Here is a 70,237-nt window from a genome sequence, read left to right as displayed (position 1 = left end):
CGGATACAGTTATCCTGTGTGTGTGTTTCTTTTCTCTCCTTCTCCCCTCACAGGTGAAAATCATCACTCCCCAATCAATCATCAATCAGAAGACACACCTCCTCCTATTTCCTGACCTATCACAGTTCCTTCCCCATGGTTTAAAAACCCCATCATTTGTTTGTTCTAGAGCTCAGCTCAGCTCAATCTCTCTGTAATGCCATGTCTGTAGGTCTCTGTGTTTCACTCTCGCTTGTGTCTTAACCTCTCTTTTGTTTAAAGCACTTCATAGCACTTTGTCATCACCTGTGAGTATTATTTTTGGTTATGGTATTTGTTTGTTGCTGGTGGGAAAAGGGGGAAACCAAGACAAGTCGCCCATGGGCATACACTACCCGTAGGTGAACTTTGTTAAATACACTAGTTAGAACTGGGCGGACCACCCACTGTATTTTTGGTTAGTTAGTTAGTTAGCTGTTGTTAAAGTAGGCTAGTCTAGCTTAGGGGTGTGTTTTTGTATACTTATTGTTTCTTTCCTTGGGTCCAGCTCAGCCCTTTTCCTGCTCCCCCATTACCGTGTGTTTATAAATAAACCTAGAGTTTGACGGTAGATTTCTGTTGTCGTGGTTATTTCGTTCACACTTTTACTTTGTCACAATAATAATTTGCATGAGTTATGTTACGGGTCTCATTACCATCCCCCTAGACCGTCGGGCCAAAACGGATTCGTAACAACTATGATCGATAATGTCAAAAGCCGCACTGAACAAAACAGCCCGACAATCTTTTTATCATCAATTTCTCTCAGCCGTCATTTGTGTAAGTGCTGTGCTTGTTGAATGTCCTTCGTGCTTAAAGTCTGTTACTGTAAAATGGCATTGTATATGGTCAAACACCATTTTTTCAAAAAATTTACGAAGGGTTGGTAACAGGCTGACTGGTCGGCTATTTGAGCCAGTAAATGTGGCTTTACTATCCTTAGGTAGGGGAATAACTTTTTCTTTCCTCCAGGCCTGAGGGCACACACTTTCTAGTAGGCTTAAATTGAAGTGTGGCAATATCATCTGCTATTATTGTCAGTAATTTTCCATCCAGGAAGTCAGACCCAGGTGTCTTGTCAGTGTTGATAGACAACAATATACAATCTCTTATACACTAGATTAGGCCCAGTCTTTGGAACTTTGGTTTTCCTAGATATGGTTACTATATTGTGATCACTACATCCGATGGATTTGAATACTGCTTTCAATCAAATTTCTGCAGCATTAGTAAAGATGTGATCAAAACATGTTGATGATTTAATTCCTGTGTTGTTTGTAACTACCTTGGTTGGGTGAATGATAATCTGAACCAGGTTGCAGGCACTAGTTACAGTTTGAAGCTTTCTCTGGAGTGAGTAGCCAGAAAATCACCCATAAAATATAACTCTATTGATTCACACACACTATCAACCATTTAAACCATTTCACACATGTTATCCAGATAACACCAACAGGCTCCCGAAGAGCTTCTATTCCCATGCCATAAGACAGCTAAGTAGCTAACGAAGTAGCTAACAAAATGGCTACACAGACTATCTGAGTCTACCTTTGTATTTTATTCTTATTTTTGCACTGTCTCTATGCACACTCACAGGGCCCTATACACTTCGCACACTGGATACTTCAACACTCACTACATCATTTGCTCATACGCACATACATTTGTACTGACTCTACACACACCCACTCACATACAATCATCATATACACTGCTACTACTCTACACATATCCTGATGCCAAGTCACCTTACCCCTATACATATCTACCTCTATCACCCCAGTATCCCTGCACATTGTAAATATGGTTCTGGAACTGACCGTGTATATAATATGCTTACTTACATTGTATGCTTACTTACATAATATGCTTACTTACATTGTGTTATGTAATAATTTTTATACTGTGTGTTTTTGTTCTACTGTGTTATTTGTAGTATTACATTGTTATTGATTACTGCAAAGTTGGGTTTAGAGATTGCAAGAAAGGCATTTAACTGTACTTGTGCATGTGACATTAAAAACTTGAAACCTGAAACTTGAAACATGGGTGTCTTTGTCACCTGTCTCCTTTGCTGTAGTCCAGGGTACAGCATGTCCTGAGTGGTTCGTAGTCATACTCTCCCCAGCCGATGAGGGGCATGGCTGACCAGAAGGCGGTGAACAGCCAGATGAAAATAGCCAGAGTGATGGCACTGCTCCACTGTAGCTTTGTCCCTGATGAAAAGCACAACCATAGAAATAGAATAATTATGATAGAATCTATTACAATAATCTATAGAAGCTATGGAAGTGGAACGATTAGACTAGATTCTATTTCCAATTGAAATTGAGAGGGAGAGTAAAAGCGTGTGCTATAATATTAGAAACACACACAGTTACTCTCCATCATTCCAATGGGAAAATGAAATATCCCATCAGTCATATGATTTTCCAGGACTAGACATATGTACAGTGCATTCGGAAAGTATTCATACTTTACAGCCTTACTCTAAAACGGATAAAAAATACACTACCGTTAAAAAGTTTGGGGTAACTTAGAAATGTCCATGTTTTTGAAAGAAAAGCACATTTTTTGTCCATTAAAATAACATCAAATTAATTAGATTGTAAATTACTATTGTAGCTGTAAACGGCAGATTTTTTAATGGAATATCTACATAGGCGTACAGAGGCCCTGTCACGACATCTGCCGAAATCGGTGCCTCTCCTTGTTCGGGTGGTGTTCGGTGGTTGACGTCACAGTTCTTCTAGCCATCATTGATCCATTTTTCATTTTCCATTTGTTTTGTATTGTCTTCCTACACACCTGGTTTCAATCCAATTCATTACCTGTTGTGTATTTAACCCTCTGTTTCCCCTCATGTCTTTGTGTAAGATTGTTTTTATGTCAGTGTTGTATATGTATTTGTATAGGTGTGCGATGGGTCCTCGTAGTCATTTTTGTTATTTAAGTACATTTAGTTTTTGGAGTATGTTTAGTGGACTACTATTAAAAAGACTCTGTTTGACTCTCCTGCGCCTAACTTCCCTGGCACCTATACACACGACTCTGACAGAATCTCTGACCATCATGAAGTCAGCAAGGAGAAGATACTTCTTTCATGGAGGTGGAGGAACCCGTCATTGAACAAGCGGAGATGATTGACAATCTGAGCCCCGCCATGGATCGCTTTGTCCAGAATATGGACTGCTGGGAGAGACAGGGAGTTTTTCCAGCACCTCCACCAGCACAACCGGGGTCTCCCTTGAACGCCTTTTCCCCTACTGAACTTAACAGGATACATTTATCCCTACCTAAGGGATACAATGGAGATACTGCCAGTTGCCAGGGTTTTCTCCTTAAACTAAACTTGTATCTGGCCACGGTCCACCCAGCTCCATCGGACCGTGAGAAGACTTGTGTCATGCTTCACCAGGAAAGCCCTGTAGTGGGCCAGCGCTGTGGGTGGAGAGGAGGATGCGGCGTTGGACCATTTTGAGGAATTCACCCGCCATTTCAGGACAGTATTCGACCACCCACCCAAAGGCAAAGTGGCAGGTGAGTGCCTCTATCATCTGAGGCAGGAGACGAGGAGTGCACAGGAGTTTGCTCTGGAATTTAGGACCCTGGCTGCCGGCGCTGGATGGAGCGACAGGGCCCTGATCGACCATTACCACTGTAGTCTACACAAGGACTTCCGTCGGTGGGCTGGCCTGTAGAGACACCACCCTCACCTTCGACCAGCTGGTGGACATGTCCATCAGGCTGGACAACATTAAGGCTACTCGTGGACGTCTAGATCGGGTCTGGCTGTTCCATCCTCCCGCACCCTCTCTCCCGAACTTATGGAGTTGGGAGGGATGGTGCGCAGGGAGACCGGAGGAGGTTCCCGCTGGAGCACCATGTGTGGTTGCAGAAGGCACACTGCTGGTCAGTGCCGGGTTGGTTCCTCTGGGAATAAAGATAGCAGTCAGGGCACTCTGGCATCACCCCAGGTGAGTAGGCACCATTCTCATCCAGAGCCCTCTGTTACACTAATGTTTGTCTGTCACTTTTCCTGATTTTTCCCTGCATTCCCAGTATAAGGCGCTAGTAGATTCAGGCGCGGCTGGGAATTTCATTAATAAAAGTTTAGCTCATAGTTTAGGGATCCCTATTGTTCCTGTGGATATGCCTTTCCCTGTTCATGCCTTAGATAGTCGACCATCAGGGTCAGGGTTTATCAGGGAGGCCACCGTTCCTTTGTGTATGATAACGCAGGGGGGTCACAAGGAGAAGATTAGTATTTTCCTTATTGATTCTCCTGCATATTCTGTGGTGCTAGGCCTACCCTGGTTAGCTTGTCATTACTTCACTGTTTCTTGGCCACAGAGGGCTCTCATGGGATGGTCGCGAGATGGCTCAGGTAGGTGTTTCTGGGTTTCCTTTGGTGCTGCTATGGTGGAAAGTCCAGACCAGGTCTCCACCGTGCGCATTCCCCCAGAATATCCTGTAAAAAGAAGGCGACTCAATTACCACCCCATCGACGGGGGGATTGTGCGATAGATCTCCTGGTAGATGCTGCATATCCCAGAAGTCACGTGTATCCCCTGTCGCAAACGGAGACAGTGGCTATGGAGACATATGTCTCAGAATCCCTGCGTCAGGGGTACATTCAGCCCTCCATTTCACCAGTCTCCTCGAGTTTCTTTTTTGTGAAGAAGAAAGATGGATTGATTATCAAAGTCTCAGTAAAATCACAGTGAAATATAGTTACCTCTTATGACTACAGTTATTGAGTCAATGCACGGGGCACGCTTCTTCACTAAATTGGATCCCAGGAGTGCGTACAATCTGGTGTGTATTCGGAAGGGTGATGAGCGGAAGACAGCATTTAGCACCACCTCAGGTCATTATGAGTACCTTGTCATGCCATATGGGTTGATGAATGCTCCATCAGCCTTCCAATCATTTGTAGATGAGATTTTCAGAGACCTGCATGGGCAGGGTGTAGTGGTGTATATCGATGATATCCTGATATACTCCGCTACACACGCCGAGCATGTGTCCCTGGTGCGCAAAGTGTTTGGTTGCCTGTTGGAGTGTAACGGATGTGAAACGGCTAGCTTAGTTAGCGGTGTGCGCTAAATAGCATTTCAATCGGTTACGTCACTTGCTCTGAGACCTTGAAGTAGTAGTTCCCCTTGTTGTCGATGTGTGCAGAAGGTCCCTGCTTCGCGCCCGGGTATGGGCGAGGGGACGGTTTAAAAGTATACTGTTACATTGATGCTGTTGACCCGGATTACTGGTTGCTGCGGAAAAAAGGAGGCTGGTCAAAAGGGGGGTGAGTGTAACGTATGTGAAACGGCTAGCTTAGTTAGCGGTGTGCGCTAAATAGCTTTTCAATCGGTTACGTCACTTGCTCTGAGACCTTGAAGTAGTAGTTCCCCTTGCTCTGCAAGGGCCGCGGCTTTTGTGGAGCGATGGGTAACGATGCTTCGTGGGTGACTGTTGTTGATGTGTGCAGAAGGTCCCTGGTTCGCGCCCGGGTAAGGGGACGGTTTAAGGTTATTCTGTTACAGGAGCATGATCTATGTGTCAAGGCTGAGAAATGCTTGTTCTTCCAATAATCCATCTCCTTCCTAGGGCATAGGATTTCCACATCAGGGGTGGAAATGGAGAGCGACCGCATTGCTCCAACCACGGTAAAGGAGGTGCAGCGTTTTTTAGGGTTTGCCAATTACTACCGGAGGTTTATCTGGGGTTTTGGTCAGGTTGCTGCTCCCATTACCTCACTGCTAAAAGGGGCAGTGGTCGGCTGAGGCGAACAGGGCTTTTAGGCACCTGAAGACTCTGTTTACCTCGGTTTCTGTGTTGGCTCATCCGGATCCCTCTTTGCCAATCATAATGGAGGTGGACGCATCTGAAGCTGGGATAGGAGCAGTGCTCTCTCAGCGTTCGGGTACGCTACTGAAGCTCCGTCCCTGTGCTTTTTTTGAAGAAGAAGCTCAGCCCGGCAGAGCGAAACTATGATGTGGGGGACCAGGAGCTGTTAGCTGTCGTAAAAACCTTGAAGGCGTGGAGACATTGGCTTGAGGGGGCGAAACCCCCCTTTTCTCATCTGGACTGACCATCGCAATCTGGAGTACATCCGGGAGGCGAGGAGACTGAATCCTCGTCAGGCAAGGTGGGCCATGATTTTCACTCATTTTGTGTTTACTCTATTTTACAGACCAGGCTCCCAGAACGTTAAGGCAGACGCATTGTCCCGGCTATATGACACAGAGGAGCGGTCCATGGATCCCACTCCCATATTCACAGCTTTGTGTTTGGTGGCGCCAGTAGTGTGGGAGCTTGTCGCGGACATTGAGCGGGCATCACGTACAGAGCACTCTCCCCCTCAGTGTCCAGCTGGGCGTCTGTACGTTCCGTCTGTTGTCCGCGACCGATTGATCTATTGGGCCTACACGTCACCCTCCTCTGGTCATCCTGGGATAGGTCAGACGATGCGCTGTCTTGATGGGAGGTACTGGTGGCCCACTTTAGCTAAGGACTTGAGGATGTATGTTTTCTCCTGCTCATTGTGCGCCCAGTGCAAGGCTCCTAGACACCTGCCCAGAGGTAAGCTACAACCTTTACCCGTTCCACAACGTGGTCGCACCTGTCGGTGGATTTTTTTTACTGATCTTCCACCTTCACAGGGTAACACCACGATCCTGGTCGTTGTGGATTGGTTTTCTAAGTCCTGTCATCTCCTCCCTTTGCCCTGTCTCCCTACGGCCTTACAAACTGCAGAAGACGTGTTTACACACATTTTCCGGCACTATGGGGTGCCTGAGGATATAGAGTCTGATCGGGGTCCCCAGTTCACATCAAGGGTCTGGAAGGCGTTCATGGAACGTCTGGGGGTCTCGGTTAGTCTTACCTCAGGTTTTCACCCCTAGAGAAATGGGCAGGTGGAGAGTTAACCAGGATGTGGGTAGGTTTCTGTGGTCTTATTGCCAGGACCAGACAGAGTAATGGGCGAAGCTCGTGTCCTGGGCAGAGATGGCCCAGAACTCGCTACGCCACTCCTCCACTAACCTTTCTCCCTTTCAATGTGTATTAGGGTATCAGCCGGTTCTGGCTCCTTGGCATCAGAGTCAGACCGAGTCGCCTGCGGTGGACAATTGGTTCCGGCACGCGGAGGAAACCTGGGAGGCCGCCCACGTCCAACTTTAGCGCGCCATAATGCACCAGAAAGTTGGTACAGACCGTCACCGCAGTGAGGCCCCAGTGGTCGCACCAGGGTACAGGGTCTGGCTCTCGACCCGAAACCTGGCCCTCCGCCTGCCCTGCCGGAAGCTGGGTCCACGGATTGAGGGGCCGTTTAAAGTCCTGAGGAGAGTGAACGAGGTATGTTATAGGTTACAACTGCCCACTAATTACCGTATTAACCCCTCGTTCCATGTGTCTCTCTTCAGGCCGGTGGTGGCTGGACCGCTCCAGGAGGCTGAAGTGCGTGATATTCCTCTGCCTCCTCTAGACATCGAGGGCGACCCGGCGTACTCCTTTCGATTCATACTGGATTCGAGACGTCCAGCGAGGGGCCTTCATGTTACAAGAATTCCACCGTCTCCTTTCGGAAATGGCCTCCTCGCCTTCCGGGTCGTCCCCGAGGCTGGTGTCGACATGCTGCTGGAGCCGCGCGTCAGAGGGGGGAGGCTACTGTCACAACTTCTGCCGAAGTCGTTGCCTCTCCTTGTTCGGGCGGTGTTCGGAGGTCGACGTCACCGGTCTTCTCGCCATCATTGATCCATTTTTCATTTTCCATTGGTTTCAATCCCATTCATTACCTGTTGTGTATTTAACCCTCTTTTTCCCCTCATGTCTTTGTCAGAAATTGTTTTTATGTCAGTGTTGTATATGTATTTGTATAGGTGCGCGATGGGTCCTCGTACCCATTTTTGTTATTTATGTACATTTAGTGTTTGGAGTATGTTTAGTGGACTGCTATTAACCTCTCTAGCGTATGTGGGATGCTAGTGTCCCATCTGGCCAACATCCAGTGAGACTGCAGGGTGCCAAATTCAATTACAGAAATGCTCATTATAAAAATTATTTTACATAGGTTTAAAGATTAACTTCTTGTTAAACCAACCACAGTGTCATATTTATAAAATGGTTTTCGGTGAAAGCATACCTAGCCCAGAACATAGCCCAGTTGACAAATTATTACAAACAGTAACCAGCCAAGCAGAAGCGTTACAAAACTCAGAAAAAGAGATAAAATGAATCCCTTACCTTTGATGATCTTCATATGGTGGCAATCAGAAGAAATTAATTTACTCAATAAATGTTCCTTTTGTTCGAAGAAGTCTCTTTATATCCAAAAACCTCAAACTCAGTCAAAACAATCAGACAAAAAATCCAAATTGTATCCTTAAAGTTCATAGAAACATGTCAAACGATGTTTATATTCAATCCTCAGGTTGTTTTTTTAGCCTAAATGATCTATCATATCTCAACTGGACAATAACGTCATCAATATAAAAGGTAAACAAGAAATGCACATGCGCCTGAAAAACTCTGCGTCACATTAGGTTCCGCTCGTTTAGACTGGTCTTACTCCCTCATTTATAAGAATACAAGCCTGAAACAATTTATAAAGACTGCTGACATCTAGTGGAAGGCATAGGAACTGCAAAGGGAGTCCTAAGTCAATGGATACTGTAATGGCCTTTTTAAAAAACTACTTCCTGAATGGATCTTTCTTAGGTTTTTGTTAAATCAGTTCTGTTATACTCACAGACACTATTTTAACAGTTTTGGAAACTTTAGATTGTTTTCTATCCAAATCTACATCATATCTTTTGGGCCCGAGTAGCAGGCCGTTTAATTTGGGCAAAATTCTGAATGCTGCCCCTACCCTAGAGAGGTTAAAGAGTCTCCATTACACTCCGTTTGACTCTCCTGCGCCTGACTTCCTTTCCACCTATACACACGACTCTGACAGGCCCATTATCAGCAACCCTCTCTCCTGCGTTTCTATTCTGGTTAGAGCCAGTTTGCGTTGTTCTGTGAAGGGAGTAGTACACAGCGTTGTACGAGATCTTCAGTTTCTTGGCAATTCCTTGCATGGAATAGCCTTCATTTCTAAGAACAAGACTAGACTGACGAGTTTCAGAAGAATGTTCAAACATTTCGGTTAGCCTTCCACAAGCTTCCCACAATAAGTTGGGTGAATTTTGGCCCATTCCTCCTGACAGTGCTGGTGTAACTGAGTCAGGTGTATATGCCTCCTTGCTCGCACACGCTTTTCCAGTTCTGCCCACACATTTTCTATGGGATTGAGGTCAGGGCTTTTTGAAAGCCACTCCACTACCTTGACTTTGTTGTCCTTATTAAGCCATTTTGCCACAACTTTGGAAGTATGCTTGGGGTATTTGTACATTTGGAAGACCCATTTGCGACCAAGCTTTAACTTCCTGACTGATATCTTGAGATGTTGCTTCAATATATCAACAGAATTGTCCTCCCTCATGATGCCATCTATTTTGTGAAGTGCACCAGTCCCGCCTGCAGCAAAGCAACCCCAAAACATGATGCGGCACCGCCGTGCTTCACGGTTGGGATCGTGTTCTTCGGCTAGCAAGCCTCCCCCTTTTTCCTCCAAACATAACAATGGTAAAAATGGCGAAACAGTTCTATTTTTGTTTCATCAGACCAGAGGACATTTCTCCAAAAAGTACGATCTTTGTCCCCGTGTGCAATTACAAACCAGTCTGGCTTTTTTTTATGGCGATTTTGGAGCAGTGGCTTCTTCCTTGCTGAGCGGCCTTTCAGGTTGTGTCGATACAGGACTTGTTTTACTGTGGATATAGATACATTTGTACCTGTTTCCTCCAGCATCTTCACAAGGTCCTGCTGTTGTTCTGGGTTTGATTTGCACATTTCGCACCAAAGTACCTTCATCTCTAGGAGACAGAATGCGTCTCCTTCCTGAGCGGTATGATGACTGCGTTGTCCCATGGTGTTTATACTTGCGTACTATCATTTGTACAGAGAAACGTGGTACCTTCAGGCGTTAGGAAATTTCTCCCAAGAATGAACCAGACTTGTGGAGGTCTACAATTTTTTTTATGAGGTCTTGGTTGATGTCTTTTGATTTTCCCATGATGTCAAGAAAAGAGGCACTGAGTTTAAAGGTAGGCCTTGAAAAAAAGTCAAAGCTTCTAAAGCCATGACAATTTTCTGGAATTTTCCAAGCTGTTTAAAGGCACAGTTAATTTAATGTGTGTAAACTTCTAACCCACTGGAATTGTGATACAGTGAATTATAAGTGAAATAATCTGTCTGTAAACAATTGTTGTACAAACTATGCACAAAGTAGATGTCCTTACCAACTTGTCAAAACTATAGTTTGTTGACAAGAAGTTTGTGGAGTGGTTGAAAAACGAGTTTTAATGACTCCAACCTAAGTTTATGTAAACTTCCGACTTCAACTGTATATATCAAAAACGTTCCACAGGGATGCTGGCCCATGTTGACTCCAATGCTTCCTACAGTTGTCCTTTGGGTGGTGGATCATTCTTGATACACACAGGAATCTGTTGAGCGTGAAAAACCCAGCAGCATTGCAGTTCTTGATACAAACTGGTGCACCTGGCACCTACTACCATACCCCGTTTGAATCCACTTAAATATTTTGTCTTGCCCATTCACCCTCTGAATGGCACACACACACACAATCCATGTTTCAATATTCTTAAGGCTTAAAAATCATTTTTTATCCCATCTCATTCCCTTCATCTACACTAATTGAAGTGGATTTAACAAGTGACATTAATAAGGGATCATAGCTTTCACCTGGATTCACCTGGTCAGTCTATGTCATGGAAAGAGCAGATGTCCTTAATGTTTTGTACACTCAATGTATAGTTTGACAAGGTCATAACACAATAGAAAGTGTGTCAGTGTGGGCATAGCCTGCAGATTATGTCTTTGTGAGAGGTCATTAAAACCATATAGATGAGTGACCTCATAACAGACCAATAGACTCTTAGGCCAGATGGCCTTTTAGGATGCCGTGAGGCTCCAAGAACAGCTGCACACAAAGATTAGTCCTGTTTAGTATGTGTTTGTTTGTGCATTTGTTGTTGGGGATAGATGTGTGTGTGTGTGTGTGTGTGTGTGTGTGTGTGTGTGTGTGTGTGTGTGTGTGTGTGTGTGTGTATCTATGGAGATGTATGAGACCTAAGAAACCTATGAGACTCATGCCACTTACTTGTGCAGTACTGGTGGTATCTGTCCCATGCAATGGCAGCAATGAAGTGGATGCTGGCGAGAGCTGTCACAAATCCCTGGAAGCCATGAGTCTGGCAGCCATCAGAGCCATAGGGCCAGTACCTGGAGAAGGACATACAGTAGTAAAGAGGGGGAAAGACAATACATTAGGCCTTAACATTATGGTATTATTTTTATTGTGTTCGACAATTAATTGATAGACTGGTAGAGCACAATGTAACAGAAAACTGTAATTTATTGGTCATTTTTAATGTTATCAACAGTAAAAATAAACTTTAAAACATTTTACTGCAGCATACTGTAAATGGTGGTGCATTGTGGGAAAATTGGCATATTTCAAATGGTACTGTAGTTCCACCCCACAGAATGCAGTACCGTACCGCATTGTTTCGTTTGAGCACTAAAAACCTTTATGACCATTAGGAGATGCATGGTATGTTTGTTTCTGGTCCATTAACATATTTTGAGGTGTTACTTTGTAAGAAGCCATATTTGTGGCACCCATGAGTGGGAATGCTGTACCAATTTAACTCATATGTAGTTATAGTGTTCTGTCAATTTAAAATGTGTAGTCAACAGATTGAAATGGCAGCAAGTCTCAAAGCTTAAAGTGTTGAGCATTATGTCATGTCCTTTTGGTCTGTTCTACCCTGTAGTCTCTGTTGGTTTGGAAGTCTTTGAGAAAGCCTCTAGAAGTGCAAGTGATTTAAAAGGCAAAATATGAAATAATATACTAGCAGCAACCTGCTTGCACTAATCACTTGTTATTACAGTGAAATACAAACTCTTCCCCTTAATGAATTTCCTTCATTTGTCCATTAATTAATGAATTCATTCATTCCGATTACGGTAGCAGTTACATTTTTATAGTATAATATAGGCAAGTGTACAGTCAATGTGTGGTAGTGTACTGTGTGTCATTGCACAGTACTTGCTTTGATACTGTATTTATATTACAGTAGGTGTACAGCAATATGAAATACAGAATCTTACTCACCACCGAGATGCCTGTAAGATACTGTCAAATTAATGGCAAACACTTTACAGTGCATAGAACTAGACTGCAGGGAAGGCCAGTGTCTTTTTATGATATTTTGCATTGGCCATGGTCATCTATTAATACACATTTGAAGTGAATCTGGTGCCTGTTTTAATCCTAAACCACCTAGACGCCAACCCAGAGCATCATCGTTCATCCCCCCCGATTAAAGAGTTCTAAATCCTCCTCCTTTATGCATCACAGCACAGTCCCCGGAAGGTCTGTTATGACTCTACCTCGTTGGTGTACTACTCTAAAACTATGCAGAGATATTGATTGGAATATATCAGAGAGAGAAACATATTCTCTATGGTATTGAGAACCCCAGTATATAATATTCCATATTCAATGGATGGTATTTTGCAGTGGCAAAACGTTGCAACAATGAGTCAGTGTGAGTAAAAACTGAATAAGGCGATGGAGAGGATTAGTATGCTATGTCACTCACCTCAGAAAACTGGAGAAAGCAGCAATGGTTGCGTTCGTAGAGATGCCCATATCTGCCAATGCCAAACTCAAGACTAGGAAATTGCTGGGGGTTCTCAGTTCTCTTATTTTGAGGAAGGCAGCGACTGTCACAGCATTCAGGAAGAATCCCAGAAGACCTTTAAGGGACACAACACAGAATAGGTTATAAACACAGTGGCAGTGTGCATAGCAGAGCGCATATTCCATGATGAGTAGTAAAAATGAAAAGTTTTCTTTTGAAAGGCTGTTTAAACAATAATAATGTGTTATTCCAGACTATTGAATGTGAAATTATATCATGCAATTGTCTGGACAAAATCAGCATTTCATTCATATTGCATCAGGTCACATAACTGCGCTGCTACCACTACTTGTTAAAGAGTGCGTAAACAGGCCACCAACCCTGAACACGGAGCATCAGGTCTAACATTGCATATAGAAGCATAGCTACCACATTTATGGATGAATTCCATCACTCACCCTCCACTAGCAGACAAGATCCCAAAGAGAATACATCAAAGTCTGAGAAACCATCCGGTAAAGGGTAGGAAGACACCATCTTCAGTGCGATTTTTCACACCAGTAAAGCCCAAATCACAGATCTACTTACTCTTCACTGTCCGCTTGCTTTACAATGTGCCTCTAACCCTAACTGATCCCACTTTTAAAGGGGCATTTCACGTGAAAAAGCATGCATGCAATTATGTAAAGCTCTCTCACTCTCTTGCCCAAATCCGCACAAGAATGTATTAATGAACATAACAACACAACCCACTGTCCCCTAATACGCATTTACACACCGCTACTCTAAAGCTCTCTATTAGTTACACAACAAGCCTTTCTGTCTGTGTGAGACCACCGTCTGGAAAAAGGATGACCTTAATGTCAAATGCACATGTTTGATGTAGTCTATACAACTCTGTTGAAAGGGTGTTCTGTTACTAGTTACCTGTCCAAAATAACGTAATTTTTGGATTAGCCAAACATAATCGGATTACTTTCAGTTACTATTGGATTACTTTCCCCTTAAGAGGCATTGGAAGAAGACAAAAAAAGGATCCTTCAAACACATTTGGTGTGTCATCATAGTGGTCTCTGACTGGTGGTCAGACTCACTCAAGTTTCCATCCAGTTATGTTTGTCAAGTCATACTGTATTAAAAATCATAATTTATTTGTTCCATATGGTGGGATATTTTTGCGTCTGTAAAATGTATTATGGCAGTGGAAATTTGTCCGTGAATGTGTTAGCCGGAGCTAGAAGGCTAGCTAGCAGACAAAAATAGGCCACATGTTTAAAAAATATAGAAAAAAATAGAATTAGTTAGTGATTTAGTTATTTGTCATGTTAAAGTTCTGCACTATGCTAAGTATATGTGTCCCCTTCTTTGGGTCTGATAGCACAACCAAAGGAGAGAATCACTCAAAATAAATCCACTTCAGGAGATGAAGTGAGTGAGTAAGACTGGAGCACTCCACAAAGGATGTGATGATTTACATATAGTGTCAAATCTTCTCAAATCATTGGATTCATGTTTAGGAAAACTGACTGCAAGATTTGTTCACACAATAGGCAAGTTATATTCATTATTTAAGGGTTTTTGTGCATTATTTTGTGCATCATTGAGTAATTCATTGTTTCCTTTACATTTAAAAATGGTAACTGACATGCACACACTCACACACACACTCACACACACACACACACACACACACACACACACACACACACACACACACACACACACACACACACACACACACACACACACACACACACACACACACACACACACACACACACACACACATACACATTTCAGACACTCATCTCGGTGAGACACTGACCTCACTGTGAAACTGAGACAATATGAACTATTCTAAGATTTGACTGAAACAAAGCAGGAGAATCAAATAACTGCAGGATGTTTTAAAGGTATGAGATCTATGTTCATAACTTCATGAAAGTCAACTCTGTAAACTTTGCTATAGTTCCGTAATACAAAAGGAGGCTTAGTTGAGCGAGATGACGAGATGCTTTCTGTGAGAGATACAAAAGCCACAACTTGCCATAAATTATACCATCTATTCTTGAGTGGAATATGCTATAATTGCGACATCCTAATTGGCAGCTTTTCATACCATAGGGTTAGAGGGGAGAACAATGGTCATATTGTTTGCCTACAAAACTGGATTATCAGATTGGGAAACCTTGGGAAATGTAATTAAAAACCTGAAGCCCAGTGCAGTCAAAAACATTATTTTCCTGTGTTTTATATATATTTATTTCCACACTATGAGGTTTGAATAATACTGTGAAATTGTGAAAATGATGATCATTCCCTTTTTAGTGTAAGAGCTGTTTGAAAAGACTGCCTGAAATTTAAGCCTGTTTTGGTGGGATGGAGTTTTGGCCTGCCTGGTGACACCGCCAGGCGATAAATTAGAAAGAGAGTTTCAAACCTCTCTGCCAATAAAAGCTCATTTTAAGTTTTCCCATCCCCAGTTAGACCAATCCTAGCAAAATTCTTGCTTGAGAAATTGCTCTTTTGCTAAGAATATTTTTTTTTTAAATTTTACCATTTTAATAGATACTTCATTTTTTACCCAGAATGGATTTGATATTGAGATAAAATGGCTGCATATGATCACACAAATCATCATTACTAAATGAGGTCAGTTAGGATTCTGTAATGTTTCACGTATTGTGTATTTTAATAAACTGATTTAGATGTGTGCTTTCGGTTTCTGTTTTGGTATGTGACCAAAATAAATACACTACATGTTTTAATGCATGTTTGTTCAGCTCTGAGGCTATGGAATTTGTGATAAAAAACTAGGCTATGTATGAGTCTCTAATATGACTTGTCTGACACAGATTTGTGTTATTATGAACTGATCTGTTTATAGCATAGCTCTTAGTTGTCTCTAATATTAAAGCCAAGCTCACAAATCCATCTGTCCATTGCTGACCTCAGTATGGCTGGCTTTAGGTGTACAGAGAAATTGCCATCTGCACATGGGTTTTTGGCTGTCATGGAAAAACACATTTTTCATGAAAAAACAACAATATTTCCCTCTAATTATATCTGACCCACAAATAAAATGTATTTCCAACATTTGACTCTGTCAAAATATATCACTGATCATTTTTAACCTATGCAATTTTGTTTGGCACTTAACATTTTGATATTTTCCATGTATATATATATAAAAAATATGCCAAATGTCTCTGCCCAAAATATGTCAAATTGTATCTGGCTAATTTAGATTTCATATTTTCCTCATTGAGCTTGAATAAGGTACAATTTTAAGGAACACTTGATAGAAAAGTCTCAATTTGTCAGGCCATGGAGTCTACAAGATCTTGAAAGCATTCCACAGGGATGCTGAGCCCACAGTTGTGTCAAGTTGGCTATATGTCCTTAGTAGTGCATGAAGTAATAATATTTTACTGTCAGCCATTGTTGCCATTAATGCTAGTTTGACCACTAGAGGGCATCTTTGGAAGCAAAGTTATTGAAATGACATGGAGCTGTGTGCCCCTAGAGTCCATTTAACTGTAGCTGTTTTAATGAAACTTACTTATTAGCATAAAGACTTGAAATCACTGGCCACTTTAATAATCGGAACACTAGTCACTTTAATAATGTTTACATATTTTGCATTACTCATATACTGTATTATATTATATTCTACTGTATTTTAGTCTATGCAGCTCCACCATTGCTAGTCCAAATATTTATATTTATACGTTCCATTCCTTTACTTTAAATGTGTGTGTATTGTTGTGAAATTGTTAGATATTACTTTTTAGATATTACTGCACTGTTGGAGCTAGAAACACAAGCATTTCGCTACACCCGCAATCGCATCTGCTAAACATGTGTATGTGAACAACAACATTTGATTTGATTGGAAAGGCCTACTTCAATATGCAGTATATCTATCAATCATCACACAGCATACAAGTCATCCATGTCTTTAAATAAAGTCAAGCATTTTAGTTATAAAATGAAATAACAAAGGGAGCCTTGAATAATTCAATAATGAATAAACCGCAACATGTCGGCTAAAGCGATTGAATTCAGGAATGCATTTGTCAGTGTTTTAATATTGACTGTACTAGAGACTTTAATTAAAACCTTTTTTTTGTTAGAACAGATTATATAGGATTGATAATAATTTGTTTGTAAATACTTATAGTATTTGTTGTACTGTTTATACTGTTAGAAATGTAGCTTAATTCAATTGATTAGTATTATGGTGTTTCTATTCCAATAAAAATGAAAATGCATTTTGCAGTATCCTATGTAGGCCTTAGGGTTTCCGTCTGGAAAATATGGCTCTATAAAACGTGACCGGTCAGGAGTAGGCCTAGGCTACTAAGCAACTGCGAGTGAAGGGCAAAATAATCCTAACATTTCCACAAACTAATTGTAAGCTAACCAATTCCCAAATGAATATTCGGTGAAAATAAAAATCTGATTTATTTTTCAAGATCAGTCCCCATGCTTGTCTCAAAGCAAAGCGAAACAGTGCTGAAATAGTTGATCACACATGGTTAGGCTAATGCTTCCAATGCTATTATAACAATTGGATGACTTTGGGTGTTTCAGTAAGCAACACTTTGTTGCATTCAATTGCTTGAGTCTAATTTATTCCAATGTTTCTGTCATTCAGATATATTTATTCCCACAGTAATTCAATATAGATCTATCCAGATGTGGTTACAAAACAGTGCATGTGGTGGACTATGCAAAGAGATGTCTCACAAACATCCATGAATACATTTAAAGTCCTTCAACAAGGCAATAGTCTATTGTCCTGCTGATAGCCTATCAGGCTATTTAAACCGGGCCCACACTATTGTTGCAGACTTATTGTACAGTGCACTTTCACTCAATTCTCCACCTAACTCTCTGGCCATGCCACCAGGTTATTCTTTCTATTGTTGTTATATATCAGGTAACATTTCCGGGCTCCGGGTGGCGCAGCGGTCTAAAGCACTACATCTCAGTGCTAGAAGCGTCACTACAGACACCCTGGTTTGAATCCAGGCTGTATCACAACTGACCGTGATTGGGAGTCCCATAGGGCGGCGCACAATTGGCCCATGTTTGGCCGGTGTAGACCGTCATTGTAAATAAGAATGTGTTCTTAACTGACTTGCTGAGTTAAATAAATAATGGAATACAACGGAATGTTTTCATTTCTCATCAAACATCCTGAAAATACAAACAGTATACTGAAAAACTGAAAATCCACCAAAGTCGGCCTTTAAATGCTTTATTATCCAAATGTTGCATGTGTGTGTGTGGATGACAGAGAGAAACAAAATGGTGCAGTTTGCGGCCTTGTGGCGGGATGCAGGCGCTGGAAATGGGGGTGTGAGCAGGTGTGTAAGGGTTTTCCTCCTCCTCTTCGTCTGAGGAGGAGAAGCGAGAAGGATCGGAGGACCAATGCGCAGCGTCGTAAGTGTCCATGGTTGTTTATTTAAAAAACATAAACTGAACACTATGAATACAAAAACAATCAACGTGAAATTAACGAAAACCAAAACAGTACCAGACACAGGTTGAAACCCGGGCTGTGGGTAAGCACTGGAGATCTAGTGCCTGCTACGCGCACCTCTCACTTAGGCTCCACTCCCACATTTGCCCGGCATGAGCGGAGCGTGGACAGGCGGGAGACTCTGGCGGAGTGAAGGGCGATTCTGGTATCGCCGGCGTGACAGGCAGCTCTGGCATCGCCGGCGTGACAGAAAGCTCTGGCAGCTCCTGGCTGACTGGCGGCTCTGGCAGGTCCTGGCTGACTGGTGGCTCTGGCAGGTCCTGGCTGACTGACGGCTCTGGCAGCTCCTGGCTGACTGACGGCTCTGGCAGCTCCTGGCTGACTGACGGCTCTGGCAGCTCCTGGCTGACTGACGGCTCTGGCAGCTCCTGGCTGACTAACAGCTCAGGACAGACGGGAGACTTTAGCAGCTCAGGGCAGATGGGAGACTCCAGCAGCTCAGGACAGACGGGAGTCTCTAGCAGCTCAGGACAGACGGGAGCCTCTAGCAGCTCTGGACAGACGGGAGACTCTAGCAGCTCTGGACAGACGGGAGACTCTAGCAGCTCTGGACAGACGGGAGACTCTAGCAGCTCTGGACAGACGGGAGACTCTAGCAGCTCTGGACAGATGGGAGCAGAGAGACAGCCTGGTGCGTGGGGCTGCCACAGGACCCACCAGGCTGTGGAGACCACCAGGAGGCTTGGTGTTAGGAGGCACCTGAAGGACCGGGCTGTGGGGGAGCACTGGAACTCTGGTGCGCAGGCTTGGCACCACTCCCCCAGGCTTTTTAACTACTCTAGCCCGGACCCTCCAGAGTGCAGGCACAGGTTGAACCGGGCTGTGGGTAAGCACTGGAGATCTAGTGCCTGCTACGCGCACCTCTCCCTTAGGCTCCACTCCCACATTTGCCCTGCACGAGCGGGGCGCAGGCATAGGATGCACTGCACCCTTCCAGCGCCCTGGAGACACACGCAGAGCAGGCGCAGGATACCCTGGAGCGAAATGGCGTACCGGCGACCAGACAGGCTGAGCAGGCACCCTGGCTGGATGCCCACACTCGCATGACACTTTCGGGGGGCTGCCCTATAGCGCACCGGGCTATGGGCACGTACTGGCGACACCGTGCGCTTAACCGCATAACACGGTGCCTGACCAGTAACGAGCTGCTTATAATAAGCACAAAGAGTGAGCTCAGGTCTGCTACCTGGCTTAGCCACACTCCTCGCGTGCCTCCCCAGTACCTGTTGCGCTGCCGTGCTGCCTCCTCATATTGCCGCCGCTCAGCTTTCGCTGCCTCCAGCTCTGCTTTGGGGCGGCGATATTCCCCCGCCTGTGCCCAGGGTCCTTCTCCGTTCAAAATATCCTCCCATGTCCAGGAGTCTTGTGATGCTGGCCACTGCTACTGCTGCTGCTGCTTGGTCCTTGGTTGGTGGGTGTTTCTGTAAGGGTTTTCCTCCTCCTCTTCGTCTGAGGAGGAGAAGCGAGAAGGATCGGAGGACCAATGCGCAGCGTGGTAAGTGTCCATGGTTGTTTATTTAAAAAAACATAAACTGAACACTATGAATACAAAAACAATAAACGTGAAATGAACGAAAACCGAAACAGTACCGTGTGGTGAAAAACACAGACACGGAAACAAACACCCACACAAACAGTGAAACCCAGGCTACCTAAGTATGATTCTCAATCAGAGACAACTAACGACACTTGCCTCTGATTGGAACCATACTAGGCCGAAACATAGAAATCCCAAAATCATAGAAAAACAAACATAGACTGCCCACCCCAACTCACGCCCTAACCATACTAAATAACGACAAAACAAAGGAAATAAAGGTCAGAACGTGACAATGTGTGATATAGTTTTCATTTATATATGTACATTTTGTATTGTCTAAAAATATCAAATAAAATCTTACTATAAAATTAAATAAGGAAAAATTACAAACTTGCAACATGCATCTGATTATTCATTATGATTAGTATTTGATTTACACTACCGGTTAAAATTTTAAAAACTCATTCGAGGGTTTTTCATAATTTTTTACTATATTCTACTATATTCTACATGTAGAATAATAGTGATGACATCAAAACTATGAAATAACACATATGGAATCATGTAGTAACCAAAAATAGTGTTAATCTCTCTGCGTACGGAACCTGCTAGCAGGCTGAAACTCCACAACATACGGTTATCAAATCAAATCAAATTTATTTATATAGCCCTTCGTACATCAGCTGATATCTCAAAGTGCTGCGCAGAAACCCAGCCTAAAACCCCAAACAGCAAGCAATGCAGGTGTAGAAGCACGGTGGCTAGGAAAAACTCCCTAGAAAGGCCAAAACCTAGGAAGAAACCTAGAGAGGAACCAGGCTATGTGGGGTGGTCAGTCCTCTTCTGGCTGTGCCGGGTGGAGATTATAACAGAACATGGCCAAGATGTTCAAATGTTCATAAATGACCAGCATGGTCGTATAATAATAAGGCAGGACAGTTGAAACTGGAGTAGCAGCACGGTCAGGTGGACTGGGGACAGCAAGGAGTCATCATGTCAGGTAGTCCTGGTGCATGGTCCTAGGGCTCAGGTCCTCTGAGAGAGAGAAAGAAAGAGATAATTAGAGAGAGCATATGTGGGGTGGCCAGTCCTCTTCTGGCTGTGCTGGGTGGAGATTATAACAGAACATGGCCAAGATGTTAAAATGTTCATAAATTACCAGCATGGTCGAATAATATAATAAGGCAGAACAGTTGAAACTGGAGCAGCAGCACGGCCAGGTGGACTGGGGACAGCAAGGAGTCATCATGTCAGGTAGTCCTGGGGCATGGTCCTAGGGCTCAGGTCCTCCGAGAGAGAGAAAGAAAGAGAGAAGGAGAGAATTAGAGAACGCACACTTAGATTCACACAGGACACCGAATAGGACAGGAGAAGTACTCCAGATATAACAAACTGACCCTAGCCCCGACACATAAACTACTGCAGCATAAATACTGGAGGCTGAGACAGGAGGGGTCAGGAGACACTGTGGCCCCATCCGAGGACACCCCGGACAGGGCCAAACAGGAAGGATATAACCCCACCCACTTTGCCAAAGCACAGCCCCACACCACTAGAGGGACATCTTCAACCACCAACTTACCATCCTGAGACAAGGCTGAGTAAAGCCCACAAAGATCTCCGCCATGGCACAACCCAAGGGGGGCAACCCAGACAGGATGACCACATCAGTGAATCAACCCACTCATGTGATGCACCCCTTCCAAGGACGGCATGAGAGAGCCCCAGTAAGCCAGTGACTCAGCCCCTGTAATAGGGTTAGAGGCAGAGAATCCCAGTGGAAAGAGGGGAACCGGCCAGGCAGAGACAGCAAGGGCGGTTCGTTGCTCCAGAGCCTTTCCGTTCACCTTCCCACTCCTGGGCCAGACTACACTCAATCATATGACCCACTGAAGAGATGAGTCTTCAGTAAAGACTTAAAGGTTGAGACCGAGTTTGCGTCTCTGACATGGGTAGGCAGACCGTTCCATAAAAATGGAGCTCTATAGGAGAAAGCCCTGCCTCCAGCTGTTTGCTTAGAAATTCTAGGGACAATTAGGAGGCCTGCGTCTTGTGACCGTAGCGTACGTGTAGGTATGTACGGCAGGACCAAATCAGAGAGATAGGTAGGAGCAAGCCCATGTAATGCTTTGATGGTTAGCAGTAAAACCTTGAAATCAGCCCTTGCTTTGACAGGAAGCCAGTGTAGAGAGGCTAGCACTGGATTAATATGATCAAATGTTTTGGTTCAAGTCAGGATTCTAGTAGCCGTATTTAGCACCAACTGAAGTTTATTTAGCGCTTTATCCGGGTAGCCGGAAAGTATAGCATTGAAGTAGTCTAACCTAGAAGTGACAAAAGCATGGATTAATTTTTCTGCATAATTTTTGGACAGAAAGTTTCTGATTTTTGCAATCGTACGTAGATGGCAAAAAGCTGTCGTTGAAATGGTCTTGATATGTTCTTCAAAAGAGAGATCACGGTCCAAAGTAACGCCGAGGTCCTTCACAGTTTTATTTGAGAGGACTGTACAACCATTAAGATTAATTGTCAGATTCAACAGAAGATCTCTTTGTTTCTTGGGACCTAGAACAAGCATCTCTGTTTTGTCCGAGTTTAAAAGTAGAAAGTTTGCAGCCATCCACTTCCTTATGTCTGAAACACATGCTTCTAGCAAGGGCAATTTTGGGGCTTCACCATGTTTCATTGAAATGTACAGCTGTGTGTCATCCGCATAGCAGTGAAAGTTAACATTATGTTTTCGAATAACATCCCCAAGAGGTAAAATATATAGTGAAAACAATAGTGGTCCTAAAACGGAACCTTGAGGAACACCGAAATTTACAGTTGACTTGTCAGAGGACAAACCATTCACAGAGACAAACTGATATCTTTCCGACAGATAAGATCTAAACCAGGCCAGAACTTGTCTGTGTAGACCAATTTGGGTTTCCAATCTCTCCAAAAGAATGTGGTGATCGATGGTATCAAAAGCAGCACTAAGGTCTAGGAGCATGAGGACAGCCTCGGTCCGATGCCATTAAAATGTAATTTACCACCTTCACAAGTGCCGTCTCAGTGCTATGATGGGGTTTAAAACCAGACTGAAGCATTTTGTATACATTGTTTGTCTTCAGGAAGGCAGTAAGTTGCTGCGCAACAGCCTTTTCTAAAACCTTTGAGAGGAATGGAAGATTCAATATAGGCCGATAGTTTTTTATATTTTCTGGGTCAAGGTTTGGCTTTTTCAAGAGAGGCTTTATTACTGCCACTTTTAGTGAGTTTGGTACACATCCGGTGGATAGACAGCCGTTTATTATGTTCAACATAGGCACAGGAAGCAGCTCTTTCAGTAGTTTAGTTGGAATAGGGTCCAGTATGCAGCTTGAAGGTTTAGAGGCCATGATTATTTTGATCATTGTGTCAAGAGATATAGTACTAAAACACTTGAGCGTCTCTCTTGATCCTAGATCCTGGGAGAGTTGTGCAGACTCTGACAACTGAGCTTTGAAGGAATACGCGGATTTAAAGAGGAGTCCGTAATTTGCTTTCTAATAATCATAATCTTTTCCTCAAAGAAGTTCATGAATTTATCACTGCTAATGTGAAAGTCATCCTCTCTTGGGGAATGCTGCTTTTTAGTTAGCTTTGCGACAGTATCAAAAAGGAATTTCGGATTGTTCTTATTTTTCTCAATTAAGTTAGAAAAATAGGATGATCGAGCAGCAGTAAGGGCTCTTCGGTACTGCACGGTACTGTCTTTCCAAGCCAGTCGGAAGACTTCCAGTTTGGTGTGGCGCCATTTCCGTTCCAATTTTCTGGAAGCTTGCTTCAGAGCTCGGGTATTTTCTGTGTACCAGGGAGCTAGTTTCTTATGAGAAATGTTTTTAGTTTTTAGGGGTGCAACTGCATCTAGGGTATTGCGCAAGGTTAAATTGAGTTCCTCAGTTAGGTGGTTAACTGATTTTTGTCCTCTGCCGTCCTTGGGTAGACAGAGGGAATCTGGAAGGACATCAAGGAATCTTTGTGTTGTCTGTGAATTTATAGCACGGCTTTTGATGTTCCTTGGTTGGGGTCTGAGCAGATTATTTGTTGCAATTGCAAACGTAATAAAATAGTGGTCCGATAGTCCAGGATTATAAGGAAAAACATTAAGATCCACAACATTTATTCCATGGGACAAAACTAGGTCCAGCGTATGACTGTGACAGTGAGTAGGTCCAGAGACATGTTGGACAAAACCCACTGAGTCGATGATGGCTCCAAAAGCCTTTTGGAGTGGGTCTGTGGACTTTTCCATGTGAATATTAAAGTCACCAAAGATTAGAATATTATCTGTTATGACTACAAGGTCCGATAGGAATTCAGGGAACTCAGTGAGGAACGCTGTATATGGCCCAGGAGGCCTGTAAACAGTAGCTATAAAAAAAGTGATTGAGTAGGCTGCATAGATTTCATGACTAGAAGCTCAAAAGACGAAAACGTCATTTTTCTTTTGTAAATTGAAATTTGCTATCGTAAATGTTAGCAACACCTCTGCCTTTGCGAGATGCACGGGGGATATGGTCACGAGTGTAGCCAGGAGGTGAGGCCTCATTTAACACAGTAAATTCATCAGGCTTAAGCCATGTTTCAGTCAGGCCAATCACATCAAGATTATGATCAGTGATTAGTTCATTGACTATAATTGCCTTTGAAGTAAGGGATCTAACATTAAGTAGCCCTATTTTGAGATGTGAGGTATCATGATCTCTTTCAATAATGACAGGAATGGAGGTGGTATTTATCCTTGCGAACACCGCCATGTTTAGTTTTGCCCAACCTAGGTCGAGGCACAGACACGGTCTCAATGGTGATAGCTGAGCTGACTACACTGACTGTGCTAGTGACAGACTCCACTATGCTGGCAGGCTGGCTAACAGCCTGCTGCCTGGCCTGCACCCTATTTCATTGTGGAGCTAGAGGAGTTAGAGCCCTGTCTATGTTGGTAGATAAGATGAGAGCACCCCTCCAGCTAGGATGGAGTCCGTCACTCCTCAGCAGTTCAGGCTTGGTCCTGTTTGTGGGTGAGTCCCAGAAAGAGGGCCAATTATCTACAAATTCTATCTTTTGGGAGGGGCAGAAAACAGTTTTCAACCAGCGATTGAGTTGTGAGACTCTGCTGTAGAGCTCATCACTCCCCCTAACTGGGAGGGGGCCAGAGACAATTACTCGATGCCGACACGTCTTTCTAGCTGATTTACACGCAGAAGCTATGTTGCGCTTGGTGATCTCTGACTGTTTCATCCTAACATCGTTGGTGCCGACGTGGATAACAATATCTCTATACTCTCTGCACTCGCCAGTTTTAACTTTAGCCAGCACCATCTTCAGATTAGCCTTAACGTCGGTAGCCCTGCCTGGTAAACAGTGTATGATCGCTGGATGATTCGTTTTAAGTCTAATACTGCGGGTAATGGAGTCGCCAATGACTAGATTTTTCAATTTGTCAGAGCTAATGGTGGGAAGCTTCGACGTCTCAGACCCCGTAACGAGAGAAGTAGAGACCAGAGAAGACTCGGCCTCTGACTCCGACACGCTGCTTAATGGGGAAAACCGGTTGAAAGTTTCTGTCGGCTGAATGAGCGACACCGGTTGAGCGTTCCTACAGCATTTCCTTCCAGAAACCGTGAGAAAGTTGTCCGGCTGCGGGGACTGTGCCAGGGGATTTATACTACTATCTGTACTTACTGGTGGCACAGACGCTGTTTCATCCTTTCCTACACTGAAATTACCCTTGCCTAACGATTGCGTCTGAAGCTGGGCTTGTAGCAAAGCTATCCTCGCCGTAAGGCGAGTACAGCGACTGCAATTAGAAGGCATCATGTTAATGTTACTACTTAGCTTCGGCTGTTGGAGGTCCTGACGAATCGTGTCCAGATAAAACGTCCGGTAATTAAAAAGTTATCGCTACATAAATAGTCATATTAAACATTCAAGAAAATACAAGTTTCTCACATGTATCGCAAGCCTAGAATCTTGCTAATCCAACTGCGTTGTCAGATTTAAAAAAGGATTTACATCGAAAGAATACGATGCGATTATCTGAGCAGAGAGCCCCATAAAAATAAAAAAAATTAACCAGCACAAGCGTAACATAATCACAAACTGCATTAAAATAAATTGTTTACCTTTGACGATCTTCATCTGTTTGCAATTCCAATGCTCATTGTTACACAATGAATGATCTTTTGTTTGATAAAATCCATTTTTAGAGCCTAACACGAAACATTTTGTGAACCGCTTGTGGCGTGAATTCCGTCTCATTCCATTTTTGACGACACATTCCAAGTAAATAACCCACACAGAACGTGACTTTTCCAGTCGTGTTTGGTTTCACTGCAATCAAATGGTTTGTTTGTAACACAAACATAACGGGCCATTTTGCAGGAAGTATTGACTGAAAGAAACCGTTTTGAAGACAACAAGTCATGACATCATTGTGCACCAATGATTTGCCCGCTGTTTCGTTGATTGACTGTCTTTTAACCCAATGACCACTGATCGTCTTGAAATCTAGCTGGGTAGATAGCCAATGAGCTGAGCTAAACGAATATAGGTCATGTTTATGTGTTGCAAGACCAACCCATGTAGTAAGCTCCAGCTCAACGAGAGTCATACGCTACTGAAGTTTCATACCGGAAGGAGAAACACATATTACGCACTGCATTGTTTGGTAATTGCGCGGATTCAGCTGTTTATATATCAATCATTATTGCGACCAAGTCAGGGAAAGCTAAATCTAAGTCTAGATATACAGATGTACACACAATTTTAGAATAAATTGATTGGGAAAGTGAGACGAGATTGTTGTAGGGCGAATCATTTAGCGATTGTGGAGGAATATTTTTTGAACGGGAGAGGACATCGTTTTGGACTGGTAAATTCTTATCATGCTAATGCCCTTGTTTGAAATTAATAATATAAAATATTATTTGTGATTTTTATTTTATTTTAGAAGCAATATATAAACATGTAATGTCATGAAATGTGAGATGCGTGTGTCTGCCGCCCCACCCCAACCCACATCAAATAGCCTATTTGAGGCTGTTGAGGGGAGGACAGGCCCACAACAATGGCCAAAGTGAAGTGGAGACAGAAGATACAGCTGGTCTGTTGTAATATAATAAAGACAGTAGATCTAGCTGGTCTGTCATAATATAATAGAGACAGTAGATCTAGCTGAAATGTCATAATATTAACATTTCCACAAACTTCAGAATGTTTCCATTCAAATGATACCAAGAATATGCATATCCTTGCCTCTGGGGCTGAGCTACAGGCAGTTAGATTAGGGTATGTCTTCAGGCAGAAATTGAGAACAAGTGATGCAGCCATAAGAGGTTAAACTAATAACACACAAATATGTTGTCATGTCTTTATTGAACACACCGTGTAAGCATTCACAGTGCAGGGTAGAAAAAGTATATGTGAACTCCTGGATTTAATAACAGGTTGACCCTCCTTTTGTAGCAATAATCTCAACCAAACGTTGTCTGTAGTTGCGAATCAGACCTGCACAAAGGTCAGGAAGAATTTTGGACCATTCCTGTTTCCAAAACATTTTCAGTTCAGCAATATTCTTGGGATGTCTGGTGTGAACCGCTCTCTTGAGGTCATGCCACAGCATCTCAATTGGGTTACGGTTAGGACTCTGACTGGGCCACTCCAGAAGGCACATTTTCTTCTGTCTTCTGTTGAAGCCATTCTGTCCAGGTTAGCTTTTGGAGAAGTCATTAGCCGAGATGTTCAGATACTTTTTCCAACCTACACTGTGAATGTTTAAATGATGTATTCAATATAGACAAGAAAAATACAACAATTTGTGTGTTATTAGTTTAAGCACACTGTGTTTGTCTATTGTTATGACTTAGATGAAGATCAGACCAAATTGTGTGACCAATTTATACAGAAATCCAGGTAATTCCAAATGGTTCACACTTTTTCGTACCACTATGTAAATGTGATATTTTTGCTTTGTCAGTATGGGGTATTATGTGTAGATTAATTAGAAAAAATGAATTTAATCCATTTTAGAATAAGGCTATAATCATTTAACATTACATTTAAGTCATTTAGCAGACGCTCTTATCCAGAGCGACTTACAAATTGGTGCATTCACCTTATGACATCCAGTGGAACAGCCACTTTACAATAGTGCATCTAAATCTTTTAAGGGGGGTGAGAAGGATTACTTTATCCTATCCTAGGTATTCCTTAAAGAGGTGGGGTTTCAGGTGTCTCCGGAAGGTGGTGATTGACTCCGCTGTCCTGGCGTCGTGAGGGAGTTTGTTCCACCATTGGGGGCCAGAGCAGCGAACAGTTTTGACTGGGCTGAGCGGGAACTGTACTTCCTCAGTGGTAGGGAGGCGAGCAGGCCAGAGGTGGATGAACGCAGTGCCCTTGTTTGGGTGTAGGGCCTGATCAGAGCCTGGAGGTACTGAGGTGCCGTTCCCCTCACAGCTCCGTAGGCAAGCACCATGGTCTTGTAGCGGATGCGAGCTTCAACTGGAAGCCAGTGGAGAGAGCGGAGGAGCGGGGTGACGTGAGAGAACTTGGGAAGGTTGAACACCAGACGGGCTGCGGCGTTCTGGATGAGTTGTAGGGGTTTAATGGCACAGGCAGGGAGCCCAGCCAACAGCGAGTTGCAGTAATCCAGACGGGAGATGACAAGTGCCTGGATTAGGACCTGCGCCGCTTCCTGTGTGAGGCAGGGTCGTACTCTGCGGATGTTGTAGAGCATGAACCTACAGGAACGGGCCACCGCCTTGATGTTAGTTGAGAACGACAGGGTGTTGTCCAGGATCACGCCAAGGTTCTTAGCGCTCTGGGAGGAGGACACAATGGAGTTGTCAACCGTGATGGCAAGATCATGGAACGGGCAGTCCTTCCCGGGAGGAAGAGCAGCTCCGTCTTGCCGAGGTTCAGCTTGAGGTGGTGATCCGTCATCCACACTGATATGTCTGCCAGACATGCAGAGATGCGATTTGCCACCTGGTCATCAGAAGGGGGAAAGGAGAAGATTAATTGTGTGTCGTCTGCATAGCAATGATAGGAGAGACCATGTGAGGTTATGACAGAGCCAAGTGACTTGGTGTATAGCGAGAATAGGAGAGGGCCTAGAACAGAGCCCTGGGGACACCAGTGGTGAGAGCGCGTGGTGAGGAGACAGATTCTCGCCACGCCACCTGGTAGGAGCGACCTGTCAGGTAGGACGCAATCCAAGCGTGGGCCGCGCCGGAGATGCCCAACTCGGAGAGGGTGGAGAGGAGGATCTGATGGTTCACAGTATCGAAGGCAGCCGATAGGTCTAGAAGGATGAGAGCAGAGGAGAGAGAGTTAGCTTTAGCGGTGCGGAGCACCTCCGTGATACAGAGAAGAGCAGTCTCAGTTGAATGACTAGTCTTGAAACCTGACTGATTTGGATCAAGAAGGTCATTCTGAGAGAGATAGCGGGAGAGCTGGCCAAGGACGGCACGTTCAAGAGTTTTGGAGAGAAAAGAAAGAAGGGATACTGGTCTGTAGTTGTTGACATCGGAGGGATCGAGTGTAGGTTTTTTCAGAAGGGGTGCAACTCTCGCTCTCTTGAAGACGGAAGGGACGTAGGCAGCGGTCAGGGATGAGTTGATGAGCGAGGTGAGGTAAGGGAGAAGGTCTCCGGAAATGGTCTGGAGAAGAGAGGAGGGGATAGGGTCAAGCGGGCAGGTTGTTGGGCAGCCGGCCATCACAAGACGCAAGATTTCATCTGGAGAGAGAGGGGAGAAAGAGGTCAGAGCACAGGGTAGGGCAGTGTGAGCAGAACCAGCGGTGTCGTTTGACTTAGCAAACGAGGATCGGATGTCGTCGACCTTCTTTTCAAAATGGTTGACGAAGTCATCTGCAGAGAGGGAGGAGGGGGGGGATTCAGGAGGGAGGAGAAGGTGGCAAAGAGCTTCCATGGGTTAGAGGCAGATGCTTGGAATTTAGAGTGGTAGAAAGTGGCTTTAGCAGCAGAGACAGAGGAGGAAAATGTAGAGAGGAGGGAGTGAAAGGATGCCAGGTCCGCAGGGAGGAGGGAGGCCCTGTTCTGTGAGCTCGCAATGAGTCGTCGAGCCACGGAGCGGGAGGGGAGGACCGAGCCGGCCTGGAGGATAGGGGACATAGAGAGTCAAAGGATGCAGAAAGGGAGGAGAGGAGGGTTGAGGAGGCAGAATCAGGAGATAGGTTGGAGAAGGTTTGAGCAGAGGGAAGAGATGATAGGATGGAAGAGGAGAGAGTAGCGGGGGAGAGAGAGCGAAGGTTGGGACGGCGCGATACCATCCGAGTAGGGGCAGTGTGGGAAGTGTTGGATGAGAGCGAGAGGGAAAAGGATACAAGGTAGTGGTCGGAGACTTGGAGGGGAGTTGCAATGAGGTTAGTGGAAGAACAGCATCTAGTAAAGATGAGGTCGAGCGTATTGCCTGCCTTGTGAGTAGGGGGGAAGGTGAGAGGGTGAGGTCAAAAGAGGAGAGGAGTGGAAAGAAGGAGGCAGAGAGGAATGAGTCAAAGGTAGACGTGGGGAGGTTAAAGTCGCCCAGAACTGTGAGAGGTGAGCCGTCCTCAGGAAAGGAGCTTATCAAGGCATCAAGCTCATTGATGAACTCTCCGAGGAACCTGGAGGGCGATAAATGATAAGGATGTTAAGCTTGAAAGGGCTGGTAACTGTGACAGCATGGAATTCAAAGGAGGCGATAGACAGATGGGTAAGGGAGAAAGAGAGAATGACCACTTGGGAGAGATGAGGATCCCGGTGCCACCACCCCGCTGACCAGAAGCTCTCGGGGTGTGCGAGAACACGTGGGCGGACGATGAGAGAGCAGTAGGAGTAGCAGTGTTATCTGTGGTGATCCATGTTTCCGTCAGTGCCAAGAAGTCGAGGGACTGGAGGGAGGCATAGGCTGAGATGAACTCTGCCTTGTTGGCCGCAGATCGGCAGTTCCAGAGGCTACCGGAGACCTGGAACTCCACGTGGGTCGTGCGCGCTGGGACCACCAGACTAGGGTGGCCGCGGCCACGCGGTGTGGAGCGTTTGTATGGTCTGTGCAGAGAGGAGAGAACAGGGATAGACAGACACATAGTTGACAGGCTACAGAAGAGGCTACGCTAATGCAAGGAGATTGGAATGACAAGTGGACAACACGTCTCGAATGTTCAGAAAGTTAAGCTTACGTAGCAAGAATCTTATTGACTAAAATTATTAAAATGATACAGTACTGCTGAAGTAGGCTAGCTGGCAGTGGCTGCGTTGTTGACTTTGTAGGCTAGCTGGCAGTGGCTGCGTTGTTGACACTACACTAATCAAGTCGTTCCGTTGAGTGTAATAGTTTCTACAGTGCTGCTATTCGGGGCTAGCTGGCTAGCTAGCAGTGTTGATTACGTTACGCTAAAAGAACGACAATAGCTGGCTAGCTAACCTAGAAAATCGCTCTAGACTACACAGTTATCTTTGATACAAAGACGGCTATGTAGCTAGCTATGTAGCTAGCTACGATCAAACAAATCAAACCGTTGTGCTGTAATGAAATGAAATGAAAATGTTATACTACCTGTGGAGCGAAGTGGAATGCGACCGGGTTGTTGAGTGCGGAAGTTCTATTCGGTAGACGTTGGCTAGCTGTTGGCTAGCTAGCAGTGTCTCCTACGTTAAGGACGACAAATAGCTGGCTAGCTAACCTCGGTAAATTAAGATAATCACTCTAAGACTACACACTCTAAACTACACAATTATATTGGATACGAAGACAGCAAAGACAACTATGTAGCTAGCTAACACTACACTAATCAAGTCGTTCAGTTGAGTGTAATAGTTTCTACAGTGCTGCTATTCGGTAGACGGTGGACGTTTGCTAGCTGGCTAGCTGCTGGGCAGATAGCAGTGTAGACTACGTTAGGATGACGAAATACGATAATTACGCAATTATCTTTGATACAAAGACGGCTATGTAGCTAGCTAAGAAGAAATTGCTAAGATTAGACAAATCAAACCGTTGTACTATAATGAAATGTAATGAAAAGTTATACTACCTGCGGACCGAAGTGCGGATGCGACCGCTCGCTCCAACCCGGAAGTACTAACAATGTAACAAAATGTGGAAAAAGTCAAGGGGTCTGAATAGTTTCTGAATGCACTGTACATTACAAGTCAAAAATTTGGACACACCTACTCATTCAAGAGTTTTTCTTTATTTTTACTATTTCCTACATGATAGAACAATAGTGAAGACATCAACACTATGAAATAACATTTAGTGACCAAAAAAGTGTTAAACATGTCATTTTGGATTATTCCTTTACCATGATGACAGCTTTGCACACTCTCAGCATTCTTCACCTGGAATGCTTTTCCAACAGTCTTGAGGGAGTTTCCACATATGCTGAGCACCTGTTGGCTGCTTTTCTTTCCCTCTGCAGTCCAACTAATCACAAACCATCTCAATTAGGTTGAGGTTGGGTGATTGTGGGGGCCAGGTCATCTGATGCAGCACTCCATCACTCTCCTTCTTGATGAAATAGCCCTTAAACAGCCTGGACATGTGTTCGGTCATAGACGTCCTAATGAAGCTGGTTGAGATAATGCCTAGAGAGTGCAAAGCTGTCATCGAGGCAAAGGGTGGCTACTTTGTTTTGGTTACTACTTTTTTTAATATATTTTTTTTATTTTACCTTTATTTTACTAGGCAAGTCAGTTAAGAACAAATTCTTATTTTCAATGACGGCCTAGGAACAGTGGGTTAACTGCCTGTTCAGGGGCAGAACGACAGATTTGTACCTTGTCAGCTTGGGGATTTGAACTTGCAACCTTTCGTTTACTAGTCCAACGCTCTAACCACTAGGCTACCCTGCCGCCCCACTTGTGTCCATATGTGTCATTTCTATGTCTTCACTATTAGAAAATAATACAACTAAAGAAAAACCATGGAATGAGAACAGTTGAAGTTTACATACACCTTAGCCAAATACATTTAAATGAAGTTTTTCACAATTCCTGACATTTAATCCTAGTAAAAACTCCCTGTGAAATGTCAGAATAATAGTAGAGTGATTTATTTCATCTTTATTTATTTCATCACATACACTCAATTATTATTTGGTGGCATTGCATCTAAATTGTTCAACTTGGGTAAAACGTTTCGGGTAGCCTTCCACAAGCTTCCCACAATAATTTGGGTGAATTTTGGGCCATTCCTCCTGACAGAGCTGATGTAACTGAATCAGGTTTGTAGGCCTCCTTGATCGCACACACTTTTTCAGTTCTGCCCACAAATTTTCGATGGGATTGAGGTCACGGCTTTGTGGTGGCCACTCCAATACCTTGACTTTATTGTCCTTAAGCCATTTTGTCACAATAATATATAATAATATATGCCATTTAGCTGACGCTTTTATCCAAAGCGACTTACAGTCATGTGTGCATACATTCTACGTATGGGTGGTCCCGGGAATCGAACCCACTACCCTGGCGTTACAAGCGCCATGCTCTACCAACTGAGCCACAGAAGGACCACAACTTTGGAAGTATGCTTGGGGTCATTGTTAATTTGGAAGATCTATTTGCAACCAAGCTTTAACTGATGTCTTGAGATGTTGCTTTAATATATCCACATCATTTTCCTCCCTCATGATGCCATCTATTTTGTGAAGTGCACCAGCCTCTCCTGCAGCAAAGCACCCCCACAACACATGGCTGCCAACCCCGGAACTTCAAGGTTGGGATGGTGTTCTTAGGCTTGCAAGCATCCCCCTTTTTCCTCCAAACATAAAGATGGTCGTTATGGCCAAACAGTTCTATTTTTGTTTCATCAGACCAGAGGTCATTTATCCTAAAAGTACAATCTTTGTCCCCATGTACCGTTGCAAACCTTAGTCTGGCTTTTAATGGTGGTTTTGGAGCAGTGGTTTCTTCCTTGCTGAACGGCCTTGCAGGTTATGTCAATATAGGACTCATTTTACTGTGGATATAGATACCTTTGTACCTGTTTCCACCAGCATCTTCATAAGACCCGTTTCTGTTGTTCTGGGATTGATTTGCACTTTTCGCACCAAAGTACCTTCATCTCTAGGAGACAGGACGTGTCTCCTTCCTGAACGATATGACGACTGCATGATCCCATGGTGTTTATACTTGCGTACTATTGTTTGTACAGATGAACGTAATACCTTCAGGTGTTTGGAAATTGCTCCCAAGGATGAACCAGACTTGTGGAGGGCTACAATTTTTTGGCTGATTTCTTTGGATTTGCCTTTGATGTCAAGCAAAGAGGCACTGAGTTTCAAGGTAGGCTTTGAAATACACCCACAGGTACACCTCCAATTAACTCAAATGATGTAAATTAGCCAGATTAGCCAGATGATGTAAATTAGCCAGATTAGCCAGCCATCAGAAGCTTCTAAAGCCATGACATAATTTTCTGAAAAATTTCGAGCTGTTTAAAGGCACAGTCAACTTAGTGTATGTAAACTTCTGACCCACTGGAATTGTGATACAATTAATTATATCTGAAATGATCTGTCTGTAAACAATTGTTGTAAAAATTACAACAATTAGTAGATGTCCTAATCGACTTGCCAAAACTAGTTTGTTATCAAGAAATGTGTGGGGTGGTTGCAAAACAAGTTTTAATGACTCCAACCTAAGTGTATGTAAACTTCCGACTTCAACTGTATGTATATATAAAGAAAAGATATAATTATATGAGAACTAAAGAGAGTGCAAAATGTCTCTATTCAAGGAATAATGGGCAGTTAAAATGAGGTTGCTAAGTCACGTGAGCCATTGGAGTGTAAGCACTTAATGAGACCAAAGGGCATACTTTGTGTGTCTCTTTGAACAATACTACAACATTGTTTTGAGGTGTCTAGGTCATGTGATCAACCAGATATTTAATTGTAAGTGTTTTTTATAAATATATATATATATATTTAATTTAATCATTTTATGAGAAAACCAAAGAGTGTGCTCTATGTGAGGAATAATTTACAGTTGAATTGAGGTTGCTAAATGACGCGGTTGAGGAGATATTGCAATTTGTATATTGTGATCATGCACTTTGTTGATGGTCCCTAAATGTTAGTTTTCACGTCAAATCCGAACCCAGTTTCATAATCCAACGGCCTTTTGATTGTGAAACTAGGGTCGGAATCGGTCAAATAAAACCTGTGCAATACTGTACACCTTTTTTCTTTCATAAAGAGCCTAACCTGAGTTATGTAGGTCAAGTCGTTTGCGAGCTGTTGAAGTTTAAACGTCCGAATGTCTGACCAACTTCGAATCTCAAACCAATTTTACCACGGTGCCACACCTTGGCAAAACCAGCGCAGCCCAACAACCAGTCACGGCAGGGTCAAATGAACAAACTGAATTTGTGGGGGAGAAAAAAGACAAACAATATCACAGTGGATTATGACCATTTCGGATGTATTTTGTGTGATCATAAATAGGGACGTCTCTGCGCAGCCTATCGGATTCCAGGATGAAATATGCATCCAGATGAAAAGACTGCAGTCCTTTCGCTAATCCTTGTCTATCCTTCTTATCTCGGGACTCATAGCAGTCTGATCGCTATGGGACAGCGAAGCCGTGGGACAAAACCGTGCAAATGATATTTCAGTAAATGACAAACGCAAGTCTGTTTGGCTTCAGTGGGTGCTGACTGGGTGCATGCAGGCTAGCTGTGCAGTGCACGCATAAAAGTGGGCCAAAATGTTCCTCGCATTCGTCTTGGGACTCTACCTGGCGACAGGTGCGCTACCCTCCTCGGTGAGCGCGTGCCCGTCACAGTGTAGCTGTTTTTTTCACAACCTAAGTGATGGATCTATGGCCAGGTGAGTAGAAGAAACTAATGACAAAATCAACCAATGTATCGCTTAATGTGCATGTTTTTATTTGTTTGTGCAGACGCATTCCGTTTAATTTAAGAGACTTTTCTCGCACGATTACAGATGTTGGACCTTCACTGCGAAATCAGCATGTGGACAAAGTAAATTATTGGGAGTGCATGATGTCCAATTTGATTTAATGCAGGATTATCTTGCAAAGGCACGTTGACCAACTCTCTATCTCTGACAATCTCTCTGAGTTGAGTTTATAGTGAGAGTGGTAGGTCCTACATGTAGGCTTTTGAATTAATTTACTATAATTGGCACATAGCCTGTATGAAAACCCAATTTGACATTTCACATAAATAATTCACACCAAAAATGTCTGTTTCTTTTTACAAAAAGTTCAAATAATAATAATATTTGTGTTCCTTTCCTCCCACATGTTTTATTGAAACAACATAAGCCTAGGTATAACCCATCCCGTTGTTTCCTCAGGAGTGTAATTTGCAATGACCCAGAGATCTCCATTGTGCCTGCCAGTTTCCCCGTGGACACGTCCAAGCTGCGAATCGAGAAAACAGCCATCCATCGTATCCCGAGCGAAGCCTTCAGTTACCTCCCCAATCTGGAGTTCCTCTGGATGTCCTTCAATGTGCTGTCCTCTCTCAAGCCGGACAGTTTCCGCGGGATGCTAAATCTGGAGGAGCTGCGACTGGATGGGAATGCCCTCACCGCGTTCCCCTGGGAGTCTCTTATGGATATGTCCAGCCTCACGCTGCTCGACTTGCACAACAACCAGTTGACCTCAGTTCCCGCAGACGCCACAATTTATTTAAAAAACCTGACCTACCTGGATCTGTCCAGCAACAACCTTCTGACTGTTCCAGCTGAGGTGCTCGCCACCTGGCTAACAGTTAAACCTGTGCAGGGCCAAGAGAACTCCAAAATTATACTTGGTAAGGGAGAGAGATTTGTTAACATTTATTTTCATTTTTCCTTTTTTTCCTCACAATTTACCAGGTGATCGCATGTACCGTTGAGATGCACTCTCATTTACAAGGAAGATGTGGCTAGAAGTCATCCCTAATATAAAACCACAAGACAATCATACATTCAGATCAGGCATGTTTTCCATCATAAATAATTGCTTAAGTAAAGTAAGCCACATCTTTTTCAGTCACTCAGAGTTGTTGGTTGAAAAATCCCTCGAAATGGAGAAAAAAGGAGATACTGTATACAAACGAATGTGTGATATGTTTCCAAATCCTCTGAAAAAGTCAACATGATCTGAGTATTGTGAAATCACTCCCTAAATCTCAATTTAACCATCATCATCGCCGTCGTCATTATCGTTGTCATCATCATTGTCATCATCGTTGGCCAGCAGCATACCACTGCTGGCTTGCCTCTAAAGCTAAGCATGGTTGGACCTAGTTGGTCCCTGGATGGGAGACCAGATGCTGCTGGTAAGTGGTGTTGGAGGGCCAGTAGAAGGTACTCTTTCCACTGGTCAAAAGAAAAATCTAATACCCCAGGGCAGTGATTGGGAGCATTTCCCTGTGTAGGGTGTCTTCTTTTGAATGGGATGTTAAACTGGTGTCCTGACTTTCTGTTATCTCTAAAGATCCCATGGCACTCATTGTAAGAGTAGGGGTGTTAGCTCTGGTGTCCTGGCTACATTTCCAAACTGGCCAACTAATCATCCCCAGCTTCCATTTGGCTCATTCATCTCCCCTGTAACTATTCCCCAGGTTGTTGCTGTGAATGAGAATGTGTTCTCAGTCAACTTACCGATCCTAAAAACACTTGAGTTAAAAAAAAAATGACTTAAGTAAACTACATCTATTTTAGTCACTCAAGAGTTGTTGATTGATTGAAAAATCCCTCGAAAATGAGAAAAAAAGAGATAAAGACAAATGTGTGTGCTAAGTTCCTAAATCTTCTGAAAAAGCCAACATGATCTGAATATTGTTCAATAACTGCCTAAATCCCAATTTAACCATCATCGTCGCCGTCGTCATTATCGTTGTCATCACCACACCCGTCATTGTAGTTTATTCTAGAATGTAAGTAATCCTCACACAGACATCCACAGCAGTCATCTGTAGCCATATGTGTAACCAGAGAGACACTGTCATTCCTTTCATTCACAATGTGTTTGTAAACAGACCAGGCCAAGGAGTTTTTCATGACCTAACCAGGAAAAACTCTGGGCCCTTCTTATATCGTGTACCCCACTTCATACTGTAACTCTTACGTTCTCCTCTGACCCCACCAATCCCCATTAGTATCCTTTTTTATTTTATTCATCACAGAATTCAGAGTTCAATTTTATTTTGCCATGTGATTTAATGAGTTGACCTTGAACCATCCAGGTCTCCATGACAACCCCTGGCTGTGTGACTGCCGCCTGTATGACCTGGTCCAGTTCCAGAAGTTGCCAACGTTCTCTGTGGCATTAATCGACACACGCCTCCGCTGTGCAGCTCCCGAGAGCCTGTCAGGTGTTCTGTTCAGCGATGCCGAGCTGCGGAGGTGCCAGGCGCCACGCGTCCACACAGCGGTGGCACACGTCCGCAGCGCCGTGGGAAACAACGTGCTGCTGCGCTGCGGGACCATTGGCGTGCCCAGCCCGGATCTGGCCTGGCGCAGGGCGGAAGGGAAAGCCCTGAACGGGACAGGTGAGTCAGCAAGGGATTTGTGTATGTTTGCTTCTCTTCCTTCCTCTCTCTGTCAGTGTGACTGTAACACTTCAGCTCCACTATAACGCTTTAGCTCCACTACACACGTTGCATTTCTTTGCCATCAGCGTCGTATCAATGTGCTGTTCTACCTGCTGCACAGAGCACGTTGTTTTGAGAGCGGAGAGGAGCACGGGGGAAGAGCATATTTATTATATTTTCTACTGTACTGTACCATATCCATCGATTATGCATCACTACAATATATTTTGTCCAGTGTTTTTCAAATGCTCATTCAATTGTTGCTAGTGTTTGTACTAAATTATCCTCTAATTGCACAAGTTGCTTTTGTTTACATTGTGAACCTAGCTAATCAATGTAGCTAGCTAGCTAGTAGTCCTAGCTTCTTGAATTCATAAATCTTACTAAAATAAGCAGTGATGCATACTGCCCTACAAAGGCAAAATGCAGTAAAAGCCTTTTTTAAGCTTTTTTTGCTAGCCAGCTAAATATGTTGTAGGTAGTGAAGTGATAATGCACTAATGTATCATCTCATTATGAAGTCATTTTTATGCATATCAACTTAAAATGATCCACACACAAGTGTACGGTTGTGAAGAAGGCGAGACAGCACCTTTTACCCCTCAGGAGGTTAAAAAGGTTTTGCGGCGGTATCATTTAGAGCATTTTTTTCCTGCTGCACCCATGCTTGGTATGGCAATAGCACCGCCCTCAATCACATCGTGCTACAGAGGGTGGTGCAGACAGCCCAGTACATCACTGGGCTTAAACTCCCTGCCATCCAGGGAAGTCTGCTTCCGTATGGCAACCGGTACCGGTGCATCAAGTCTGACACCAAAAGGCTCCTGAAGAGCTTCTATCCACAAGCCATAAGACTACTAAATGGCTAACTAAATAGCGAACAACTGGCTACACGGACGATCTGAGTTGAATCTTGTATTTCTTTTTATTTTTTTGCTCTGTCTCTATACACACTCATAGGGCCCTACACACTCACACAAACTGACACAACAACACACACAGACAAACACTCACTCCATCATTATCTAACACACACATAATATTCACATACATTTATACTGACTCGCATACAATCATCATATACACTGCTGCTACTCTGTTTATCATATATCATTGTCATGACGTGACTATCATTAAAGTGAAGACTGTTATATTATCAAATAAATTCTCCATGTGTAATTATTATGTGATTAAATTAATCATGTACACATTAATTAACTAGGAAGTCGGGGCACCATGGGAAAATGTTGTTTAAAGTGTTATTATTTCCCGAATTTAACTCTCTTCAGATATTTTCATATCTTATCGATTACAGTGTATTAATGTATTATTACCTCATCAGTCATTCTGAACCTCGTAATTTCCTGTAGTCTGCACTTTATTGATGAATCAGCAATACACAAATTGGCTCAATTATTTATTTACCAACTAATTAAACAATTACAAAATACACACTAACATAATACAGTAAATAGTCTCTCGAAGATTAACAGAACAGTTTGGTTATACACGGTGGAGATTTCAGAGAGAGGAGGGGGAGGAAAAGGGAGACAAAGGAGAAACACTATCGGACTATGGGAGGCTACGCTCATGAAAATAAAACATCTTAAGCACTCTAATAACCGCTCATTCGGAAAAAGGAATGCAATTTATACATTCACGATTGAGCTGTCCTTGATCCTCCAAATCCTTTGGTCACAGAGTTGTTGGGTGTACGACTCTGGTTCGGCCACCAGAGATCAACATATCCTTAGGTAGAGCTCCTGCTCATGGTAGTGGTAAGAATAGATACTTCGACATAACCTGTACAGTAGTTCTTTTGAGTTCATCCCGTTAGAATGCTTCAGAGGTTGTTGGTGTTCTCATCCTAGGCTACGTACGTTTTCATCTGCAGACTGATAACGCGATGTCTAGGATTTGCTTCTTCTGTAGTGATCGATAGTTTCAGAGTTTATAACCATTTTGCAACATTCGGCTTATACCTCAGTCTGCTTGGTATACAAAGTGGTAACCATTTCAACGTGGGGACCAGGGTCCTCACGTCCTCTAGTCTTGTCCTTTGGTAGAGTTGTAGTTTTAAACCATTTTGCAACATCCGGTTCACGTCTTAGTCTGCTTGGTCTATAGAGTGGTAGATTTCTTAACCATTTGTAATGTATTCAGCTGGCGATACACGCGCAGTTGAAGTCGGAAGTTTAAATACACCTTAGCCAAATACATTTAAACTCAGTTTTTCACAATTCCTGACATTTAATCCTAATAAGAATTTCCTGTCTTAGGTCAGTTAGAATCACCACTTTGTTTTAAGAATGTGAAATGTATAGAATAAGAATAAGAGTAGAGAATTATTTATTTTCGCTTTTATTTATTTCATCACATTCCCAGTGGGTCAGAAGTTTACATGCACTCAATTAGTATTTGGTAGCATTGCCATTAAATTGTTTAACATGGGTCAAACGTTTCGTATAGTCTTCCATAAGCTTCCCACAAAAAGTTGGGTGAATTTTGGCCCATTCCTCGTGACAGAGCTGGTGTAACGCACGCAGTCAGGTTTTAGGCCTCCTTGCTCGCACACGCTTTTTCAGTTCTGCCCACACATTTTCTTTGGGATTGAGGTCAGGGCTTTGTAATGGCCACTCCAATACCTTGACTTTGTTGTCCTTAAATTCTTATTAAGGTATATGGGGCAGCATTTTCACTTTTGGATAAATAGCGTGCCCAATTTCAACTTCCTGCTACACTCATGCCAAGAATATAAGATATGCATATTATTAGTAGATTTGGATAGAAAACACTCTGACGTTTCTAAAACTGTTTGAATCATGTCTGTGAGTATAACAGAATTTATGTAGCAGGCAAAACCCTGAGGACTAACCGTTCAGAATCTTTTTTTTTTTTAGGTCTCTGTCTGTTCACTGATTTCTCATTGGCAAACGATATTTCTTAGGAACTTGTTTTCAGTTCCTACCACTTCCACTGGATGTCACCAGTCATTGCATTTTGGTTGAGGTTATTCATTTGTGCAATGAAGAAGTAGGGCCATCCTGGAAAAGGGTAATGCTGTTGAGAGTTGGCCAAGACTTAAATTAGCGTTAGTTTCCTCTCGTCCTCTAATGAAAACAGATAGAGCCGTCTTCAATTTGATCGATTAGTAACGTTTAAAAATACCTAAAGTTGTATTACAAAAGTAGTTTGAAATATTTTGGCATAGTTTATAGGCAATTCTTTTGAAATATTTTGTAGTGACTTTGCGCATTTTGGAAGCTGGGTTTTTCTGGATCAAACGCGTCAAATAAATTGACATTTTGGATATATATGGACGGAATTAATCGAACAAAAGGACCAATTGTGATGTTTATGAGAGGTATTGGAGTGCAAACAAAAGAAGCTCGTCAAAGGTAAGAAATGTTTTATATCTGCGTTTTGTGTAGCAACTGCAGGGTTGAAATATGCTACCCTCTTTTTTTTTTACTGTTGTGCTATCATCAGATAATAGCTTTTTATGCTTTCGCCGAAAAGCCTTTTAAAAATCAGACATGTTGGCTGGATCCACAACGAGTACAGCTTTAATTGAGTATCTTACATGTGTGATTTAATTAAAGTTGGATTTTTATATCAATTTATTTGAATTTGCTGCGCTGCATTTTCCCTGTTTTTTTGGCCAAGTGGGACACAAGCGTCCCCTATACCATAAGAAGTTAAGTCATTTTGCCACAACTTTGGAACTATGCTTGGGGTCATTGTTCATTTGGAAGATCCATTTGCGACCAAGCTTTAACTTCCTCACTGATGTCTTGAGATGTTGCTTCAATATATCCACATAATTTTCCTCCCTCATCATGCCATCTATTTTGTGAATTGCATCAGTCCCTCCCACAGTAAAGCACCCCACAACATGATGCTGCCACCCCCGTGCTTCACGGTTGGGATGGTGTTCTTCTGCTTGCAATCCTCCCCCTTTTTCCTCCAAACATAATGATGGTCATTATGGCCAAACAGTTCTATTTTTGTTTCATCAGACCAGAGAACATTTCTCCTTGTGTAGGTGTACAATTTTTTCTGAGGTCTTGGCTGATTTCTTTGGATTTTCCCATGATGTCAAGCAAAGAGTCTGAAGGTAGGTCCGCCCTCCTGTCCGGCGAGGCCAGAGTCGCCCTCCTGTCCCTTGAAATACATCCACAGGTAGTGTAGACAGGGTCAGGGCGTCTATCCACGGTGGCGGCTCTGGTATGGGACGTGGACGTGGTATGGGACGGGGACCGTCACCGCTGACCCCGGACTGGGGACCCTTACAGCGGGCCCCGGACAGGAGGTTGACTCTGGCAGCTCCGGACAGGAGGGCGACTCTGGCAGCACCGGACAGGAGGGCGACTCTGGCAGCACCGGACAGGAGGGCGACTCTGGCAGCACCGGACAGGAGGGCGACTCTGGCTCTGGGAGCAGGCACAGGACTCACCAGGCTGGGGAGACATCCATGAGGCCTCTTGCTTGGCCGAGGCACCAGATTCACTGGGCCGTGGAGGCGCACTGGCAGTCTCGAGCGCAGAGCTGGCCCCACCCATTCTGGCTGGATGCCAGCTTCCACCCGGCAAATGCGGGACGCTGGCACCGAGCACACCGGCCTGTGAATGCTCTGCCTCGACACCATGAGCATCACCCCATAGCACAGGGCCTGACCAGTCCCATGCTCGCCACGGTAAGCACGGGGAGTTGGCTCAGGTCTACTACCTGACTCTGCCACACTCCCCGTGTGCCCCCAAAAAAAAAACATTTTTGGGGCTGCCTCTCGGGCTTCCTTGCCAGCCATTTTCGTGTCGCCAACACCATTCTCCGGTATCCCTACTCGCACTGTTCTAGAGAATCCCAGGCGGGCTCCGGCACTCTCCCTGGGTCAACCGACCACCTCTATCTCCTCCTAGGTTGTCTCATACTCCAGATAGCGCTGCTCATCTGTCCAGGAGTCCCTTTCACCACGCTGCTTGTTCCTTTGGTGGTGGGAGGTTCTGTCACGGCTGTTGGAAGGAGCGGACCAACGTGCGGCGTGGTGAGCGTACATGTTATTTAATTAAGAAAAGCCGCCGAACAAAACAATACACACTACATAACAAAACCATGAAGCTTAAGGCTAAGTGCCATAAAGAATGTCAACCTCCCACACACACACAGGTGGGAAAAGGGTACCTAAGTATGGTTAACAATCAAAGACAACGATAGACAGCTGTCCCTGATTGAGAACCATACCCAGCCAAACACAAAGAAATAGAAAACATAGAATGCCCACCCCAACTCACGCCCTGACCAAAACAAAATAGAGACATAAAAAGGATTTCTAAGGTCAGGGCGTGACACAATGCCTCATCGCAATTAGTTATTCCCCTTTATTTGGGGCTCCCGAGTGGCACAGTGGTCTAAGGCACTGCACAGAGAGGCTGCTGCCTACATACAGACTTGAAATAATTGGCCACTTTAATAAATGGAACAGTAGTCACTTTAATAGTGCCACTTTAATAATGTTTACGTATATTGCATTACTCAACTCATATAGTAAATAATACAATATATATATATATATATAATACTGTATTATTTACTATCTATTGCATCTTAGCCTATGCCGCTCTGACATTGCTCATCCATATATTTATATATTCTTATTCCATTCCTTTACTTAGATGTGTGTGTATTAGGTATTTGTTGTGGAATTGTTAGATATTACTTGTTAGATATTGCTCCACTGTCGGAACTAGAAGCACAAGCATTTTGCTACACTTGCAATAACATCTGCTAACCATATGTATGTGACCAATACAATTTGATTTGATTTGATCTCAGCGCAAGATCTCAGTGCTGTCACTAAAGACCCTGATTTGATCCCAGACTGTATCATGATTGGGAATCCCATAGGGCGGCGCACAATCTGCCTAGCGTTGGTGGGTTAGGGGCGGGTTTGACTGGGGTAGGCCGTCATTATAAAAGAAGAATTTGTTTTCAACTGACTTGTCTCGTTAAATAAAGGTTAAATAAAAACAATAACAAAATTGCAACAATGTCAATGAGCATCATCACTATCTTTCCTTTGTAGTACCTTAAACTGTCATGATTACCAGCTGAGATAAACTTTAACAAATTGATATTATTCAGAGTTTGTCTTAAAAGGTTTTAACAGAATTCCTAGGACCTTTTCTGAGACGCTTTGTGGATATGGCCCCTGCATTAAAAAACACTTTAAATGGGAATCTCCCCTGTCTTTGTATTACTTTTTAGTATTTACATTTTTTTACTCTGACTAATAATGTGTACTTGTCTCGTCTCTTCTCTTGCTCTACAGTCCAGCAGGAGAACTCCAAGGAAGGCATTATCTGGTCCATCCTCAAATTCCCAGCCGTGTCCTACCGTGACTCAGGGAAGTATGTCTGCAAGGCCACTAACTACGCTGGAAATGCAGAGACCATCATCTCCCTGGTTGTCTCTGATGCTCCCCCAAAACCCGACAATAACAACAACCAAACCAGCGTGGTTGCTGCTACTGTAAAAAAAAACAAAGTCAACAAACCCAACGGGATGGGGAAGGCAGCATACCAGGAGAAACTGGTGGATAGGTTAGTGGTTTCCACCCCCAACCCTCAACCCCCACCTGCTGTTGTGGACTCCAGCCCTGAGCCTGAAGGTGTGGTAGTGGGAAGTGTGGCAGATAGAGCCACCCCTGGACCAGCCAAGTTGCCCAGTCCAGACGGACTCCTGGAGCTGGAGAAGACCAACCTGAGCAACCTGGCCCAGGCCCAGTATGACCCGGACCGGATAGTTCGCTCGGTCAAGGTGTTGGGCGATACGGAGAACACCATCACCCTGAACTGGCGGGCGCCCAAGGCCAAGAACACCACAGCCTTCAGTGTGCTCTATGCCGTCTTCGGCGAAAGAGACATGCGCAAGATCAACGTGGCAGCAGGTCAGAATCGGGTCTTCATCGAGGGCCTGGTGCCCAAGACTAAGTACATTGCCTGCGTGTGTGTCCGGGGCCTGATCCCCAAGAAGGAGCAGTGTGTCATCTTCTCCACCGACGAGGCGGCCAGTGCCGCTGGCACCCAGAAGCTCATCAACGTCATCGTGATTACTGTGGCTTGTGTCATTGCTGTGCCACTCACCGTAATCGTCTGCTGTGGTGCGCTCAAGAGGCGTATCCAGAAGATTTGGGGCAAGAAGTCCAAGGACATCCAGGACTCGTATGTGACTTTTGAGACGCTGTCCCCCGGAACAAAGGCTAAAGGGTTGGAGGGTGAGTACCTGACCAGACTCAACCCTGAGGAGTCCAACCGGCTGCTGTCGGCCCGATCCAGTCTGGACTCTGAGGCCACAGCAAAGATAGAGGGTCAGCCCAACGAGTACTTCTGCTGACTTCATGCTCCAGCTCCCTCCCCATGCCATCTCCCACACTCACTCCCTCTGGCTCAACACATCTCCACACACACAACTCCTCTACAGCATAGCCCCAGACACACACATCATCCCCATCATAGCCACACACACACACCTCATCTTCATCATAGCCCCAGACACACACATCATAGCCACACACACACACCTCATCTTCATCATAGCCCCAGACACACACCTCATCCCCATCATAGCCCCACACACACACCTCATCTTCATCATAGCCCCACACACACACCCCATCTTCATCATAGCCCCACACACACACCCCATCTTCATCATAGCCCCGCACACACACCCCATCTTCATCATAGCCCCGCACACACACCCCATCTTCACCATTGCTCCACACACACTCCTCTCCTTCACCATAGCTCCACACACAAACCTCATCCCCACACACCTAATCCTTTCTCTCAGCGTCACCAAAGCCACCCACACATATCCTATACTCTCCCTCACTGTCAGCACAGTCCTACACACACATCTCATCTTCACCATAGCCCCAGACACATACATCGTCCTCACCCCAACCACAGCCCCACACAAACACCTTGTCGAAATGCTCATCACAGTCCAACACACATATCTGGTTGTCCTACTTTCTCTCACCGTGTTCCCCCCCACACACACAGGGCACAGGACTCTCCCCCACCTCTCCCATCATGTTGGGTGCCACCATATCGGGGGTTCTATGAGAGGATGCTTGGACGATGCACCATCATGGAAATATCCGTTTAAGAGTTTTGACATTTTTATCCTTCATTTTTTTTACATCTGAAATGTATACTATTTCAACAGAGAGAATGCTAATGATGTAATTTATTTTTACACTTCTGGGGGATTATCAGTTGTAAATGAGCCCTCAAATGAGCCCTACAGATAGTATTTCATTGAAATACATTTATCATAGTTAAGTTAGTTAAGTTAAGTAAATCTGGGCCAATATTCATTAGTCTCAAAGGAGTGCTGCTCTAGGAACACTAGCCTTTTGGATCATAATAAATGAGATAACATGGACAGGGGGGACCTGGGGCCTTATCCACAAAGTGTTCCAGAATAGGGCCTAGGAATCCTGTTAAAACCCGTTTTTAAGACAATAATAAAAAGATCCCAGCTCAGAGTAGGTTTAAACTCTGAGCCAGGACGAAAATCAACTCATAAAAGTTTATCTCAACTGGTAATTACACAAAGAAAATATAGTCATGACACTCATTGACATTATTGCAAATTGGGGGAATAACCAATCACGTGTCACCGTCTATGAAATCTATAGCACACTTCAGACCCCCACAGTGTATGTCACTGTACATCAAGTAATATGAATTTGAAATTATTTTCAAAAATGCAAGAGATACTGGTGCAGGTACTTCTAGATAATTTATGGGTTGCTTATATAAAAATATCAAAACATTCTTTCATCAACTCCAAAGCAATTTTCTGTATAGCTAGTTAGGACCGCACATATGATCTCCTAAATATCTGTCGACTAGGTAGGACTCTTCCCACTGGTCACAGGCGTCAATTCAACATCTAGTTTTGATTTAATTTTGGTTGAGTTGTCACCTAACTTGAATTGAACAAAAAATGGCACCATGTCATTGGATTTAGGTTAGGTGAAAAAGAGTTGGGTGAAAAAAAATACAAAATTCCCTTACGTTGACCACTTCATCTCATTTCTTTGTTGAAATGATGTGGAAACAACATTGATTCAACCAGTTTTTGCCCAGTGGGTTATGACTAAAATGGCTTCATGCATAGATTTGTGGATACAGCCCCTGATTCTAGATTAGAACTCCTACTCTGAAGGGCTTTATGAATCCTGGCCCTGTGCCCGAATCCAAAAAGCATCTCCGAAAAGGTAATAGGAATCCTGTTATTTTATTTAACCTTTATTTTAACATGGAAGACATATTGAGTCCTAGGTCTCTTTTACAAATGTGCCCTGTATATACAACCTAAATATACACATTATACCAAAACTATACAGTATCAGTCAAAAGTTTGGACACACCTACTCATTCCAGGGTTTTAATTCATTTTTACTATTTTCCACATTGTAGAATAATAGTGAAGATATCATCACTATGAAAAAACACATATGGCATCATGTAGTAACCAATTTTCTTTTTACAAATCAAAATACATTTTATATCTGAGATTCTTCAAAGTAGCCACCCTTTGCCTTGATGACAGCTTTGCACAATCTTGGCATACTCTCAACCAGTTTCTTGATGCATTCACCTGGAATGCATTTCAATTAACAGGTATTTGTATTTATTATGGATCCCCATAATAAATGGTGTTCTTCCTTGGCCTAGCGTTGTCCATGCTTGGCCAGAGTAGGCCATCATTGTAAATAAGAATTTTTCTTTACGGACTTGCCTAGTTAAATAAAGATGCAATTTTAAAATTTAATTAAAAAAATATATAGCATCAATTTCTCTCAGCCAATCATCTGTCATTTGTGTAAGTGCCATGCTTGTTGAATGTTCCCTATATGTGTGCTGAGCCAGTAAATGTGGCTTTACTATTCTTGGGTAGCAAAATTACTTTAGCTTCCCTCCAGAACTGAGGGCACACAATTTCTAGTAGGCTTAAATTGAATATGTGGTAATATCGTCTGCTATTATCCTCAGTCATTTTCCATCCAGATTGTCACAGACCCCAGTGGGTTGTCATTGTTGATAGACAACAATTTTTTCACCTCTTCCACACTGACTTTACAGAATTCAAAAGTACAATTCTTGTCTTTCAAAATTTGGTCAGATATACTTGGAAGTGTAGTGTCAGCATTTGTTGCTGGCATGTCATCCCTAAGTTTGTTTATCGTGCCAATGAAAAAGTAATTAAAGTAGTTGTGCCTTGTAAAAGTAAATTTGTGGAATTTCTTTCCTTGTTAATGCATTTTAGCCTATCAGTTGTGTTGTGACAAGGTAGGGATGGTATATAGAAGGTAGCCCTATTTGGTAAAAGACCAAGTCCATATTATGGCAAGAACAGCTTAAATAAGCAAAGAGAAATGGCAGTCCATCATTACTTTAAGACATGAAGGTCAGTCAATACGGAAAATGTTAAGAACTGCGTGAATCAGGCTTTGTGGTCGATTGTTGCGAAGAAACCACTACCAAAGGACACCAATAATAAGAAGAGACTTGCTTGGGCCAAGAAACACGAGCAATGGACATTCAACTGGTGGAAATCTGTCCTTTTGGTCTGATAGTCCTAAATCCAAAAAGTTCCAACCGCTGTGTCTTTGTGAGATGCAGAGTAGGTGAATGGATGATCTCTGCATGTGTCGTTCACACCGTGAAGCATGGAGGAGGAGGTGTGATGGTGTGGGGGGTGCTTTGCTGGTGACACTGCCAGTGATTTATTTAGAATAAATAAATCACACTTAACCAGCATGGCTACCACAGCATTCTGCAGCGATACGTCATCTGGTTTGCGCTTTGTGGGACTATAATTTGTTTTTCAACAGGACAATGACCCAACACACCTCCAGGCTGTATAAGGGCTATTTGACCAAGGAGAGTGATGAAGTGCTGCATTAGATGACCTGGCCTCCACAATCTTCCGACCTCAACCCAATCGAGATGGTTTGGGTTGGACCGCAAAGTGAAGGAAAAGCAGCCAACAAGTTCTCAGCATATGTGGGAACTCCTTCAAAGCTGTTGGAAAAGCATTCCTCATAAAGCAGATTGAGGGAATGCAAAGAGTGTGCAAAGCCATCATCAAGGCAAATGTTGGCTACTTTGAAGAATCTCAAATATAAAATGTATTTTGATTTGTTTGATTTGTTAGATTTGCTTAACACTTTTTTTTGTTGCTACATGATTCCATGTGTTATTTAAACTCAGTTTTTCACAATTCCTGACATTTAATCCTTTTAAAAATTCCTTGTCTTAGGTCAGTTAGGATCACCACTTTATTTTAAAAATGTGAAATGTCAGAATAATAGTAGAGATAAAGCTTTTATTTCTTTCATCGTGTTCCGAGTGGGTCAGAAGTTTACATACACTCAATTAGTATTTGGTAGCATTGCCTCTAAATTCTTTAACTTGGGTCAAATATTTTGGGTAGCCTTCCACAAGCTTTCCACAATAAGTTGAGTAAATTTTGGCCCATTCCTCCTGACCAGAGCTGGTGTAACGGAGTCAGGTTGTAAGGCCTCCTTGCTCGCACACGCCTTTTCAGTTCTGCCCACAAATGGGATTCACTTTGTTGGGATTGCCTTTGTTGTCCTTAAGCCATTTTTCCATGATTTTGGAAGTATGCTTGCGGTCATTGTACATTTGGAAAACCTATTTGCGACAAGCTTTAACTTCCTGACTGTCTTGAGATGTTGCTTCAATATATCCACATAATTTTCCTCCCTCATGAAGCCATCTATTTAGTGAAGTGCACCAGTCCCTCCTGCATCAAAGCACCCCCACAACATGATGCTGCCACCCCGTGCTTCACGGTTGGGATGGTGTTCTTCAGCTTTCAAACCTCCCCCTTTTTCCTCCAAACATAACGATGGTCATTATGGCCAAACAGTTATATTTTTGTTTCATCAGACCAGAGGACATTTCTACAAAAAGTATGATCTTTGTCCCCATGTGCAGTTGCAAACCTTAGTCTGGCTTTTTTTTATGGTGGTTTTGAAGCAGTGGCTTCTTTCTTTCAGGTTATGTCGATATAGGACTCGCTTTACTGTGGATATAGATACTTTTGTACCTGTTTTCTCCAGCATCTTCACAAGGTCCATTGCTGTTGTTCTGGGATTGATTTTCACTTTTCACACCAAAGTATGTTCATCTCTAGGAGACAGAATGACTCTCCTTCCTGAGCAGTATGACGGCTGCGTGGTCCCATGGTGTTTATACTTACGTACTATTGTTCGTACAGATGAAAGTGGTAACTTCAGGCGTTTGGAAATTGCTCCCAAGGATGAATCAGACTTGTGGTGGTCTACAATTTTTTTGTGAGGTCTTGGCTGATTTATTTGGATTTTCCCTTGATTTTAAGCAAAGAGGCACTGGGTTTGACGGTAGGCCTTGAAATACATCCACTGGTACACCTCCAATTGACTCAAATTATGTAAATTATCCTATGAAAAGCTTCTAAAGCCGTGGCATAATTGTCTGGATTTTTCCAAGCTGTTTAAAGGCACAGTCAACATAGTGTATGTAAACTTCTGACCCACTGGAATTGTGATTCAGTGAAATGATCTGTCTGTAAACAATTGTTGGAAAAATGGATTGTGTCATGCACAAAGTAGATATCCTAACCGACTTGCCAAAACTATAGTTTGTTAACAAGAAATTCATTGAGTGGTTGAAAAAATTGTTTTAATGACTCCAAAGTGTTTGTAAACTTCTGACTTCCAATGTAAATGGCAATTTCAACTCCAACCACAACCCCTTAGGATAACCGTCTCCCAACTGACATGCTTAAAAGGGAACTTATTGACATCATTGTTTTTTTTCTTTGTATACTGTGTATGATATGTATGTGTATGATTTGTAAATCATTGTCTGTACGATTTAAACTTACATTTATAAACATATGCATCTGTATTTTTCAATTGTATGTTCTTGAAGAAGATATACAAAGGCATGGTTCATCACAATGAGGAATGGAAGAATGCTGGCTGGAGCTGGAGTGAAGTACACAACAGACTGAAATATGTAAATAAATAAGGTGAAAATTATGCATGATGAGAGTTGTTTAGGATTGAAAAAAACAGAACTATGTATTTCTACTTTACCTGTTTTGTCACCTATATTTCAATGCATAATTATCCATTGTATGTATTCCAAATATGCTATTTTAATTTAAATATATTAAAATACACTTTTATATTTATTTATACCCCACATATTTTCTGCAAACATTTTCAATCTCAATCAGTGGCCCTAACATCCAATGTAATAATGTGAAATACAATTAAAGAGGAATGATTCCAATGTGAAATGTCCGAGTCCTACAATTAAAGGGGAATTAATTCAATTTGAACCGTTGGAGGCCTAAACTAAAACGAATCCGCTGTCAATATCAGAATATGATTAGAGAGCTCTAGTTAGCACTGAACGTGGTTAGTAGCTTTTGACTGCATGCTGACAGTGCATTACCAGTCAGATGTTTGGACACACCTACTCATTCAAGGGTTTTTCTTAATTTTTTGCTATTTTCTACATTGTAGAATGATAGTGAAGATGTTGAAACTATGGAATAACCCAGTAACAAAAAAAGTGTTAACCTCTGACAGCTCCCCCTACTTTGTGCAATTTCCGCCTGAAGACATACCCAAATCTAACAGCCTGTAGCTCAGGCACAGAACCAAGGATATGCATATTCTTGGTACCATTTGAAAGAAAACACTGAAGTTTGTGTACATGTGAATTGAATGTAGGAGAATATAACACAATAGATCTGGTTTAGGTAAAACAATGAAAAAAACATACATTTTTATTTTTGTATCATCTTTAAAATGAACAAGATAAAACAAACATTCAGATAGGATGATGGGAACAATTTCAGTGAAACATATAAGAGGGCACCAGTACTTGTGCAAAGTTTCTGAATGATAACTTCCAAAATGAGTGTGCTCCATGACATTTATCATGAAGTCACCCAGGTGTCCCACACAAGTAGGCCAAATGTACCCAAGTGGCCAAATTGGTGAAGGTATACATTTTGAAACAAATAACTATATACAAAATACCAAAAAAAATGGATGAAATAATTATTGATTACAAAAATATGAAAAATATATATATATACATTGACAAATTAACATGGGTAACTATTTACACACTTTCAATATTTGAAAGACCCTCAGTCCTCTATCAAATCAAATCAATGTATATAGCCCCAGCCTAAAACCCCAAACAGCAAGCAATGCAGGTGTAGAAGCACGGTGGCTAGGAAAAACTCCCTAGAAAGGCAAAAACCTAGGAAGAAACCTAGAGCGGAACCAGGCTATGAGGGGTGGCCAGTCCTCTTCTGGCTGTGCCGGGTGGAGATGATAACAGAACATGACCGAGATTTTAAAACGTTCATAGATGACCAGCAGGGTCAAATAATAATAATCACAGTAGTTGTAGAGGATGCAACAGGACAGCACCTCAAGCGTAAATATGACAAGTTTAGGGTTCCATAGCAGCAGGCAGAACAGTTGAAACTGGAACAGCAGCAAGGCCAGGTGAACTGGGAACAGCAAGGAGTCATCATGCAAGGTAGTCCTGACACATGGTCCTAGGGCTCAGGTCCTCCTCCGAGAGAGAATTAGAGAGAGCATACTTAAATTCACACAGGACACTGGATAAGACAGAAGAACTACTCCAGATATAACAAACTGACCCTAGCCCCTGACACATAAACGACTGCAGCATAAATACTGGAGGCTGAGACAGGGGGGGTCAGGAGACATTGTGGCCCCATCCGATGAGAGCCCCGGACAGGGCCAAACAGGAAGGATATAACCCTACCCACTTGCCAAAGCCCTACACAATATTGTGCTGCTGATGCCAGGTGCCATAGCAGTCTCTTTCTGCTGTAAAGCAGAGGTTCACCAAGCATCTGGCGCAGATTATGGGGGACTTAATTTTGCAAAGAACACAGCGACCCCTCCCTTTTGTCCCTGAAGCACATCCATTTCTGCAAACCTTGGCCCTGGGGGCTGCCATTCGGAGTCAGTGTCACTGTGAAAGAAAATGTTCAGTAAGAAAAGGGCGGCAGACACACGCATCTCACATTTAATGACATTACATGTTTATATATTGCTTCTAAAATAAATAAAAAAATCACAAATAATATTTTATATTATTAATTTCAAACAAGGGCATTAGCATGATAAGAACTTACCAGTCCAAAACGATGTCCTCTCCAATTCCTCCACAATCGCTAAATGAATCGTCCTACAACAATCTCTGTCTCACTTTCCCAAGCAATTTATTCTAAAATTGTGTGTACATCTGTATATCTAGACTTAGATTTAGCTTTCCCTGACTTAGTCGCCAAAATGATTGATATATAAACAGCTGAATCTGCGCGTTTACCAAACAATGCAGTGCGTAATTACTACATGGGTTGGTCTTGCAACACATAAACATGACCTATATTCGTTTAGCTCAGCTCATTGGCTATCTACCCAGCTAGATTTCAAGACGATCAGTGGTCATTGGGTTAAAAGACAGTCAATCAACGAAACAGCGGGCAAATCATTGGTGCACAATGATGTCATGACTTGTTGTCTTCAAATCGGTTTCTTTCAGTCAATACGTCCCGGGAAATGCCCCATCAGGTTTGATTGTGTTTCAAACAAACTAGCTGATTGCAGTGAAACCAAGCATGACTGGAAAAGTCACGTTCTGTGTGGGTTATTTACCTGGAATGTGTCGTCGAAAATGGAATGAGACGGAATTCACGACACAAGCGGTTCACAAAATGTTTTGTGTTAGGCTATAAAAAACGAATTTTATGAAACAAAAGATCATCCATTGTGTAACAATGAGCATTGGAATTGCAAACAGACTAAGATCGTCAAAGGTAAACAATTTATTTTAATGCAGTTTGTGATTATGTTACGCCTGTGCTGGTTGAAATAGTTGATTTTTATGGGGGTCTATGCTCAGATAATCGCATCGTATTCTTTCGCAGTAAATCATTTTTCAAATCTGACAACGTAGTTGGATTAGCAAGATTCTAACCTTTCGATACATGTGACACACTTGTATTTTCATGAATGTTTAAGATGACTATTTATGTAGCGATCACCGTATGTTGTGGAATTTCAGCCCGCTAGCGGGTTCCGTGCTCAGAGAGGTTAAAGCTTTGTGCTTGACAGTTATATTGAAATTAGTATCGGTTTCAGTGAATTACAGTATACTGTTGTGACTTGACTAAGACTTGTACCCTAAAAACGATGTAAAACGTGTTACTTTTGTAAAATCATTGCACTAAAAGTTACTATTGAGGAAACAAGATCCTATCACTCTCGTGATTATTTCTGCCCTTTTTCAGGGACCTAACAGTATGTCTTGTCCCGTCAAGTCTTGCCAGCGTTTTTCTCCGTGGTTTTTCCTGTTTCTGGTTTTTGTTCTAGTCTCCCCGGTTATGACCTTTTGTCTGTCCTGAGCCTGCCTGCCGTCTCCGTCTGCCAACTATTTACCAGGATTGTGAACCCTTGCCTGGCCTCCACCTGCCTTTGGCCTTTCCCTGTGTACTCAATAAATCTCTGAGACTTGAACCTTCTGCCTCACGCGTCTACATCTGGGTCTCACCCAGAGTCATGATAGTACAAACTAACCAGTCCGACCCAGCAGACTCAGACCAGCTCTGCAACACTGTCTTCTCACAAGGAGACACCAATGGAAGACACAAGGAGTTACTACATAAGCTTATGGAAGGATGCCACACATTGGCAGAAAACCATGGCCATGCCGTCAGTGCATATTTGGAACCAATTCTGTGAACTATCTATTAGGCAGTAAGCCACAATGGAAACCTCTCAGACTCTCAGTAACCCCGCTACCAGTAACACCGCTACTTGTTTTCTATACTTTTAAGTAAATTATTAAACTCCTGTGTAAGACCATGTGAAATTAAAATGTTAATCCATGTTCTTTCTTTGTGAATAGGACCCATTTGGAAAAACCCTGCAACCCATGATTCCACAGATGAGTGGGTCCAGATTCAGACCTGTAACCTGTTACCTAAAAGGGACCTCCGATTGTAAAGGCGGGAGAAGGCGATGCACAGGGGAGAGGGATCCGATGCAGTAATCAGTCTGCATGTATTGCTGTAATAGAAAAGTGCCCTAGTAGTTCCATAATGCTTTTCCAAATCGTGAATCCATTCGCATTATTTGACTTGGTTAAAACCTCTTAGGGATAGTGAGACGCTAGCGTCTCAAGTGGCCAATAACCTCGGGAAATGCATAGCGGCAAATTCAAATAAAACTCAAACTTTCATTAAATCACACATGCAGGGTACTCAATTAAAGCTACACTCGTTGTGAATCTAGCCAACATGTCAGATTTTTAAAATGCTTTTCGGTGAAAGCATGAGAAGCTATTATCTGATAGCATGCACCCACCTGAACCAGTTGTAAACAAATGAGCTAGCATAGCAGGCGCTACACAAAATGCTGAAATATAATATAAAACATGCATTACTTTTGACGAGCTTCTTTGTTGGCACTCCAATATGTCCCATAAACATCACAATTGGTTCTTTTTTTCCAATTAATTCCATCCATGTATACCCAAAATGTCCATTTATAAAGCAGGTTTGATCCGGAAAAAAACAGCTTTCCAAAACACAACGTCACTACAAAACATTTCAAAGGTTGCCTATGAACTTTGCCAAAATATTTCAAACTACTTTTGTAATACAACTTTAGGTATTTTTAAACGTTAATAATCGATCAAATTGTAGACGGGGCAATCTGTATTCATTACAGCAAGTAAACAAAACATGCACCATTTTCCCTCTTGCGTAACTATCAACAGTGTAACGTTGTTCCAGGATGTGCCTCTTCTTCGTTTCACCAATGATTAACTTCAACCTAATTCCAAAGACTGGTGACATCCTGTAGAAGTCGTAGGAACTGTAAAATGGGCTCTATCTAATTTCCCTTGGCAAAGACAACTAAGGGAACGGTAAGAGGATTTTTAAAAAATTCTGAACAGGTTTTCCTTGGGGTTGCCTGCTACATACGTTCTGTTATAGTCACAGACATGATTGAACCAGTTTTAGAAACGTCAGAGTGTTTTCTATCCACAACTACTAATCAAATGCATATAATCTATTCCTGGCATGAGTAGCAGGAAGTTGAAATTGTGCACGCTATTTATCCAAAAGTGGAAATGCTGCCCCCTATCTCTAAGATGTTAAGCTGCCACATAGGTAAAACAAAGCAAACCTGCTTGTAATGCTCCGGGTGTCGTGGGTGTGGAGTCAAATGCAGGAGACAAAGTTCAATGCTGTGCGTCTTTTAATAGCACCAACGCACCACAGGGTGCTCACAAAAGTTATGTTCCCAAAGACAGGGAATCAAAAAATACAATGGAAAAAATCACGACCAGGCACAAACACGTACCTTTACAACAGAGCCGAAGTTTACAATGAAATAATCCCGCACAACAACCAGGCGGGCCGGCTGTCTAATAAAGACAAACTAATTAACATGAACAGGTGCTACCACTAAACATACAAGGAGGGGGAGGAAAAACAATCAGTGGCAGCTAATAGGCCGGTGACGACGACCGCCGAGCTCCACCCGCCCGGGAAGGGGAAACACCCTCGGTCGGACTCGTGACACTGCTAGCCAGTACATGCAGCTAAAAGGCTAATTGATCATTAAAACCTTTTGCAATTATGTTAGCACAGCTGAAAACCGCTGTCCTGCTTAAAGAAGCAGTACAACTGTTGAGTATTTGTGGGTTCGATTACAGGCTCAAAACGGCCAGAAACAAAGAACTTTCTTCTGAAACTATTCCTGTTCTGAGAAATGAAGGCTATTCCATGCAAGAAATTGCCAAGAAACTGATGATTTCATACAATGCTGTGTACTACTCCCTTCACAGAACAGCACAAACTGGCCCTAACCAGAATAGAAGGAGGAGTAGTAGGCCCCGGTGCACAACTGAGCAAGAGGACAAGTCCATTAGTGTCTAGTTTGAGAAACAGATGCCTCACAAGTCCTCAACTGGCAGATTAATTAAATAGTACCTGCAAAGCACCAGTCTCACCATCAACAGTGTAGAGACAACTCTGGGATGCTGGCATTCTGGGAAGAGTTGCAAAGAAAAAGTCATATCTCTGACTGGCTAATAAAAAGAAAATATTAAGATGGGCAAAAGACACTGGACAGAAGAACTCTGCCTAGAAGGCCAGCATCTAGGGGTCGCATTTTCACTGTTGACGTTGAGACTGGTGTTTTCTGCGTACTATTTAATGAAGCTGCCAGTTGAGGACTTGAGTTCAGGCTTCTGATGTTAACATGCATGAAATCAAGGCTTTTACTGTTACAGAAGTCAACAAATGAGAGTGCCTGGGGACACAGGTCCTGGGTTAACCAAAACATCACCTGAGGAACAGAGGAGGAGTAGGATGAGGGTACGGCTAAAGGCTATCAAAACTGGTCATCTAGTGGGTTGGGGACAGAGAATAAAAGTAGCAGATTTCTGGGCATGGTAGGATAGATTCAGGGCATAATGTACAGACGGGTATGGTAGGGTGGAGATAAACCTAGGCATTGAGTGACGATAAGAGAGGTTTCATCTCTGGATGCACTAGTTATGCTAGGTGAGGTCACCGCATGTGTGGGAGGTGGCAAAAAAGAGGTCTCTGAGGCATGTTATTGAGACTAAGGCAGTAAAATAAAACAATGATAACTACCCGAAACAACATTATACAAGGCATATTGACATTAAAGAGAGACATAAAGCAATCACAGGTGTTGATTGGGAGAGCTAGCTAAGACAAGGGGTGAGACAACAGCAGCAGATATTAGACAACAACAGGTAAAATGGCGATGAATGGGCAGAGAGGGTCAGTTAACTACACACAGGGCCTGACAGATAAACAAAATTAACAAAATGGAGTACTGTGATTAACCTCTAGTGACACCCCATCCCGGATCCGGGAGCGTAATCATCGACTGACAATAATTAGCATAACGCAACGGACATAAATATTCCTAGAAAATATTCCTATTCATGAAAATCACAAGTGAAATATATTGAGACACAGCTTAGCCTTTTGTTAATCACCCTGTCACTAGAGGTTAAGCCTGATGAATTTATAGTGTTAAATGAGGCCTCTCCTCCTGGTTACACTAGTGACCATTATCCTCCGCACATCCTGCAAAGGCAGATGTGTTAATAACATTTAAATACCTTTCCCAACATTTAAATACAATTAAAATAATGACTGCGTTTTCATCTCATGAAATCCATGCAGTCTTCTCAATCACTTGTTATAGCTAATGTTGACATGCCTCCTGGGCGGTATACAGCGTTACCCACTGAGTTACCTGAATTCCTATCGGACATATTGGTGACTTCAATATTCACATGGAAAAGTCGAAAGACCCACTCCCACTCCAAAAGGCTTTCAGGGTCACTCAGTGAGTCTTGTCCAATATGTCTCTGGACCTATTCATTGCCATCCAATTTGTAAGTCGCTCTGGATAAGAGCGTCTGCTAAATGACTTAAATGTAAATGTAAATGTAATTCCACAGTCCTACCCTGAATCTAGTTTTGTCCCATGGAAATAAACATTGGAAAAAATATTGTGGATCTGAATTTTTTCCTCATAATGCTAGACTATCGGACCACCATCTCATTACGTTTGCAATCGCAACAAATAATCTGCTTAGACCCCAACCAAGGATCATCAAAAGCCGTGCTATAAATTCTCGGACAACCCAAAGACACCTAGATGCCCTTCCAGACTCATTCCGCCTACCCGAGGACACAGAAACCGGTTAACCACCTAACTGAGCCTCTAAATTTAACCTTAGATGCAGTCACACCCCTAAAAAACCCAAAACGTTTGCCCCAAAACATTCTTTCCCTGGTATACAGAAAATACCAGAGCGCTGAAGCAAGCTTCCAGAAAATTGGAACGTAAAATTACCTTTTAGAGCTGTTGCCAGTAACTCAAATCAAAATGTATTTGTCACATGTGCCGAACACCTTACAGTGAAATTGTCACGCCCTGACCTGAGTATTCTTTGTTTTCTTTATATGTTTTGGTTTGGTCAGGGTGTGACGAGGGTGGTATGTGTGTTTTTGTCTCATCTTGGTTTTTTTGTATGTCTAGCTGTGTGTGTCTAGTCTAGGCATATTGTAGGTCTATGGGGGCCTGGATTGGTTCCCAATCAGAGGCAGCTGTTTATCGTTGTCTCTGATTGGGGATCCTATTTAGGTTGCCATTTTCCAGTTTGGGTTCGTGGATTTTTGTCTATGTTATGTTGCATGTTAGCACAGAGTTTCTGTAGAGGTCACGTTCGTCTGGTTAGTTTGTTTTGTTTGTTTAGTGTACTTCGTGTTTTTAAGTCTTTATAAGTATGTATTCACACCATGCTGTGCTTTGGTCTCCTCAATACGATCGTGACAGAAATGCTTACTTACAAGCTCTTAACCAATGAAGCAGTTTTAATTTAAAAAAACTTTTTAAAGAATTTACTAAATTAAATTGAAGTAAAAAATAAAATGCAAATAGTCTGGGTAGCCATTTTAATGAGCATTTCAGGAGTCTTTTGGCTTGTGGTAGAACCTCGGCCCTCATTTTCCTGTTGTCCACAATCATCAAATTCTTCTTGATTACATTGAGAGGGTGTTATCCTGGCTCCACGCTGCCAGGTCTCTGACCTCCTCCCCATAGGCTGTCTCGTCATTGTCGGTGATCAGTTGTGTTGTCGGCAAACTTAATAATGATGGTGTTGGAGTCATGCTTCACCATTCAGTCATGTGTGTACAGGCAGTACAGGACTTGACGGAGCACACACCCCTGAAGGGCCCCCGTGTTGAGAATCAGCATGGCAGATGTTGTTACCTACCCTTACCACCTGGGAGCGGCGTTTCAGGAAGTCCAGGATCCAGTTTTAGAGGTAGGTGTTTAGTCCCAGGATCCTTAGCTTAGTGATGAGCTTTGAGGACACTATGGTGTTGAACGCTGAGCTGTAGTCAATGAATAGCATTCTCATGTAGATATTCATTTTGTCCATGTGGGAATGGGCAGTGTGGAGTGCAGTAGAGATTGCACTGTGGATATGTAAGAGTGGGTCTAGTGTTCTGGGATAATGGTGTTGATGTGAGCCATGACCAGCCTTTCAAAGCACTTCATGGCTACAGATGTGAGTGCTACGGGTTGGTAGTCATTTAGGCAGGTTACCTTGGTGTTCATGGGCACAGGGACTAAGGTGGTCTGCTTGAAACATGTTGGTATTACAAACTCTGTCAGGGACTGGTTGAAAATGTAATTGAAGACACTTGCCAGTTGGTCAGGGCAAGCTCGGAGTACACATCCTGGTAATGTGTCTGGACCTGCGGCCTTGTGAAAGTTGACCTGTTTAAAGGTCTTAATGACCTTGGCTACGGAGAGTGTGATCACAAAGTCATCTGGAACAGCTGGTGCTCTCATGCATGCTTCGGTGTTGCTTGCATCGAAGCGAGCATAGAAGTAATTTAGCTCGTCTGGTAGGCTCCTGTCACTTGGGCAGCTCGTGGCTGTGCTTCCCTTTGTAGTCCGTAATGGTTTAGCCCTGCCACATCCGATGAGCATCGGAGCGGATTTAGTACGATTCACTCTTAGTCCTGTATTGATGCTTGCCTGTTTGATGGCTCAGAGTTGGGCATAGCAGGATTTCTTATAAACATTTGGGTTAGAGTCCCGCTACTTGAAAGCGGCAGCACTACCCTCTAGCTCAGTGCGGATGTTCCCTGTAATCAATTGCTTCTGGTTGGGGTATGTACAGTTGAAGACGGAAGTTTTCATACTCTTAGGTTGGAGTTATTAAAACTAGTTTTTCAACCACTCCACAAATTTATTGTAAACATACTATAGTTTGGGCAAGTCGGTTAGGACATCTACTTTGTGCATGACACACATAATTTTTCCAACAGTTGTTTACAGATTATTTCCTATATCGACATAATCTGAAAGGCCGCTCGTCAAAGAAGAAGCCACTGCTCCAAAACCGCCATAAAAAGCCAGACTATGGTTTGTGTGACGTAGAAGTCCGTCACTGGCCGCGGGCAGCATTTGGTTCTTTAACGCACACACATATTCATCACTCCTCCCTGCGCCATTATAAGATAAGTTAACAATGTGGGTCGACACACAAATTAACTTCTGTCTTGGTGCATGCATTTTATACTTATCAATGTTGTGGATGAGCGCATTGTTTGTTTGTTCTGTTCCTCTCTCTCCATCTCTGTAGCTTCCGGGTTTGCTGGAAAAGGACCCGAGCTAAGGGAATTGGGTTGGCTTTATAGTGCCTGTCCCAAATGGCTCATTAATGCATATGGGCATATTGAAAGATATTGTCAGTAGTGATGTAATGTTGTAAATGTTATGTTGTGATATTGTTTAAAACCGTGTTGCAATGTATATCCTTTAGTATGTTTAGTTCATGGAAAATGTAGGTTTGTATTGTTAATTGATTAATTAATTAGGGTTAATTGTTCTGAGGGGAGGGGCTAGCCCTACAAAAGGAGCCTCTTTCAGTCATAGGAGGTTATTTTGGATTGAGCTGTGGATGGGGCAGCATTGTTTTTAAGCTGTCCCATAAGGTAGACGTTGATGGAAGTACTGTTGTTTTTTTTTGTTCCGGAATCACTTGTAAATAAACACCTTTGCACAGAAGAACTTTTGCGGTTCCGCCATCTTTTATTTTGATAGAGGTTAGGTTATCCAGTTTAGCCTTCTGGCCTACTCTACGTGACATATGGGTGCAGTGGTGGGATGGCGTACCGCAAATCAGTGAATTCCAACAAGAGAGGTAAAGGAATGCGTACAGGATTGCGTTCTCAGCAACAGCATCAACTGTCAGAAAAGGTACCTGAAGTTGAACCCGGGTGGAATACCATGGAATCGTCTGGTGAAGAAGAGGTCAAGTATGAGAAACTAGGAGCCCGACCGCGGGGCCAAAGACAACCAGAACTGGGTGAGCTGCTGACTGAAGGAGCAGTTGGGGGACCAGAACCACACCCAACCATGGTAACCCTTTTTCAGCAACTTTTCACCTGCCTTGAGAGGAGGGACGAAGACCTCAAGCAGGAGTTATGTGGCCTACGCCAATCTATCCTCACAGCTCCCCACCAGGCGGAACTCGTCAGTGAGAGCCCAAGATTGGGTCTTCCAACACCAGGACGACAAAGGCTCGATGCAGCAGGGACTTCAACTCCACAGCAGGCACCCCAAGCAGTAATGAGGCCAGCACCAGGAGACCAGTCCAGCAGTGTTAACGTCCATCTTCCAGCATTCCCGAGGAAGGAGCCAAAGATGCCCTCATACCAGCAGGGGAGGACATTGAAAACTACCTGCTGAGGTTTGAGCGCATGGCTAAGACGTGGCAGTGGCCTGAGGTAGAGTGGGCCTGCAGGCTTGTCCCATTGCTGACGGGCAAGGCCTTAGAGGCTTACACAGCAATGGATGAGGGGCTGTCCAATGTCTACAAGGGCTTGAAGGAAGCGCTGCTGGTGAAGTTTGACATCTCACCGGAAACCTACCGTCAACGCTTCAGAGCTGCATCAACGCCATCGGGTGAGTCGCCGACAGAGACGTACCACCGCCTCAAGGGTCTCTACCGACGATGGGTTCGACCGGGGAGAAGACACAGGACGAAATCGGGAGGTCATCATCCTCGAGCAACTTCTACAAGTTCTACCACACGACATTCGAACCTGGGTCCGAGAGCACGAGCCCAAGGACGGGCTTATGGCGGCCAAGCTTGCACTGCAGTATCTTAATGCACGTAAAGGGGGCCCCCGCAACCTGCAGCACCCGCTCCAAGGAGTCTCAGAGACACAAGGGACATCAGAAACACCAGAGATGGTGGAGGTAACTCTGGGGGTTATGTGTCTGGGAGGGAGGTAAGGGATCATGCAGTTCGCTCTGATGGGAGGGGTCTGACCTGTTTTTACTGCCGGCAGCAGGGGCACAAAGCTTCAATGTGTCCGCTACGTAAATCCAAGCTCTCAGGTTACTGTTATGTACCCAGAGAGGGGATGGTGTTCAGAATAGACAGACTCGGGAAGGGTCATGCTTGGTACCTGTAAAAGTGAATGGTAAAAGTCTTACTGCAATGATTGACACCGGCAGTTCCCTGTCATTGATCAGAAAAGGTAATGTACCTGTTAATGACATTGATTATGGTCATCAGACACTGATCCAATGTGTCCATGGTGACCAGTCACAGCAGCCCACAGCTGAGCTCACAGTTGAGATTCAGGGTCAGAAATACCTCCTCAAAGTTGGGGTAATGGAGAAGCTACCTTTTGAGATGATTTTGGGGAGGGATGTGCCTGTACTCTCTGATCTGTTGGGAAGTGTGGGGGGTCAGCTATATGAGCAGTCAGTTTGCCAGTCTGATGTTCAGATGGCATGTTCAGTTGTCACTCGTGCCCAGGCCAAAGCTGGTTTACAACCTCTGCCTGACTTGTGTGATAGTCTGTGCGAGGGGGGAACCAAAGGGCCCAGAAAGTCACGCCGCCAGCGGCGTCTTGAGAAGTATGTGGGAACCCCTGTACCTGTTGCTGATGTGTCTGGGTTAGAGGTGCAATGGGATGTTCCACAACATTTTTCTACACTGCAGAAGTCTGACGCAACCTTGAAATGTTTGTTTGACAAGGCCTTAGCTGGGGACAGTCAATCTTCATGTGGGGGATTTACACAGTAGACAACCACATACTCTACCTTGGGTCAGAGGCAGATAGCAGGAAGTTGGTGGTGCCATCTACCTGTAGACCACTTGTTCTCAACCTTGCACATACAGTTCCATGGGCAGGCCATCTAGGGCAACATAAGACCTATCTTAGGCTAGGCTCCCGTTTCTTTTGGCCCTCCATGTATACTGATGTACAAAAATACTGCAAATCATGCCCCACGTGCCAGAAAACCAGTGCTGTCCGTAGGTCTGAACGGGCTCCTCTATGTTCACTGCCTGTTATCTCTACCCCATTCAAGAGAATTGCAATGGACATTGTTGGATCCTTGGAGAAGAGTAGTGCAGGTTACAAGTATATATTGGTGATCTGTGACTATGCCACCCGGTTCCCAGAAGCCTTCCCACTCCGTTCCATAACCACTCCAAAAATAATCAGTGCTCTTGTTCAGCTCTTCTCTCGTGTAGGAATCCCAGATGAAATCCTGACGGACCAAGGGACAAACTTCACCTCGCGACTGATGGTTCAACTCCACCGACAGCTGGGCATTAAAGGCTTGAGGACTACTCCCTACCATCCCCAAACGGATGGGCTCGTAGAGAGATTCAATCAAACGCTCAAGAACATGTTGAAGTTTGTGGCTGACACTGGTAAAGACTGGGATAAGTGGTTACCCTTTCTGCTTTTTGCTTACAGGGAGGTGCCTCAGGCATCGACAGGTTTCTCACCATTCGAACTCTTCTATGGATGGCCAGTGCAAGGACCACTGGACCTGCTGAAGAAGTGCTGGGAAGGTTCCCCAGTAGCTACCTCAGGACAGGGGATTGTCCAGTATGTCCTCCAGATGCGAGACAGGTTGGAACGGTACCGAGAGGAAGCTAGAGCAAACCTTCAACAAGCCCAGAAGGCCCAGAAGAGAGGCTATGACCAGCACGCTCGCCACAGAGAGTTTGAGCCAGGACAGAAAGTCCTGCTGCTCCTTCCCTCGTCTACCAGCAAGCTCCTTGCGCAATGGCAAGGACCGTACCTAATCGGGAGGAAGATGGGCCCAGTGACCTACGAGGTGCTGCACCCGGACAAGGGTAAGAAGAAGCAAACCTACCATGTGAACCTTCTCAAGGCCTGGGAGGAGAGAGAGGAACTCTCCAAAGGAAAGTCCTTTCTGGTCCGCAGAGTAGAAGAGGATGAGTCGGATGGGGTCACAGAGGCATGGAAAGAACGAGCAGAAGTCATACTGGCTCACCTGGAAGAAGACAAGCAAGATGAGCTGAAGCAGCTGTTTGGCAAGTATCCGGCCCTCTTCAGTCAGAGACCAGGAAGAACCAAAGTCCTAGAACACGTCATTCGTTTGAAACCTGGCCAGAACCCTGTCCGCCAGCATCCTTACCGTGTGCCTGAGAGGCTGGTGGTAGCCCTCAAGGAAGAGGTCCACACCATGATAGAGATGGATGTTGTCGAGCCATCTTCAAGTGAATGGAGCAGCCCTATTGTCATTGTCCCAAAGAAGGATGGCTCTTTGCGCGTCTGCATGGACTTCCGTAAGGTGAATGCCATCTCCCAGTTTGATGCCTATCCCATGCCCTGCATTGACGACTTAGGTAGAGAATAGGTAGAGCTCATTACATCACCACATTGGATCTTTGCAAAGGGTACTGGCAGGTGCCCCTGGATGAACAATCCAAGGCCTACACTGCATTCCGGACGCCAATGGGCCTGTTCCAGTTCAAGGTCATGCCGTTTGGCCTTCATGGGGCCCCTGCGACTTTCCAGAGGCTGATGGACAAGGTCCTCCAGGACTGTGACGATTACTGTGCTGCTTACTTGGACGACGTGGTGATCTACAGCCACTCCTGGGAGGAGCACATACAGCATCTTAGCAGAGTCCTGGGGAAGATCCATGAAGCAGGCCTCATGCTTAACCTCCTGAAGTGTGAGTGGGCGAAACAGGAGACAAAGTACCTGGGTTACCAGCTGGGTAAGGGTAAAGTTCGGCCTCAGGTGGAGAAAGTGGAGTCCATCAGGAATAGCCCTCAACCCAGAACCAAGACACAGGTGAAGTCCTTCCTAGGTCTGGCAGGGTGGTACCGGAGATTCATTCCACAGTTTTCGACCATCGCTGTCCCTCTGACCAACCTCACTTCGAAGGGGGCCAGCAACCCTGTGAAGTGGACTGAGGAGTGTGAGGAAGCCTTCATGACACTGAAAAAACGACTGTGCTCATTCCCTGTTCTCCAGAGCCCTGATTTTCAGAAGAGATTTCTCGTGCAGGTGGACGCTTCGGCTGTAGGAATTGGAGCTGTACTGGCCCAAAGGGAGCCAAGTGAAGAGCTTCCTGTGCTGTACCTGAGTCGGAAGCTGTTGCCCAGGGAAACCAGGTATTCTACAATCGAAAAGGAGTGCCTGGCTATAAAGTGGGCCCTAGATAGCCTCCGTTACTACCTTCTTGGGAGGGAATTTGACCTGCACACGGACCACAGAGCACTGACCTGGATCCAGACCATGAAGGACCGGAATTCGCGTGTGACCAGGTGGTATCTGGAGCTCCAGCCCTTCAGGTTCTGTGTCCGTCACAAGGCAGGAAAAGAGAACGTTACTGCGGACTACCTATCAAGGCTCCCGTACATGGTCGCTTCAGGAGAGGAGGAAGGTAATGTGACGTAGAAGTCCGTCACTGACGCGGGCAGCATTTGGTTCTTTAACGCACACACATATTCATCACTCCTCCCTGCGCCATTATAAGATAAGTTAACAATGTGGGTCGACACACAAATTAACTTCTGTCTTGGTGCATGCATTTTATACTTATCAATGTTGTGGATGAGCGCATTGTTTGTTTGTTCTGTTCCTCTCTCTCCATCTCTGTAGCTTCCGGGTATGCTGGAAAAGGACCCGAGCTAAGGGAATTGGGTTGGCTTTATAGTGCCTGTCCCAAATGGCTCATTAATGCATATGGGCATATTGAAAGATATTGTCAGTAGTGATGTAATGTTGTAAATGTTACGTTGTGATATTGTTTAAAACCGTGTTGCAATGTATATCCTTTAGTATGTTTAGTTCATGGAAAATGTAGGTTTGTATTGTTAATTGATTAATTAATTAGGGTTAATTGTTCTGAGGGGAGGGGCTAGCCCTACAAAAGGAGCCTCTCTTTCAGTCATAGGAGGTTATTTTGGATTGAGCTGTGGATGGGGCAGCATTGTTTTTAAGCTGTCCCATAAGGTAGACGTTGATGGAAGTACTGTTTTTTTTGTTCCGGAATCACTTGTAAATAAACACCTTTGCACAGAAGAACTTTTGCGGTTCCACCATCTTTTATTTTGATAGAGGTTAGGTTATCCGGTTTAGCCTTCTGGCCTACTCTACGTGACAGTTTGCAACTGCACATTGGGACAAAGATTGTACTTTTGTAGAAATGTCCTCTGGTCTGATGAAACAAAAATAGAACTCTTTGGCCATAATGACCATTAATTATGTTTGGAGGAAAAAGGGGAATGCTTGCAAGCCGAAGAACACCATCCCAACCGTGAGCACGGGGGTGGCAGCATCATGTTGTGGGGGTGCTTTGCTGCAGGAGAGACTGGTGCACTTCCCAAAATAGATGCCATCATGAGGAAGGAAAATGATGTGGATATATTGAAGCAACACCTCAAGACATCAGTCAGGAAGTTAAAGCTTGGTCGCAAATTGGTCTTCCAAATGACCACAAGCATACTTCCAAAGTTGTGGCAAAATGTCTTAGGGACAATAATGCCCTGACCTCAATCCTATAGAAAATTTGTGGGCAGAACTGGAAAGAAGCGTGCGATCAAGGAGGCCTACAAACCTGACTCAATTAAACCAGCTCTGTCAAACCAAAACCTTTGACCCAAGTTAAGAAATTTAAAGGCTGTGCTACCAAATCCTAATTGAGTGTATGTAACCTTCTGACCCAATGAGAATATGATGAAAGAAATAAAAGCTGAAATAAACCACTCTACTATTTTCTCTACTATTTCACATTCTTAAAATAAAGTGGTGATCCTAACTGACCTAAGACAGGGATTTTTACAAGGATAAAATGTCAGCTATTGTGAAAAACTGAGTTTAAATGTATTTGGCTAAGGTGTATGTGAACTTCCAACTTGAACTGTGTCTGTGTCCAGTATGAGGAAAGTTAGAGGTAGTTTCACAAGCCAATGCTATCAGATACCATAGACTTCCAATCATTGTGCTCATTGTGCTAATGCTAGTTAGCAATTGCACTAGCGCTAGTAAACAGTTTCCTTCAAATTACATGCATAGACATAAAATGGAATTTATAAGTTCATCTGACTCTGGGGAAGTAGATAAAGGGCTTCATTGCCAAAGTCTTATAGTACCTTTTAGGTATTTCCACAATTTCCCCATACACCATTTTACCTAGCCTATCTGGCTGTAGCAGGCTGCGTAGTAAATTAAATGCCTTTGGCCCATTTCTCAAAAAAATGTTGGCACAATTTTTTCCTCATTGCCATTGGCATGAACAAAATATTCAAACTGTTCTCTTGAGTTTCATAACCACATCTTTGTCACAATTAAATAACAACAAGACGGGAATCAGTTCAACCATTTATCTAGAAAGTGCTCATCTCACATTGTGCTGTGCAGCACAACCCCAATACACCAAATGTTTCATTGTATTTTGCAGCTAAATTTCACTAATGCTACCCATAGGGGCAGATCCCGAGGAGACAGCCATACCCTCTGCCCGAGAGGATAGCGGGGAGCCGGGGTCGGTGGCGAGCTCTCTTCCAGGTACGCCAACAGCGGCGCTCGAACATCTGGGCAGAGGTTATGTTGACCTCTTGCTCCGGGAAGAGTGGGGACTGATTACGCACGGCGCACTCGAAGGGCGAGAGCCCAGTGGCCGAGCAGGGAAGAGTGTACCGGGCGTACTCCACCCACACGGGTTGCTGACTCTAGGTGGTAGAGTTGGTCGGGACGAGGCACCGAAGAGTCGTCTCCAGGTCCTAATTAGCATGCTCAGACTGGCTGTTGGATTGGGGATGAAACCCGGGGGACAGGCTGGCCGATGACCCAATGAGTGTGCAGAATTCCTTCCAGGACGAGAACTGAGGACCATGGTCGAAAACCATGAACACCGAAAGTCCATGGATCCAGAAGTCGTGTTGCACCATGAGCTGGGCTTGTCTCCTTGGCTGATGGTAGCGTGGAGAGGGGAATGAAATGGGTGGCTTTTGAAAACCTGTCCACCACCATGAGGATAGTGGTGTTGCCATCAGACAGAAGGAGACCAGTGATATTTGAAGTCCAGGGACAGTGAGTGACAGGAAGAGGTTGAAGGAGGCCAGATGAAGCTTGCCAAGGAGTCTGTTCTGAGCACAGACAGCGCAGTTGGCGATGAACGTGGAAACGTCCGGAACCATCGTGGGACACCAAGAGCATTGTCGCGCAAAGGTCAGGGTCCAACGGGAGCCAGGGTAGCAGGCAAGACTGGAGGTATGAGACCATTCCAGAACTGGGGAGCAGGCAGCATCTGGGTCAAACATCCAGGTTCCTGGACACATGCAGATGGGTAGGAGTAGTATTGTGGGTAACCCTGCCTATAGAGCACCCATCCAATGTTATAACATCCAGGGGACAGGAGAGGGGCTGAGTGGGGATGCCCAGCTCAGACACCATCGTGGCATCCATGAAATTCTTGTCGGCCCCAGAGACAATGAGAACCCCACAGCGGGATGGCATGGAGAGGGGTGAGAGTAAGGGGAGGAAAAACTCTCAGAATGGCCCACCCTCTTTAAAGGACAGGTAGACACATAATGACCAGCAGTTCCACAATACAGACAACTGTTAAGTCTGCGTAAGCGTTCGGCTGGAGACGGCCTAGCTCTGCTGTGTTGCATTGGCTCTGAAAAAGGCGTGACGGCAGATCTCGGGGGAACTCGGGTAATCTTGCAGTCTCTCAGGAATGTAG

The 70,237-nt window shown here is 43.8% G+C and overlaps 2 protein-coding genes across 2 annotated transcripts in view; one reads left to right on the top strand and one right to left on the bottom strand.

Moving 5' to 3' along the window:
- The window catches only part of LOC118368936 (RPE-retinal G protein-coupled receptor-like), a 44,683-nt gene extending 31,258 nt beyond the window's left edge, over positions 1-13,425 (bottom strand). Inside the window, exons 1-4 of the mRNA XM_035753447.2 lie at positions 13,253-13,425; positions 12,753-12,909; positions 11,246-11,367; positions 2,081-2,234 (exon numbers count right to left, since the gene is read on the bottom strand). Coding sequence (XP_035609340.1) covers positions 2,081-2,234; positions 11,246-11,367; positions 12,753-12,909; positions 13,253-13,331 — 512 coding nt within the window. The 5' untranslated portion in view covers positions 13,332-13,425. The remainder of the gene's footprint in view (positions 1-2,080; positions 2,235-11,245; positions 11,368-12,752; positions 12,910-13,252) is intronic.
- A 21,863-nt stretch (positions 13,426-35,288) lies between these two features.
- On the top strand, positions 35,289-46,049 carry LOC118368932 (leucine-rich repeat, immunoglobulin-like domain and transmembrane domain-containing protein 1). The gene is made up of 4 exons (XM_035753432.2): positions 35,289-35,743; positions 36,236-36,696; positions 38,116-38,421; positions 44,792-46,049. The coding sequence occupies exons 1-4, from the start codon at positions 35,622-35,624 to the stop codon at positions 45,853-45,855; spliced, it is 1,953 nt and encodes a 650-aa protein (XP_035609325.1). The 5' UTR covers positions 35,289-35,621; the 3' UTR covers positions 45,856-46,049.
- Positions 46,050-70,237: the final 24,188 nt, after the last annotated feature.

This window comes from Oncorhynchus keta, chromosome 3 (assembly GCF_023373465.1).
Source record: "Oncorhynchus keta strain PuntledgeMale-10-30-2019 chromosome 3, Oket_V2, whole genome shotgun sequence".
Classification (NCBI taxonomy): Eukaryota; Metazoa; Chordata; class Actinopteri; order Salmoniformes; family Salmonidae; genus Oncorhynchus; species Oncorhynchus keta.
Note: the sequence above shows the minus strand (reverse complement) of the source record. Positions and strands in the feature narration are given on the sequence as shown.

Bases quoted from the DNA above. Each gene is read 5' to 3' on its own strand.
- LOC118368932 (XM_035753432.2), top strand. From the start codon at position 35,622: ATGTTCCTCGCATTCGTCTTGGGACTCTACCTGGCGACAGGTGCGCTA. The intron at 35,744-36,235 runs GTGAGTAGAAGA...TTGTTTCCTCAG, and splicing joins AGTGATGGATCTATGGCCAG to GAGTGTAATTTGCAATGACC. The intron at 36,697-38,115 runs GTAAGGGAGAGA...TGAACCATCCAG, and splicing joins GAACTCCAAAATTATACTTG to GTCTCCATGACAACCCCTGG.